This window comes from Copidosoma floridanum, unplaced genomic scaffold (assembly GCF_036245765.1).
Source record: "Copidosoma floridanum isolate Cflo_tuat_1 unplaced genomic scaffold, Cflo_Japanese_pri ptg000017l, whole genome shotgun sequence".
NCBI classification, from domain to species: domain Eukaryota; kingdom Metazoa; phylum Arthropoda; class Insecta; order Hymenoptera; family Encyrtidae; genus Copidosoma; species Copidosoma floridanum.
The window spans coordinates 20453-92541 of NW_028321894.1; positions in this window are offsets into that span (position 1 = coordinate 20453).

Genomic DNA, 72089 nt, shown 5'->3' on the forward strand with positions numbered 1-72089 from the left:
ATGGTTACAATGAAGGACTTTAAAAAGAATCTAATATTCTTGTAAAGTATCTTATGTTTTGTAGAAATAAAGCAAAATGAAGCCCCAAGAGGTAAGTACAACTAATTATTTAATCTTTTATGTCATATCATTAACAATAAAAAAACTCATACAGTAAAAAAACAAATTTCTTTAAAATCAAAAACATAAAATAAGGTAAAAAGAACAATGTTGCTTTGTGATAGTAGATAAATGGTTTTATCTTAAGTGATTTTGCCACCATTAAATAATACGTAATTATTTTAAATTAAAGCAGAATAACAATCAAATGAATAACATTCCAAAGTATGGTAATTAGCCATTGTTTTTGCAAAAGGTAAAAATTTGTGTGTAATCAATACAAAGTCATAATTAATCAAGAAATGATAGAAAAAGCAATATGCACAAGTAATCGCGAGTCAGAGCTTATAATTTTGTATGTGCAAAGGGCCTCTTGGACATGGATTATTAAGGCGGGGAGAAAGGCTCTAGTGTACAGAGTTAGCTAGAATTAAGAGTATGCTAGTGTCAAAAATTTTTTCTTGAATCTGTAACATTTATCTTAAATATATTTTGGTTACGTTATTACAAAATATATATTAACTTTTTAACGTTTTCTATTCAAGTATTATGCTCAACTGCAAAGAACGAAAATCTTCCCTTGGTGCGTAATATACTGTTTTAAAAGTATTGTCACGATTATTACTTTTCAAAAGTATAATTTTAAGAATTCAGAATTTTCAAAGGTATTACATGTAGTATACTTTGATAATAACAATAACAACATTGACAAAACCTACTTCTCCTCGTTGTGGTTGAAATAGAGCTTCCATATGTGGTTGAAATAATGCTTCAATTTAGATTTCGTTTTTTAACTTGAAGTGCTCATGTACTTGTTAATCTAATACAAGGAATATTTTTTAGATGTATTGTTTGATTTCTGTGAGTAAACCAAATTGACCAAAATTTTTGAACTTTTCTATCTGTGGAATGGACTTTCGAAGATTCTATGATTTCATCCATACTAACTTTTAATGAGTGTCAATTGGTTTTGCCCATTTGAAGAATATTAATATTTCCATTGCAATTTGTTTTTACTGATTGAGGCCTTTAATGGTATCCTAAAATGTATCTGACTGAGTTTCAAATGTGTTTGTCTTGAAAGCTTTCTAAAAAATTAGAAAGAATTTTTGGAAAGACAACTTCTTAGTCGAAGTAGTGAAAATCAAATATAAACTAAAAGTAAGTGTAATTTTCTTTTAAGCTTCTTACAGGAAAAGTATAAGAATACGAAGTTGTGTGAAATACAATTAAAATATACGTTTATGTACTACTACTCTATATCTACATAAGTTTTTACTTCCTCCAAAATTATACATACCTTAAAAAGTTTTTATTCGGATAAACTTACATTTACAAAGTGGTTTTGTTTCTACAGTACCATTTCTTGAACATTAGGATGTATAATTTTTTAGGATCTCCTTTGAATAAGCTTTCGTTTCAAAAGTGGCTTTGCTTCTTTATTACTGTAATGTATGCACATGAGCGTGTGAGTATGTGTAGCCAGCGCTATTGAACCGAAGTGCGTGTCGATCTGCGTGTCGACAGTCAGTCTTAAGCCAGCCGGCTCACAAGCACTTGCGCTTATGTAATATCTATACTGTTTCTAATAAACTATACTTATACCTTATACCAGTATCTACGCTTACTCACACACCCCATGAATATAATATATCAACATATATCACACTGGCAACGAGGAAATCGGGAGCGCGTGTTACAATAAAACGGGCATTTCGTGCAACTAGTTGTGAGTAAGTAGGAAAGTCGCGATCGTTTTGAAGTAAACGTGCTAAAAATAGGAATATCGCAAGAATAATGGTTTGAGTAACAGTGAGAGATTTGGCTACGGGATTAATGGCCAGTGCAGCTCACGAATCTACAGACGCTACAGTTCGCACGGCTTGGGTTAACAATTTATCTAAGCAAGGAGTCATACAAGAATTGAACCTTAGAGAAGTAGAATTCGACGCCCCATTGACGTTGGATAAGCTGCGTAAAGTTCTAGTGAAAGTTGTGCGTGAACAGGCAAAAGCACCAGTACCAGTTGAAGGTACTGATTCAGCAACTGCAACTGAAAACGAGGAAGAAACAAAAGAAATGGCCCAGTCAGAAGCAGCAACATTAGAATTCGTCCTCAGCAGGATGACTGGGAGATTTCCATCAAGCAACTGGACATAATGTTCATGGCAAGAGAAACTAAAGACGATAAAAAAGCAGCGATTTTGTTTACTAGATTGGACGAAGACGCATACAAATTAATAAAAAATTCATGCGCACCAGCAAAGCCTGTAACAAAGGATTACGCTGCACTGATTAAAATAATGGGAGATCACTTGGCGCCAAAACCCTCACAAGCGATGGAATGCTGTACATTTAACATGGCAAAGCAAGAAAGCCACGAAAGCGTTGCTGATTTTGCAGCACGGTTAAAAAAACTGTCTCTACATTGTGAGTTTACGGATTTGCCTGCAGCATATAGAGATCAATTCGTATGTGGAATTCGTGACCAGGAGACAAAAGTAGCATTGTTTAAAGTCAAAGATTTGACTTTTGAAAAAGCGTTAAAAGAAGCTCAAGCTAGGGAGAGCGCAGTGAAAAATGCTTTAAGTTCGCTTTAGACCTTGGATGAAAAGAGAACACAAAACAATGTTTTCAAATTCAAGGCTAAAAGCAATAGTCAAAATCGAAATTTAAATATAAAGGCTGATAGAAAGTCTGCCAAGTGTTATCGTTGTAATAGTGAAGACCACAACGCAGCTACGTGTAAGTTTAGAGACTATGAGTGTAATTAGTGCCATAAGAGAGGGCACTTACAAAGGGCTTGTATCGCCAAAGCTTCAAGACCAGAGATGTAATACTTAGGCGGACAAGAAGAGGACAAATTTCGAAAACAACGGGACGGCGATGACAACAGCAGCATTAACAAGAGCGAGGCCAAGGTGAAGCCATCAGATAAGAATTTGTATATGAGGGACTTCTATGTTCTGTGTAAAGGTAAACAAAGCAAGATTACGTGCTCAGGCAACGCGGAGCCTACGTTTTTAAAACTTACGATTAATAGGAAAGCGGTTTCAATGTTTTTGGATACAGGAACTTTCTATACTGTCATTTCTGAGAATTTTAAAAGTAAATATTTTCCTGAATTCAAAGTTTAACAGACGAATAACGTGTTGTATGGTTACAACGACCATGCGTTTCATGTTACGGGAGAATTAAAGAATTTAAGAGTAGAATTTATTGGGTTAGAGAATCGATTAAATTGTTTTGTTATGCCAGGTTCGGGACAGCCGTTGATTGGTAGGAAATGGCTAGAGGCGTTTGGGTGCTGGCCGTTACAAAATTTAATAGATAAACAAAGGGAGACGAATCAAATATTTAAAATTAATAACATGAATGTTATAGAGCCTATTACTAGGAATTTTCCTACATTGTTCGATTCATCCCCAGGTTTATATAATGAGAGTAGAGTAAACTTATATTTGAAAGATAATGCGAAGCTGGTAGCACTCAAGGCGAGACATGTGCCACACGCGCTCAAGCCGTTGATCGAAGAAGAAATTGATCGTTAAATTAAATCAGGGCATCTTGAACGCGTTGAAACTAGCGAATGGGCCACACCGATCGTGCCTATCATAAAAAGCAATGGCAAGGTGCAAATATGCGGAGATTACAAATTAACTATAAATCTGCAGCTAATAATTAACAAGTATCCGTTGCATCAAATTGATGATATTTTCGCGATTTTACAAGAAGGTAAGCATTTCTCACAAGTAGATCTCTGTCATGCGTATATGCAGTTTGCCATTGAAGACAAATGTAAAAAGTTTTTGACTATCACAACCCACATGGGATTGTTGCAATATACTAAACTGAGCGAAGGTGTAGCGTCAGGCTCAGGTACTTCCCAGCAAAAAATTGACAAATGCCTCGCAGGTATATCGGGTGTCATAGCTTATCTTGATAATATTTACGTAATGAGACGTAACGATACTGAGCATACTGATAGACTCGAGCAAGTGCGTCAGAGACTATATGATTGCAACTTACGTTTGAATACAGAAAAAAGCGAGTTTTTTAAAGACAAAATTAAAGTACTTGGTTTCGTTATAGATCGTGATGGCCTACACAAGGCAAAATCAAAGGTTAAAGCCATGGTTGAAGCGCCTAAACCTACATCAACTAAAGAAGTAGCATCGTTTTTAGGTTTAATTAATTTTTATTCGCGGTTCTTAAAAAATCGAGCAGTTAACTTGCAACCACTGTATGAATGCGCGAATAATAAAGTTTTCGAATGGTCTAGCGAATGTGAAAAAGCGTTTAACTGGGTCAAGGCGGAACTTATATCATCTCGTGTATTGGTACATTACGATCCAAGCAAAAAAATTATCTTGGATTGTGATGCGTCAAAACACGGCCTATCGGCTATTTTTTCTCACTTGTATGATGATGGCACCGAGAGACCCATAGCATACGCATTAAAAAGAATTCCGTCAAAAGAAATTAATCGAGCGATAATCGATAAGGAGGCTAGTGCGATAGTGTTCGGGTTTAAAAGATTTGACGATTTCGTATACGGCAGAGAGATTATTCTACGCACCAATCATAAGCCGTTGCAACATACTTTTGGACCTAAAAAGGGTATACCCATTACCACGGTGAGTAGATTACAAAGATGGGCATACCTACTATTGGGTTTTAATTACACCATCGAATACATTAAATCAAAAGATAATGGAAATTGCGACGCACTGTCACGTTTACCAATCGAAGATGAAACGGATATTTTTTCGACCAAGATCTTACATCTTTTTATTATATTAAAGGTGTATTAGATTCAATTGATTTGAAAACAGTACAGGAAGAAAAACAAGGCCTGATTCAATTTTTAAACAAATAATGCTGAATGTAAAAAATGGATGGCCCTTGGAAACGCCAGAATATGCTAAGAGTTTCAAAAGTAAAAAAAACGTACTTTCCTTAGAGAATGAATGTTTATTTTGGGGCATTTGAATCGTAATACCAAAAGAACTGAGACAAGCAATATTGCGAGAGTTTCACTTTTCGCACCTTGGTAAGGTAAAAATTAATATGTTTGCGAGGTCGTATGTGTGGTGGCCAAATATCGATGATGATATTAAAGCCTTAATTAAATCGTGCAAAATATGTAGTGAAAAGCAAAAAAATCAGGGAAGGGCTGTCTTAACGCCGAGGCGCGGCACGGCGGCGTTAAGACAGCCCTTTCAGGCCGTGGCCATTGCCCAAAAGAGCATGGTCGCAAATTCATTTAGATTTTCTAGGTCCGTTCATGGGACATATGTTCCTTGTGGTAATAGATGCCCATTCATAATGGCCCGAAGTCATTAATTTCAAGAACAATACGAAATCGTAAAGAGTGATTGAAGAATGCAATAAATTGTTTGCGAGATTCGGTGACGTGACCCACGTAGTAACTAATAACGGTCCTTAATTTGTGAGCATCGAATTTAGAGAATTTAAAAAAAATAATGGTATATCACACTCGTTTTCGCCTTCATATCATCTGGCAACCAACGGCGCACTGAAAGTTTTGTTCATAAATTTAAGGATAAAGTAGGAAAAATCGTGGGAGGGGGAAAGAGCTTGAATGACGCAATTGATATTTTCTTATTCGATTATCACAACTGTAAGCACTGCACGACGGGAAAAAGCCCGGCTGAATTGATGTACAATCGCAAGATGGGCACTAGATTCAACATACTGGGCCCAGTACACACACAAGCTACCGTGGAAAAAAGCCAATGTGAGCAAGTCAAAGCCTATCGAGGTTCGCGCTGAGTCGATTTCGAGGCAACGTTGCAAATTATACCGTGAACCAAAAAAATCGAGTTCCTGGCATAACCGAGAAACAGTTGTCGCCTGCAACGTACAGTGTTAATGTTGCGCCCGGAAAGTCTTGTAAGTGCCATAAGAATCAGCTAGTTAAGACCGTTGTCACTAAGCTAAGACGTTCGTCACGCATAGCCGCTAAATTTAAGGGCGGAGGAGTGTAATGTGTGCGCATCAGCGTGTGAGTATGTGTAGCCAGCGCTATTGAACCGAAGTGCGTGTCGATCTGCGTATCGACAGTCAGTCGTAAGCCAGTCGGCTCACAAGCACCTGTGCTCATGTAATATCCACACTGTTACTAATAAACTATACTTATACCTAATACCAGTATCTACGCTTACTCACACACCCCATGAATATAATAAATCAACATATATCACAATTACCATGTCTTGAACATAAAAGTAGATAGTTGTTTCAAGTAATTTTACACCAATCAAACTTTAACTATGGAAAAATACACTAAATCTTAAAAATGTCTCAAATTGTACGATTTCTTTTATTTGCTTAAAAGTATACGTCAATATAATGAAAAGTTGCTATTTGGAGTGACCTATAATTTTGAAGTGGACTTTTTTCTGTTTTATTTATTCCTTAAATATTGAAATAGTAAATTATTTTAAAAAGTTTTGCATTGGTGTGACTTACATTTCAAGATGACTAACTTATTACTTGAAAATTGCTCTGATTAAATAATTTATTTTCTACCTACACAATAAAGTGTTACTACCTAAATACTTTAGCTTTATATTAATAAAATAATACAAAATATGTAAATAAATAATATGTGGGAATAATGACGTTTGCCACTCAAGCACCAATTACAATACTCACATAATACATAATGTGATATATTTTTTTTAAACATTATCTTACAGTGTATTTATGAAAAAAAATTTATTCAGACAGCAAATGATAACCATACTATTTAAGGTTATTCAATAACTTAACGACGTTATAAGTAATTTTTACTCAACGTTTTATAAATTATCCAAAAGCTTTTATCATGTAATTAAATGTAATAATTTGTTGCTTACATCCTGAATGGCTCAAGTGACCATCATTTTCAAGCACAATTTAAAATACGTAAAATACCTTAATAATGTTGTGAGCTTGTAAGACAAAAAGCCAACAAAACAGCAAGTGGTGTTACATATAATATATAGATCCATTACCAGGTGAGGGGTTGATGCAGAAGAAGTTGTTTTCTTTTATTTATTTATGATGTTGATGCATCCTGATGTACAAACTAAAATTCTTATCTGCATAGCACTATTATCGATTAACGTTATAGCGCGTGCTTACAGTGTGAACTTACGCGGACAGTATGATTGTTCTCTCGCACAAAACAAAAAGTGTGTCAGCTGTTCTGTAGTTGGTAAAGGTATCTAACCTTACGTACTCATAGCGTTGCTGCTCTACTTTTTGGAACGCTGCGGTCCCAAATGAGAGAGCAGCTCTCCCAAGCTGTGAGGGTACTGTGGAACCAAAGCAAAGTATTGTAACCGTCCCAGTCGGGACTGCATGGTCAGCAATGTTCTCTCAGTGTAATTATTGTCATCACCACAATTGTTTTCGTGTAGGATTGAGTACGTCGTTGCCAGAGATGAGTAAAGAGATTGCTTTTTGTTTTTTTTTGATACGTGAAAATAAATATATATTTAATACTAAATCTATTCAATAATTTAGTCAGTTGATACTTCTCGTTGGCAAAGCCAATTCGCAATTTCATAATTATAAAATAAATTTCTTAAGATGTAAGTATAGTTCATACATCTTAAAACTTAAAAGAAATTATAAACATCTAATGTAAGAGTTAAAAAACGATAATTACGAGAAAAATTCGGCATGTTTCTAAGGCATAACGAATTTTTTTAAATATATTATTAATTTGTTAATAAAAAAAAAAACTATTACCTATTAGGGTGATGCAGAATGATTAAGATTTTATTCTTTTACTTAAAGCGTTAAGAGCGGTGTTACGTAAGATTCCAAAGGTTCGGGGTGCTTAATAACAACGCGGCGGTTGAACTCAATAAATCACTTTATTACTATATTCCTTGAGGGAAGGTGCTTTGCGGTCCCAAGTTACTTATTGCGACTATCCTCCTTCTAGTCCCGACGTTTAAGAGCCCTGTGGCCACTGCTGCGGGACTTTTTATGCTCTTTTTTCCCCCACTTGTGCTTCTTCCTAATACTCATAGCTAAGGCCCATCCTACGTAGTATGTTCCATACTGAACGTGACACGTCTGAGGCCGCTTCATTTTCGCCCTCGACAACGTTCTTTCCTGTACCACCTCCGGAATGATTGTTTAATTAGTGTCTGTATCATGTGGTTCGTGTTGTAATGTATACTAATCATATAATAAAAATTAATGAGGTGTTCCTATGAACATCCTCGTTAATTTTTCTTTTACAGGCTTTGATTAGCTTTCCGCAAGTTTATAATTGTGTTATTACACATATTGTCCGTATTTGCGCTTTTCTCTCTTACATAATAAATTAATAAATATGCCCTTGTGGGTCTTACTCTTATTTATGGTTGTTTAATTACCATTTATTGCTTACTATATAGTTGAATATTTACTTATTTACTTACATATTTTTTTTTTAATTGCTTCATAAATATTCATTATCATCATTATGGTTATTATTTTTCTTCTTTCGATTTAATTTTACTTAGAACTTTTCATTTAACGCCTTGGTGAACTAAAAGGTATGTCAACCGTTTTAATTTACGTATCTACTTACTATTTCCTTTTTCTATTCATTTACTTATATTTTTTTCTTACCTATAGAATTTTTTTTTTTTTTTTTTTTTCTTTACGAGACATCATCAATGCTTAGGTATTAAGGCTCTACCTTCAACTTAGCTAAAGTTTGTTTGTTTCTTATGGTAACTGTTTGTTATTGCCCATCGGTTAATCTTCTCGTCACTGCTCACCCCGTACTTGGATAAGTATTGGCTGTAGTGCCATAGAATTTCCCGGATTCTCATTTCTTGGGACGTTGTTTCTGGTTCTTCTTCCTGCAAACATTCTAGATAAGTTTAGTATAAGTGGGGCCCCCATTTTTAAATCCCGACCGATCCTGCAGCCGCCCCCAACGCTATTTTAGCTGCTTACCATGCATATTCCTTCCAGTTAAAAAATTTCTCTTTTGTCTGTACTAATTCATGTATACGTTGTACTATGTCTATCAGTTTAGTACCTGTCGTCAACCTATCCTCTGGTTCATGTTCTTCCTGACCAAGCTCCTGTAACCCATTCCTTACTACTACCATCTTTATTTGTTCCAATATCTCATCTACTTTTACCCCTTTTATTTTTCGCGCTATTTCTTTCAGTTTCAAATTTGAGCTCTAGAACTTAATTATCTGGTTCTCGCCCTCCTTCTGACTCGGGTCCAATCTCGTCTCTGATGTTTGGGCTGTGCAATCTTTCGCTAGGTCTATTACTCCTGCCTTCATTACTTTAAATGTTTTGTGCTTGGTGTGATCACATTGTACGTGTATCTTTTCCTCTTCCATGGTGCTGAACGCATGTTGATTCTTCGCGTGAAGACGTGTCCAACATGTGCCTTTTAATTTTGCTAGTACTATCGGGCACTCTTCCGGTTTCTTTACAGTTTTTTCTAGTATCAGCCGTATCTCACAAGGGTAGTCCTCCTCCACTTCCTGTGTCGGCTCCATTCGTGTACACACACTTACCTTTTTCATCTTCTTGCATTGTTCCACTGTCTCCCACGCTACTGGTGCAAATCTTTTCTCGCTCGTGCTACTTGCAATGTACTCATATGTCGGTTGGAGATAAGCGACGACGTTCATCATATTTAATCCCTCCTGCTCTACTGGTAACAGTGATATTCTGAGAAGGTCTAGACCCTCTCTTGTTACCAGCGGTATTTCGATATAATAGATAATTTTTCTATCGAGCGCTATCGTTGCTATCTTTGATATTTCTGCTATTTTTTCTCTCGTCGTATTTTTTCCTCCTGGAAATCTAAGGTCCGGTCTAAATTGTTCTGCTAATATTTCTGCTTCTGTTATCACCTCTAGCGCTGCTTCCGGCAGGTGTGACACTCCTCGACTCGCTTAATATATGATATCCATCTCTGTCTCAAATTTAGTTACGAGTTCTTCGGTCAATTTTTCGAATTTTTTTACCATTCCTGATACTCTGTCGTACCCGTCGATAAGTTCCGTGAATATTTTCAATCCTTCCACTGTTAACTTTCCTGCTTCGTCTTCAAATCTCATCTCTTTATAGCTTGGAGAACCTGCTTGTGATTACCAAACGTTGAAGTCCTCATTTGTTGTTTTAAGTACCTTGTAGTGTCAATCATGTGCGTCAGGTTTGACTTCACTGTCTCCTGTTTGTTCTCCTTATCTGCCTCTGCTATTTGTCCCTGGAGTGTCTGTACCATTTTGATCTGGTTATCATCGACTTTTTGGCCTACTACTGCCCTGTATGCCGTTTCCATTCTTTGTAAGGCTCCTGGGACTCTTTTAGTAGCCCGTTCTACCTGCTCTTCACATTCATCTCTCTTCCTTTCTTCCTTATAATTACCCTACATTTTTATTTGGTTTGTTGGCTTGCTTGTAGAAATGCCTCTGTCTGTTGGGCCATTTGATTCCAATCCACATACCATATTATCTTCCATGTCAACGCGACTGATTGAATTGGACCCAGATTCACTTCTAGTATCCCCGGATTTCTTTCAATTTGCTCTATCTCCCCCAGCTGTCCTCCTACCAGCGTGGTTTTACCCTTAAAACATAAAATAGTTATCCTTTTTCCCGTTCTCACTCTCATTTATCGTAAGCTCCTAGGTCCCTAGGTTACCCTTGATTAAGGAAAGAGAGAACAACTACGAGAGAAAGAGAAAAAGTTCTACCTTACTTCTTATTTTATTTTTATTTCTTTTTTTTTTTTTTTGTTTTAACGTTCTGTGTAAATACAAATGCCCCTGCCATACAATTCATTACACATACATTTCTAATAATCATTAAATGCAATCTAGTATTAGGGCTTGACTGGTTATTACGGTAAGTAGCGAGTGTGGCTCCGTCTTCACATTCAGGATGTATCGTTGCATATAATATTAATGTTATACTTATGTACATCTATATTTGTAACACCATGTATGTGTGTGCTATAAACATAACGTACTTAATAGTCTTATTCCTTACTAGGCTACGTTACACGCATTCACTCATTTGGTTGATTCCCAGCAGAGGCGAGTGTGGATATGAGAGGAAAAAGAAAAAAGGGAAAAATTTTATTGCTCTATATTATAAACTTCTGTTTCCTGACTCTGTATGCTACGTTATTCTTATTTTTTCTTTATTTCCCTTTTCTTTAAGTGACTAACCTAAGGTGGGAAGGGATTTACATAGGTGTATAAATAATGTATAAATCTGCGTTTGCTTTTCCAATGTTGCTGCTGAGTCAGTGTATTCTACGTCTCCTTATATGCACGATCTCTGCAGTTAACTTCGACAGTCATGGCCGATTTCAGTCAATTTTTTGATCGCCTTCTTGGATTTGTCCAGTTGCCTTTAGATGACTTGCGATCCACGCGCTTCGTTGTTGCCAGTGGTGGTGCGTGTGGGTTACTGTTGGGGGCTGTTCTCTACGAGGAAGCCGCGTGCGCCGTGACAGGTTGCCAAAGCGTAAGTATGAAAGCGGAGTTTTTTTTTAATTAATTTTTTTTTTTTTTGGAGTGTTTTATTTATTGGGTTGTAGGTTACGCGACTGTATGCGTGCCGGGATGTCCCCGCTGTAGAACGGCCCCCTGGGCAAAGCCCTGTTGCGCTCAGCGGGCCGACCACGCTAGCACCAATATATTGTGGGCAGCATGGTTCAGTAAGTGCTTTCGGCTTTTGTTATATTTTTTATTCTTATGGCTTCTTTATTTTTTCTAATGCAATTCTTTTTTTTTTTTTATTTAGCTTGGGGTGCGACTGATAGTCGATCCCTACGCCTTTTTCGGTGTTCCGGTTCCTTTACTGTTACCGGGGTGGCCTTTCGGCGCGTTGCCACTGCCAACCTTGCACTTTCCCTATCGAGGAGGGGTAGGGTCCTGCAAGGTGCGATGCCCTTCGGGGTCCCCATTCCTCGTGGTTGTGCGGGAGGAGGAGAAGGCGCCCGTCCCCTATTTTACTGGGAAGGTGTTGTGGCTGCACTGCCCCACCTTGGTAGGGGGGGCTTCCTACTCTCTGGCCGTTAGCTGTAGCTGTCACGGTACCATCCTGGTGATAGTGGTGGACGTCCTTCTAGAAGGCGCCGCCAACTATCCTCTTGATCACCGACCGGTGATCCAGGTAATTTTTTTTTTTTTTTTTTTTCTTGTTCCTTTTGGGGTCTCCTATTTTTATTTGTTTATTTATTTTTTTATTCAATTCGTCTTTTCCTTCTTTTTTTTTTGCTATTAGGTGCAACGTTCTGCCAACGGATGCCTCGTCCCTTCCACGCTGATCGCTGCTACCACTGATTCTCAGCCCAACGTCGCCGACTGCCTTTAGCGGTTGCAAATGCTGCAGCTGGGGAAGGGTTCTAACGGGACTTCTCGAAGGAGTGGTTTGGATAATCGGCGGTGGCGAAAAAAGGAGGGGGTAAGCCACTTGTGTGGTTGTTGTAAGGGCTGTGGCTTCCATTAGTTTAACTGAGGAAAAATAAAAAAATATAATTTTTCAAATACAGTGTTTACATCATTTCATTATTTCCCTTTCATATTTCACACTTGCGGTTTTTTTTTGCATTGCGTACAAACGCATCCATATATATATATATGTAAATACACACATACACACACACGTACATATATATATGTAACGCGCTTTGAGAGAAAACCACACGCGTAACTCTCCCGTTGTCGTTAGAGTTTTGTATTTCCCTTTACATGTGTATTTCCCTATGTGCTCTGAAATGTTAACTTCATTTATATATTAGAACGTATATATACATGCTATTACGTTTGCTCATGCATATGTTCGGGTGCGACTTTCCCTCGCTAAGCTTTATCTAATGCCGTTCAATTTTCCTGTCTTTTGTGTTCTGCGTATGTGTTCTAAGTGTACTCTTATGGGTTAATTGTATTGACATAGTTTTAACGCTAATAAGATAGAGCCACACACACTTTTTACCCACCTCTCATACATCGTTCATGTAAAGAGTAACAAAGGAAATAAAGATAGAAAATCACTTTATTTTACACGTTATTTATTCATTCCCTCTCATCATTATAATTGTTATTATTATTTTTATATTGCATGTTTCTCTCTTCTCCTTAATTCCTCAGCCTGTGCTAATTTTGTACGTAATATATTTTCTTTCGTTACATGTCTCCTCCCGTATGCCTGTATTTAATGAATCGTCGCAATGCGTCCAGGGGCCGCGAAAGGAGAAGAGTTCCCGAGAGACGTGGTATTTATTTTCACATCTATTTCTACCCCCTATTTGTCTATAATGCTATTATTCGTAAGTAACTATTGGGGTGGGGAGCAAGTTGCCTCTTGGTCCCTTTTACTTTTCTTCTTCTCCTCTTCTTATAATTTCATCCCTTGGACACAGAGATTTCAATACACAAGCTTTTTTTATTTTGTCCACATGTAAGACCCGTATTTCTCCATTACTCTGTAACTTTACATTATGGTTCCTGTGATCTATGCTGACTATTTTGTAAGGTCCCTCGTATTGGTCATCAAATTTCCCTTTAGATAGCTCTTTTAGTACATACACCATCTCACCTTCCATAAAAAAATTCGTGTTCAGCGCCCTATCACAATAGTACTTTGATCTGTATTTGTTCTGTGTTTGGGTCATTGCTGCCAATAATCGTAATTGCGCGAGTGTCCCCGTCATTTGAAGCAGTAACTCTGTATATGTTTGATCCACCTCTGGCTTCTTGAAGCTTGACGGGAGTTTTGGCTGTTGACCAAATATAAGCTCGTAGTGTGTGTAGCCTGTACTCTCATGTTCCGACGTATTGTAAGCGAGCATACACAACAGCAATAGTTCATCCCATTTTTTGGTCTCACTAATGTAGGCTTTTGATTATTTTGTAAGAACGTGGTGCATGCGTTCAATTGCCCCGTTGCTCTGAGGATGAAATGCCGTGCTCCCAAGCTTTTCGCCATCTGGTCCCGCGTTTTAAGGTACGATCCACATGTTTGAGCTGTACGGTGACTCTGAAGGCTCTATTATGCCTTGTTTGAGTAATTTCTTAATTTCAACTTTCATTTGCTCTCTTACAGCTGGCGGATATCTATACCGCTTCGTTACTATCGGTTCATCCGTAGTCGTGTTTATTTTATGTTTTAAAAGATTTGTCGTTTTCAGTTTTTCTCCGTCGAGTCCAAAAACGTACGGGTCAACCTCTATAAGCCCTCGCACATGTTTTTTCTCTTCTTCGTTGCACCCCGATATGTCGACTAACTCCATTATTTTGTCGACTCGTACTTTCCTGCAACTTAGAACGTCTGTTTTAATGTTTTCCTCAAGTATTTAAGTATTCTCGTTGTCACGGCCATCCTTATCACAACCCTCGTTTCCCACGATATTTTTCTTTGTGAATGTGCAGCTGGCGTCGTTTCTTATCTCATTGCCTAGTTTTTCATTCTCTTCAGGGTTTTCAGTTTCTCTAAACATCCGTACAAAGGCTCTTTCTAATGCTCCTACGTCATCCCCATTGACGTCCGATGAGTTCACTTTTTTCGTCATCTCACACTCTAAAAGGTCCACCTCTGGGACTGGTACATTTATTATTTCATTTGATATATTTAGACATTCGGCATACACCCTACCATTATTATTCGTTGCGATGAAATTATCGAACAAAATACCCTCTGTAAGCTTTTGTAGTGGGACCCAGCCCACTTTAATTTTTCCTTGCGACTCTTTTATATACGCATATATAACTTGCCTCGTTTTTGGCACAATTTAAAAACTTTCTGATTCTCGTAGCGGAATTCTCCTTTCATTTAACTTAGTGTGTTGTCTCCGGCATTTATCTGACCGTTACACATCTTAAAAATATCCCATCCTACGATTCCTTCCACCTCTATGGGAAAGTCATGGTGGACTACGTGTAGGGTATACATAAACTTTTCTAGGGGTAATCTTATAGATCCCAAAGTTTGGCGATCTCCGTGCATTACACCTTTTAATTTTAATTTTTCCCTACTTTTTACCGCTACTCCAATATCGAGACAATTATCTTTAATTATTGAAATTTCCGCGCCCGTATCGGCATAAAATGTTGCACCTTTGTATACATAAGGGCTTTTTAGAATTACTGTGGGTGGGTGTATCCTGTTTTTGATAAATATATTTTTACTGTGCGAGAGAGCTGCTGCTCATCTTTTTCTTCAGCTTTAGAATTTTCACGCGTCGTGGCATAAGTTTTCGATACCTTATGCTTGTCATTATCCATACCCTCCTCAAGCACTCCTAACTTTCTCTCATAAATTTCTTCATTTATTGCTTTGTTATGCCTGACGATTGGGGATTGCGTCAAACATCCTGCGAGTTTAAGTGCCTGGTTTTTGAGCTGTTTACCCTCGCACTTTGACTATTAAGATTATCTCTCCTTAAATCATCCCTGCGATTATCCTGATTGGAGTATTGGTTATTTCGCCTGTGCCGATAATCGTCCTTCCTGTGGTCATATCTATCATAATTATAACCTACTTTTCTGTCATTGTAACTATTTCCATCATAATAATTACTGTTATTATTATTGTTATAATAATTATTACTATCGTAGTTATATTTTTTTCCCTGGTAGCGATTCCCTTGGTTGTAAGGCCTTTTACCGTTATCCCCTTGTTGTCGATCAAAGATCCTATCGTTTCCATACCGACGGTGATAATCATTATACGCCACTTTCCTATCATACCATCCTTCTTCTTCTATTGTTTTTTTTTTTGGTTCTTCATCAACGTTTGGATTTTTTATTATTCCTTTTTTTGCATCTTGCCACAATTTTTCACATCCATTGGTAGAATGGGCGCCGTGCTCTTGACAATACGGACAGTACTTTACATTAGCCACACCGTCCCACTCGTCCGTATCTGACTTCCCCACGGCCGCGTCGCTACCGATAAGGCCCACCATGGCGTCATACCGTCTCTCGGTGTTATTTGCTCTCAATCTGCTCTTTTGCACTATCATTGAGCGGCGGAGGCTTAATTCATTATCTACAGTAATGGCGGCTTCAAGAGCCTCCTCTAGCGTTTTTGGTTTGAACCCTGCGACGTTCTAGTTATACGGTGCCTTTAATCTGTACAGAAACTGCCTCACTGCTTCACCGTTTAATCTCTTTTTCGACGCGTCTTTCTCGGCCCACGTCAAGTATGGGTTCGCCTCATGTGCCATCATGATTCCATTGTGTAGTTGCTGGACTCGCCCGCAGTATTTCATAATTAACTTGTTATTCCATTGCGTGACAGTTTAAAGCTCCGCTGCAAGTATCTCTATTCCTCCTATTTTATTGAATCTTCGTGATAGAGCTGACAGAAGCTCGTCAATTATATAAAATAACGATAATCGCGTGCAGAATTGATCGTCCACTATGCCTCGCAATTTATTTCCCAAAAGTCCTATAAAATATTTTTCATTCTGGGCAGGTATTGTTTCCTATATCATCCTTACCATTTGCTCGAATAAGAGGAACTGCACGGGGTCTCCATTATACAGTGGTATACCATTTACTGCGTTGGTTAGGTAGCCTAATATGTTAAGATTCGAGCCTAAGGCTAACGGTACCCCTGTTTGTTGCCTATTACTAGGAAAAAATTGCATGGTTTAATGCTGAGGGTTATCGCGTATGTTACTTTATGTCCTTTGAAAAAATTCTGCCTGATTATTTATCAGCAGCTCGGTTGGTCGGTCACATGCAGAAAAAAGGTATTCTGTATTTGTATACTCGTCATTATGACTTTCTTCGTATCCAAACCTCAGCCTATCTGTCCTATTGTTTGATGTATAGTAGTTATAATTTTTGTCATTTGAATGCAGAGGTGGCCAATCGCAGAATGGTATAAAAGGTGGTTCACTGTTTGTATTTTCTTGTTCTTACGGTTCGGTATACTTTTCCTGCTAACTCGTTTTGCCTAGCCCTTCCATGCCTAATTGATCACGTTTTCTGTCTACCCCTATGTTCTCCTTAATCGCATTCTCTTTTAATTCTGATTTTTCTGGTGCAATTTCCAACATTTCTATTTCTGCTGTTATATTCGTTGGCTCTGCTAATTGTGTATTGGGATTATTCTTAAATGAAATTTTTGGTTTTATATTTTTAAATATCTTTAACTTAAGAACTTGATTTTTCTTACCCATCTTCTCATAGAGTGCATACGATTTGGGGTCGTGTTCAAGCATAACCGTTATTGTATCTAAATCTTCCTGTGTCATGGAAAAAGTTTCGTTAAAGCCACCCCTACCGTTGTCAATCTCTTCCCCGTAGTCAGACATCATTATTTCTTTCCCCCCTTTTTTTTTATATTAAAGTGATGTGAACTTAATTATATTAGTTGATTTTAGTCCACGCATGAAAAAATAATAGAGAAAAAAGGATTCCTATTTTATTTCTGATTCTGTATTTCTATTTTACTGGCTTCTAAAACGAGCGGAACTAGCCGTATTCCGGTTAAGTATTATTTTTCGTACGTCGTTTTCTTAGCTTAACAACCCCAAAGGACAATAAGTATATATATTTGGGAGAATGAAAAGAATTATTAGTTACTCTGACAGAAGGCTCTAAACGATGAGCGCCAATATACTCCAAGTCATACTCTTTACGATGGTTCCTTTTGAAACTGGATGTTGACTCTAGTCCTTCCTTACTTGATAGTAGCTGCAGGTGACTGCCTTGAATTTTCTGCGCCTGTTGTTGCACTACACTATGTGTACTTCCTGACTGTTGCCCTAAAGTTTCGAAATATCACGTGTAAAAAAAAATTTTTATTTCGCGACAAAACCTACCCCACACTTAGCACCAAAACTGTTACGTAGAAATCTAAAGGTTCGGGGTGCTTAATAACAACGCGGCGGTTGAACTCAATCAATCATTTTATTGCTTTATTTCTTGAGGACAGGCACTTTGCGGTCCCGAATTACTTACTGCGACTATCCTCCTTCTAGTCCCGACGTTCAAGAGCCCTGTGGCCACTGCTGCGGGCCTTTTCATGCTCTTTTCTCCCCCACTTGTGCTCCTTCCTAATACTAATAGCTAAGGCCCATCCCACGTAGCATGTTCCATACTGTACGTGACAGCGGTATTTCTTAGTTATTAAGTATTTTACATAATTTTCATGGATAATTGATTATCGTATAAAGTATTATCGATCGGAGCAGCTTAATTATTTCCTTAAAAAAAAACATACACACAATCACTATGAAATAATTAAGCAAACTACAAGTAGTTGTTACCACAAGGTACAAATTGTGAGGAACGTTGTGTTAATTGCATGTTTTTACCGATTAAAACTTCAACCTGCAGTAATTGCAGTAGATGGGCACTAATGTAATTTTTTACATTTTACAACAAAAGATGCAAATCACAATGCTTAGGCAGTTTTGCAGATGTTTTTTTGAGCCTTCGGATTTGTTCTCTCTTAATATATTAGATGTTTATAATTTTTTGTGAGTTTTAAAATGTATGAATTATACTTACATCCTAAAAAATTTACTTTATTATTATAAAATTGCTAAATGGCCTTGCCAACGAAAAGTATCAACTTACTCAATTATTAAATAAATTTAGTATAAAAAATATATTCATTTTAACGTATCAAAAAAAAAAAGAAAATAAAGTTGGCAACAGTATTTATGAATTTTATTATTACGTAAATGAAATAAATTTAACCAGAATAATAAACTGCATGGAAAAAGAATTCTGCAGAAAGTTGGAACCCATCCCATGATAGCCAAACAATTCAAGCGGTGGCATAAGCATCAAGCAACTTAGCTACTAAAACTTCGGTTTGAAGCATCTGAAAGCCACTTATATTCATTAATAACCTCCGAAGTTTGTCCTATAGTTTATAACAATTTTAAGTAAAAAAAAATAAATTAGGAATTGTAACTGAACTGTCATCCTCAAAAAAATAGTTAAACGTTTTTAAAAAATAAACAAAAAGATTAAAATAAAGAAAAGAGATCGAGAGCAAAAATCAGGTAAATATATACAGCATATACTTGATTGCAGTTAAAAGGGAAAAACTCGTGTCGTCACTTGCTTTGGCTGTGCGCTCAGATATAGCTGAAGTCAACATTTCCACTCCTCTCCTGGTACGCACATTCGGTATACTCCTTCCACGTCTCTCCAAAATGTGCGCCTATATGACCATTTCCACGCGAATCCACTCTTCTTCTTATAGGTGCATGCTGTCCGATACGAGTACCAAGACGGGCCCCTAGTTTGACGGCTGGCCGCGGTGGGGCGCTCCGATCAGTGCCAAAAAGTCGTCTCACATCATAGCATTGTCCATTTCAACTTTCTGCAGATTTTTTTTTTTTAATGCTGTTCATCGTTCTGGTTAAATTTCTTTTATTCACGTTTTATTAAAATTTATGAATTATGTTGCCAAGTTTTTTTCTTTTTTTTTGATATGTTAAAATAAATATATTTCTTAAACTTAATCTATTGAATGATTTAGAAATTTGATACTTCTTGTTGGCCAGGCCATTTCGCAATTTCATAATAATAAAATAAATCTCTTAAGATGTAAGTATACTTCATACATCTTTAAACTTAAAAGAAATCATAAACATCTAATGTAAGAGTTATTAAACAATAAGTAAAAAAAAACTTTGGCATGTTTCTAAGATATAAAAAGTTTTTTGAAATATTTTTTTAATTTGTTAATGAAAAAAAAGAACTATAACTTATCAGGGTGATGCAGAATAATAAAGATTTTATTTTTCTAATTAAAGCGTTATGAGCGGTGTTTTTTGGTTATTACGTATTTGAAATAATTTTTGTGGATAATTAATTATTGTATAAAATATAATTTATCAGAGCAGCTTAATTATTTTCTTAGAAAAGCACACACACACTCACTATGAATTAATTAATCAATTAACAAGTAGTTTTTACCACAAGGTATAAATTGTAAGGAACATTGTGTTAATTGCATGTTCTTACCAATTAAAATTTCAACCTACAGTAATTACAGTAGATGGGTGCTGATGTGATTTTTTAGATTTCACAACAAAAGACGCAAATCAAAATGCTTAGGCAGTTTTTCAGATGTTTTTTTGTGCCTTCAGATTTGTTTTTTTCTAATATATTAGATGTTTATTATTTCTTGTGAGTTTTAAAACGTATGAATTATACTTACATCTTAAGAAATTTACTTTATTATTATGAAATTGCAAAATGGCCTTGCCAACGAGAAGTATAAACTTACTTAATTATTGAATAGATTTAATATATAAAATATATTCATTTTAACGTTTAAAAAAAAAAAGAAAAAAGTTGGCAACAGTATTTATAAATTTCATTAAAACGTAAATGAAAGAAATATAACCAGAACAATAAACTGCATTAAAAAAAAAATTCTGCAGAAAGTTGGAACCCATCCCGTGATAGCCAAACAATTTGAGCGGTGGCATAAGCATCAAGCAACTTAGCTACTGAAACTTCGGTTTTGAAGCATCTGAAAGCTATTATATTTATTAATAACCTACGAAGTTTGTTCTATAGTTTATAACAATTATGAGAAAAAAAAATAAATGAGAGATTGTAACTGAACTGACATCCTCAAGAAAATAGCTAAACATTTTTTAAAAATAAACAATAAGATAAAAATAAAGAAAAAAAAACGACAGCAAAAATCAGTTAAATACATACAGCACATACTTGGTTGCAGTTAAAAGAGAAAATTTCGTGTTTTCGCTTGCTTTGGCTGTGCGCTCGGATATAGCTATAGTCAACATGTCCACTCCTCTCCTGGTACGCACATTCGGTATACCCCTTCCACGTCTCTCCAAAATGTGCGCCTACATGATCATTTCCACGCGAATCCACTCTTTTTTTCATAGGTGCATGCTGTCCAATACGAGTACCAAGATGTGCGCCCAGTTCGACGGCTGGCCACGGCGGGGCGCTCCGATCAGTGCCAACAAGTTGTCTTGCATCGTAGCATTGGCGTTAGCAATCTCTCTACTCATCTCTGTTTGCAGTGGTGGTGGCGATGCTTGCACTGGCGAGAGAGAGAAAGAAAGACAGAGGGAGATCAGGACGATAAATATGAAGTTAAGGATAAGGGAGAGAGAGAGAGAGAGAGAGAGAGAGAGCGTGTGATTATAGGTAGCAAAAGCGAGCAGAGAAAAGTATATAGGTTGAAAGAGAGAGAGAGAATCTATAGATAGTAGTAGCGTGGGCTTAGTGATTTCTGATATTGAAAAAAACATGGATATTGCGTATTGATAAATATCAGATGTGTAAATATTGATAGAAAAAAATATCTACCTAAAAACATCGATATTCCTCACATCGATAAAAATATCGTTGAAATTGAAACTTTGTTATAAAAGACAAATGTTAGTTGCAATGAGATAGTATTAAAAAATGAGTGCCAGGAGCCGTACCATGTAAGTATTTTTCTGTAAATTGGTCTATGTTATAACGTAGGTCTATGAAGCAAAAAGAAGTTATGTGGTACTGCTCCTGGCTTTCAGCTCCTGAAGTCAGCATGGCACTCAGTTTGCCTTAGTGTTTTCAAATATAACTATATGTATATGAGAAGTTACTTGTCGGATAAATAATTGAGTATGTTTAGTTATACTTAACAATCAAGTGATTTTTTAAATGTAATTTATTTATTGGCATCTTTAAAAAAACATATACCTGTGTACTACTGGAGACATTTGAAAATATATTGCATTTGTTACATTTATAAAAATGCGATAAAACTCTCAATAAATTTGCATGTTTAGGATTTAAATGTAGCGCTGGACGACCTCTAAAATAATTACAGAGAAGGATTGGTCCTTATTATGAATAATTGAATATTACATTAACTTTTAATGGAGTACCTATTAAATGGGTAACTTTAATCTTATTAACAAAGCTGTTAAGATCATTAGTCACAGTCAAGTTGTTTGCTTGGATTAAGTCATATATTTTATTAATTTTTTAAGCAGTATTATAAATATAAAAAGTTAAAATACAGTTAAAATATTTAAAATCATAAGTAATTCAGAAATACTAGAAATACTACTAGACAAGACAAAATACTACTTTTTCTTTAGCAGGTGCTGTTTGCTCGCTAATATCAGACCACGATATTTGAATTATAATGATATAGCGTATAAAGATGTGTTTTAAATATTATGTATATCTTCTCAAAGCATTTGATTATTGACTTGGAAGGAAATAAAATGAAATATAGCCATTCTGTGTATGATGTTAGTGTAGGGGTGAGCGAGATATATTACTCACTTAAAAAGTGATGGGTTCACAAACAATTGTGACTTTAATGAATATAAATTGAATGTTTAAACTTTATTTTTTATGGGTGCTTCAGAGTCTCGATTTTTTACTAAAAAAAAGAGCCCTTAACTCTTTTTTTGGGAATAGCCTGTAACACTATTCCGTAACAATGCAAAATGGATTGCAAAATATATCTTTTAACAACTAAAAATCTAAAGTGCTTGTTTGTTTTGGCCCATAAAATAATATGGTATTTATGAAATAATCTATGTATGTTCATCTACAATGTATTCTTAAGACTTAAAATGCCTTTCATTTATTACATTTTTACTCTATAATAATCGGTTTTATTTTGGTTAATTGTTATTACTATGTTGCAGAAACAATTTGTGAAGCAATTTGACTGACGCAAATATTGTTTCTCAGTTGTTGTATACACAATATTATATTTATCAGTATGTTTTAATGATTTATTTAATTTAGTTACAATTGTTAGGATTTTTTTCTCGAAAAAAAAAATTGTTCATTATCTAGCTATCGTCAGTGTCATGACACATGCATTCGAGTAACAATCTCAGCCAGTTTAATGGCATCCAGAAAATTTAAGCAAAACATTGCGGAAATCATAAATACAACAATCAATATAATATGCACAATTGCAACTATCATAATACTGTACACATATGTACAAGTGGGGCTCAATTCCCTTACACGCTCCGCGCACCAATTCCTTAATTTTTGAATCAGTCAAATACTTTGTTTTTTCAGTTCCCTTTCTGAAGTTAAAAAAATGAAGTAATCGTTGTAAAGTAGTTAAAAAATTAAAACAGTAGCAGTGTAAATTTTATACATACCTTTTTGTAAGTTTTTAAGACATTTTTTTGCGTTGATTTGTTAGTATATATCTCCGCCCTCTGGTGAATTTGGAAATTCAAAGTGATCAGTGATCCGTTAGGGGCGAAATGTGAGAAAATAAATAAATACAAGTAAAGTGTATTTAAATTTTCTTGCGTTGATTTATTGATGCGCAACGTTTCACTGACAATATGCGTCAGCCTCATCAGGCGCAGGTACGCGAGAATTCATAAGTTTGGTTGACGACAGCACGACAGGTGACGAGTAAGTCAACCAAACTTACGAATTCTCGCGTACCTGCGCCTGATGAGGCTGACGCATATTGTCAGCGAAACGTTGCGCATCAATAAATCAACGCAAGAAAATTTAAATACACTTTACTTGTATTTATTTATTTTCTCACATTTCGCCCCCAACGGATTTTTTTGCCTTGTTTATGATCGCAGAGAATGTACAAGGAGATAAAATTTAAAAAACACTTTTGATTCTTTTATTGATTAAATTATGTTTCGGAAAAAGAAGTTCTGATAGATTCTTATTATTTTACTTTTACATCTTAATATAGGATTCTAGTAAGGCCTAGTTTCAAAAACAGACAAAAACGAGGCTTCTATGATCCCAAAAAGCCGTAGAAGTATAGTTAAAAAAAATTACGCGATTCATGTCATACAAATATCCATTTTTGTGATAAATAAATTTTCTCAGCAGGCGATATCAGACAGATTTTTCTAGTTTTAGAGAAAAAGTATTAATAGCGTAATTACACAACAAAGTATTGTCAGCATACCTTTGGTCGTTGATTCGTATTTTTTAACTTAATATCATCTATATTCGTTTGATTGACAAAATATTCTAAAAATTTTTCTTAGATATTCGAGATGGAAAATTTGAATTATTTTAAGTACCAAATGAACAAAAACAACTGATGTTTGTTTTAATATTTTTGGCAATGATACTAACTTCTTAATAAGTACTGTTATACATACTTCTTATAATGAATATACTTATTCTAAAACTTGATTGCATGCCTACTCATTTGACAGACAAAACATTCCCAAATTGTTATTCGATATTGGAGATGTGTAATTTCAATCATTTCAAGTACCAAATAAATGAAAACATCTGATGTTTGTTTCAATATTTTTAGTAAAAATATTAACTTTTCCATAAGTACCGGTATACTTACTTCTGACAACGAATATGCTTACATTGTAAATCATAAGATTCTTTATCATGTCAAAAGAGAAATGAAACATATAACAGCATAGATCGTACTTATTACAAGTATTGATAAATTTTATAATAATAATCATATTACTTTTCTAATTAAATTTCTAAACAACGTTCATGAAGGTTTACCACTACACAAGCTTAGTTTAAAAATTAGAGTAATTATTAGGTTGATACGTAACTTAAGTAAAGTAGATGGCTTATGTAACAGTACAAAATTACGAATGAAGAAATTACTCAAAGACATTATTGAAGCAAGAATTATAACTGAAAAAAAGGGCTAAGAGAGTTCTTATTAGTTTACATTTGAAAACATCACTGTTCTCGCATGGTCAACTGTGTTACCAAAATGCAAAGATAAAAATTTAATTTATATTTAAATAAAATGTGACAACAATTAAGGACTAGGAAATATTGTTTGAAAAGAATTTATGACTCATTACATTAATTTATTATTAAAATAAACTGTTCAAGAATTTTTTAGACATTTTCACATTTGCTAATGGGAAGAAATTAAATTTCATTTTGTTTACTTTAGTTTAGTAAGCAGCTTATTTTAATAATAAATGATGTAATAAAACAATAAAATTATAAGTTAAACATTTTTTTATGATAATGCGCATTATTTAACATATTTTAATAAACATGATTTCTATCTTTTTCTGGTTAATAGAGCTACGAGCAAGATCCAAGGCTGGTACGGTAATTTGACTGTTGTAATAATTTTATATTGCATTAATTTAATTTTATAATGTAGTTAACTTTTACTTCTGAATAATATCATTAATAAATTCATTGAAAATCTAATAAAAATAGATCAAAGTGCCATTAGCAATACCTCGTAGGTGGTAAAGAAATTTGCTCATTATGTGGGGGGCGATGGGGGACTGTGAGGAAGGGGGATACTTGTAAAAGTTGTGAGGGAATAGTAGGGGGACGATTGAACATTCTAACCGAGTAAAAATAATGGAGAAATATAACAAATTGTACTTTTTTGTGTTGGGGGCCAGTGGAAGGTGTGACGAATGTTTGGGCTCATATCGTTAGGGGGCTAATGATTGGCAGTGGAGAGTCAGTGAAGGGAATAAATCTTAAGTCAAGGTCAAAATATTGTAGAAAATTAGGAAATCTTACTCTAAGTTCTGGAAGGTTGATTGGGTAGGAAGAAAGGCCTGTAAGAGGGTATTGGGGATGGTCTTATCGCCAAACCCACCGAAATCTCTATATAATATACAAAGATATACACATATCTTTCTTTATTATATATATATCTTTCTATATTATATCACAGTTTTGGTGAATTTGACCATAAGATTCCCCACCACCACCACCCTAACCATGGGCCCCCACAATTTAAGGCACCGTTGGCTTGTTTTCTCTGATGAGTTAACCTTGACTAATTATTTACTTACCCCCCCCCTCCCCTAATGATTTATCACAGTTTCCTACTACCACTTCTAACACAATTTGGATCCACCCTCACTCTTATCCAAAATTTTCTGATATTTCCATTACTGGCAATAACGTTGGATCAATAAAAACGAGATAATTTATTAAAACACTATTTTTTTGCATAATTTTCTGATGAGTTTTAAGGGTAAACATAAAAATTAAGTTTTTCTGGTATTCATCAAACAAAAACCATCATCGCACTATACTTGGCTATTAAGGGTTTGTTGTAGAATTGTTTTTGTTCGCCATTTCTTCTTAAAAAAGTTATTTTGTAGTTGGGTAGTTTTTCTATATTGCCAAATTGATGTAAATGTTTGTAACTTTCTGCTATGTGGCTTGTTTCCATTATAATGGTTAAAATTTAAAAATGTTTTTTACTTTAATTATGTTGATTTATTATGTTTATACATAATTGTCTTTTCTTATTTTTGATTATTTTTGTACAAAATGCTATTTTTTACGACCATTACTTTTCTCTAATTAAATATTTACAGGAATTAGTACACTGAAAAATACACAACATTTATATTTAGGGTAGGAATTTAGCTTAGGTGTAAAAGAGCACAATTATGTTTATTATTAATAAAATCTTTACTAAAATGAATTTAACATTCTTTTCAAACCATGTATCTTATGAATTCTCCAAAATTAAAAACTAGAAAAAAAGTTTCAGAAATAATAAGGTTACAAAATTGAACTATTTTCTTGGAAGATATCATTAAATTATTGGTTATAATCAAATTATCCCACAGAAAATAAAATCAAAACATTGAATTATGTGTCTTAAGTTTTTTTCGAGGGCTTGGCATGCGGAGCGCGCAGGAGGCCGATATTTTCTAGTGTACATGTTGCGAGGCGATTTCCACACACACACGCGTGAAACATATGTATGTGACATCAGTATGTATTGAGTTAACCTAATAACCTAATAACCAATAACACTCTGCTCTAGCTTACGCGTTATCATTACTAGTTTATCGTTAAATCCCTGTGTGCATTTCAGGCTTCGGGATTTTAGCCAAGGCTGGCACTGTTGTTATAGTTTAATAGTGTATAAGCTTGTTACAGAAAAATTCCTGGCCAAGTCAAGACTTCCACTTATAAATAAATAAGAAATTCGTTGATCTGTATGGCGAGCCTCTGTCTCGCACATTTTCAGAGAAGCGTTCGGCGTTCGATTATTGCGACTCGTTGGAACACCGAGAAAGTTAAGAGTGTGTATTTTATGGTGCTTAACCCGTTTATAAATTTCATTTGTCAATGAAAGAAGGCATTTTTTCAAAGTGGTTTGTGTTTGATAGCGGAGACTCCTGTTAATTCTTATTTAATTTTGCCTCACCCGATCACAAAAAAACAATACTCTTTTCTCTGGTACCCTTGGTCTGACAGAGGCTCTTTTCTACAAACATAGTATCATGATAAAACACTTACCACCTAGCGCATCAAGAGGCAAACGAATAGTTTTTTTCCTTGATCTGCCCGAGCAAACCGTCGAGATTTTAGGTACTGGTGCTAAAAAGTAAAAAAATAAAACTAATAAGAACACAATAACAAGAACTTATTGCTGTCTTTACACACGCTACGATCACGCGAGTGCCTCTGGGACATAGAAAGTAACGTTAATAATGAAGCGAGTGAGAGTCTCGGAATCGACCCTACTCGTCATGAAAATTACGGTATGATTGAATCAGGCTTTAACATCAACCTGCTACCAGCGAATACGTGCGAACTTAATGATTTAAATTAGTAGTGAGTTGGGAGTGTCCCATGGTGTTTGTTGCCAGGAAATAAGCATTCGGATTTATACCGTACCAGTGTAAGTGCTAATAGATACTGGCAGTCGTATTCCATGTGTCTCGAATCAATTCTATCAAGCTAACAAATCTGCCTTAACACATTGCGCTTCCTTTCCGGTTACAGTAGTACAAGCAACCAGGCTTATTGGAGAAAGATTGGCACGAATTAAACGTCAATTTAGAGGATCCGTTTAGGTGCAGGAAGGGAAGTTTAAATTGGATTTTTTGGTAATAGCAAACCTATTGCGTGAGTGTATAATCAGTATGGACGGCATACAATGCATGGGAATGATGTTCGACACAATGGGTGAATCGATATGACTTTGCTGGAAAAATCAGTGCAGAAAAATTGCCTACAATTTCTCAAAGCAAAAAACTCCTGCGTTTCCGTTGGTTGAGCAAGTAGGAGACCGAGTGTTATCTTACTGACTCTCAGATCAACGAAAAGGTCGATAAAATCAATGAGCTCTCTCTAGATCAGAAAAGCTCGCTTAAATCTTTGATTGCCGAGTATCAACACATTTTTCAGGATGAGATGGGATGTTTTAAAAATTATTGCTATCGTCTTACCCGACTCGATCAAGAGCCGTTTCTCGTTAAAAAACTATCCAGTACCCATGCACTACGAAGAAGCTGTATCAATGGAAATCAAAAAGATGCTTGCTACTGAGATCATAGAGCGATCCAACAGTCCTTACATCAATCCAATTCGTCCAGTAATACAGTCAAACGGCTCAATTCAATTATGTCTGGACGCGAGAGAATTGAATAAAAGACTTCAGCCGGATTATGACGGAGCACTCGACATTGATAATCTTTTTAGGCAATGCTAGAACGTGAAATTTATGATGAACCTCGACCTAATGTCAAGTTTTTGGCAAGTAAACCTTGATCGCAAATCAAGAAAATGAACCGCTCTTTTACACAAAGGGCGCACTAACCATCACAAGCGTGTCCCATTCCGACTTAAAGTAAGCGGTGCTGCATTATCAAGGGCTGCCGAACGAATTTTCCAAGAGGTATCCGGTTGTGTTTTTGATTTTGTTGATGATTGGTTGTGCGTATCCACGGATTTTGATAAACATTTACGCCACCTCGATAAATTGTGTCAAAAAATTTCCCAAGAAGAAGTTACGGTAAAATTCGACGAACTCCGCTTTTGTCGTGAAAAAATTTAGTTTTTCGAAAACAACTACATGCATTCTACGAGTTTATTAATTTTTGCTCTAAATTCTCGTTTCAAATTACGGAACGCATACAACCACTCTTAGGATTGTTAAAGGCCCTTTTGTTCATACACCGATGCTAGTGTGACTGGTCTTGGCACAATTATATGCCAAGAGAAAGCTGAGTGTGAACGAGCGATTTATATGGCTAGTTCACCTTTACGAGATACCAAACAAAGTTATTTTACTACCGAACTCGAGCTCTTAGCGATTATGTGGGTGCTTAGAAAGTTCTGGTCGTTCTTGATAGGTGGTGAAATAATAATAAAGACCAATCATCGCACATTATCATATTTAATAAGTTGTCCAACGATCAACGAAGGCTCGAAACGGTGGATTCTTGCTATACAGAAATATAATATTACAATTTCTTACATTAATGGCACGGAAAATAAAGCTGCGGACTTGCTGAGCCAACAATTTGAGGGTGATGGACACAAATCTTTGGATAGGTTTTGTATTAGTACTATTTTGACTAGAACTCCTAATGTTAAAATCGTGCGGGCTTTTCAGAATATAATTTGAATTCAAGAAAGCGACTCTAGGATATCACGGATAAAAACAAACGCTTCGAAAAATCAAGATTCAGGGTATGTCATTATCCATGACATTTTATACAAAATTGCTCGGAGAAATCACAAAATTATTGTTCCTAAGCATTTTATTGAAAGGTTGACGATTAAGACACATAAAGTATACGGTCATGTTGGAGCAAAAAATGTATTATAATGATCCAGGAATTTGTTATCTGTTCCAATCTTAAGTGAATTGTTGCATGTCAGCTTAAAGTTTGTGAATCTTGTCAAAAAATTAAAGTTTGGACCCGATCAACGTTCTTCAAAACTCGCCTGATTATTTCAGAGGGACCAAATGATTTACTTTCGACTGATTTTTATGGCCCATTACCACCATCACAGAGTGGGGTTAGGTATGTTCTCGTGATGGTAGACGTCTTTTCAAAAAAAGTCGCCCTCTATCCAATTTGGAGGACCACTACGCAGATTACAATTAATTGTCTGATACATCACTATGTCCCTACGTATGGAAAGCCAAAGCGAGTACAAAGCGACAACCAGACCCAATTTACATCCAAGAGCTGGTCTAGTCAGCACCGAGACGCAGACATCGTACTGATTTTCTCAGCCATCCGTCACCCGCAAAGTAACACCGCAGAGTGAGTAATAAAAGAATTAGGAAGGTTTTTTACAACTCTCGTTTTCTTAAAACATAGCGGATGGGCAAAATACGTGCCTCTGATTTAGGCTTTGATGAATGAAGTTCACCATTCAACGATGAAATTTACTGCCGTTCAATTACATCTTGATCAAAAACGCACACGTTTTAGTTGAGGCGTGCAATTCATCCAAAGCTGGTGTCTCGGCAAAGTTCTTACATTCATATGAAGGTCCATATCAAATTACACGTGTCATTAATAATGCTACCTATGAAATTGAATATTGGCATACGTAGAGGATTCAAGGGACTTACCACGGTTCTAAATTGTGTCCATTTTTTGAAAGAAATAAGGAGAGATAGGGGGTGGAGACAGCGAATCAATCGAAAGATCAAGCACATGAGAGCACAGTTAATCCAAATACAAGAGCGCCTGACCAAATTACAAACTTAGTTGTCAACCGTATCTCCTAAACCAAGTCAAACCGAGTCTCCGACCACCGACGATGATATCTTAATTTTGGACTTTAGCGAGTCAATGGATGGACTCGATTAGACAAGTCGTCTTTAAAAGGGATAGATACTACAAATCCAAAAATATGGTGCTGGGTGTCTTTGTTCTGTCTTGTGCTTATTCCTTGTATCCCTCCGTCAGTTTTCCTACATATCCAGGAATAATATCAACATACAAGCTGATCCTGCGCGGCCTCGAGCGCGCGTCGCGACAGATCCATCAGATTGTGAAGAAGGATGAGCGGCAGCAAGCGAGACAGATCACGCGTTGTTTTTATAGAGGGGCTTAGAAAAAACGACAGGAGATTGACTTGGAGCACCGACTTTACGATCTCTACCATGGATAACCTCAGTTAACGGTTTGTGTTCCGCAAGGGCAAGACACTGCGACACGAAGGGAGGGTACATACTTTAAGAAAGAGAAACGACAACAACGTTTGCTGTAGCAAGAAACCTGTCGATCTAAACGTCTCCGAGAGTTAGCCCTTCATGAAAGACTGAAGGAGTTCCGGTATTAGCACACGATGGTTAACTGAAAGACTGGACTCCCAATCGAATTGTTAAATACGAGTATTACACCGGACTTCTTCATACTCTTGTGTCTTGTCTCACTCATGCGTGTTGAATATTTATCTGGGTGGCATTTTTTTTGTTGATGGTATTTGTATGTGGTTGTTGAAGGAAATCATGAAGCGTCCCACTGCCATCGGTTAAAGATACAAGATCAGTATTCTGCGCCAAATCAAGGCAAAGCCAGATCAAGTCATACGCGTAGAAGAGCAGAGACTTCGGAGAGAACGAGGCCAGAGCCATCCTCACCTTACAGTCATTTGTGCTTAACAGCGACTCGCACCCGAGGTCTTCGAGCTTTTCGATGAGACTGACTCCAGCTTATATGACAGCAGATTCAGAGGGCCATTGGCTCCAGAGAACGTCGCCTCCACGACATCATCAAGTTCCAGCAAGGCGCCCTTGTTTGATGTCCCACCAGACCTTTCACCTCTTAACTCGCAAGTTACCCTCTTATAAGAAAATTAACCTTCTTTGTTAGACGCGAATAGTGTTCATTTAGATACGATCTTTGACAACGCATACGCCTATTGAAAATAATCCGTTTGAGATTAAGACTTTTCTCATTATTTTTTGTTGAACACACTAAAAAAGCGGTTGACCAAAAATCCGAGGAAGCGATGCGTGGTGATTCCCGTACACACGCACGTGAAACATATGTATGTGACATCAGTATGTATTGAGTTCCCTCTCTTTCTCTTGCGCCAATCTCAGCTGCAAAGCATTATCACGCATTAATAGCGTTGATCGGTGGCAAAAACGGAGGGACTTCAGGGAAAAATGGAGAAGGAGGCGGCTGACGAGCGGGCAGAAGAAAGGTAGTTGGATCCTGGATCGATAAGATGGTGGTCAGCAGCTAAAAAGGAAAGCAACAAAAGTCAATCGTGAGTAAAATTCCCGATATGAAAAAGGCTTTTTAGTCCAGTACTCTTTTAGTTATCAGGTTGTAATAGTTTCCCATAATTGTTTAATAATTAATCAAGTAGTGTACCTAAGCCGGCCAATCATTGTTGTTAAAGTTTTTTCAAGCGTTTTTTTTTTATAATCGAAAATAGTTATTGGGCTTGATTTGTTATACTTTAATTCTTTTTTAGTGCTGATCACATTTGACTGATTCGCTCGCTTGCGGTTTGCTCCCTAGTCCAGCGTTCGTGACACTATGAGCCTCAAGTCCCGTTGTATAGCATATCTCTCGGGCATTCGTTATTTATTTCGCGTATCGTGTTACATTATGACTGATTTCTTTCACTTTGATATGTGTCATCTACGTAACACATTAGTCTATACGTGACTCCCGCGAAAGTGCGCTTCCACCTCTTGTTTGTCAAAATACTTTGTTTTAATTATGCGGTTTCCATGATTATTAAATATTGATCTATATTTAGTGTGACTTCTGCTCTAACTAACGCGTTATTATTACTAGTTTATCGTTAAATCCCTTTGTGCGTTTTAGGCCTCGGGATTTTAGCCAAGGCTGGCACTGTTGTTGTAGTTTAATAGTGTATAAGCTTGTTACAGAAAAATTCCTGGCCAAGTCAAGACTTCCACTTATAAATAAATAAGAAGTTCGTTAATCTGTATTTTAGCCTTTGTCTCGCACATTTTTAAACAAGCGTTCGGCGTTTGATTATTACGACTCGTTGGAGCACCGAGAAAATTTACAATGTGTATTATATGGTGCGTCACTCGTTTGTTAGTTTCATTTGTCAATAAGAGATGGCGTTTTTTCAAAGTGGTGTGTGTTTGATAGTGGAAACTCCTGTCAAACCTTATTTGATATTGCCTCACCTGATTCGAACAAATAATATCCCTTCGATATGTATATATAAAAGAAACTCGATTTTTTTTTGTAATGAACCGTTGAGTCAGCTGATTTGAACTAACAAAGTTAAGATAGTCAGGTTTTTATTATTCTTGTGTTAGTAGCTTGGTCCGCCTAAATCGTTTGTACGAATGATTTCACCAATAAATGTACAAACTTTGGTAGAAAAATTGTACTTCATTAGAACAAACCTGAAGATACTTCTCTCGTTTGGTCGTGCACATTAAAGGAGAACCTAATTTGATATACCCAATGACGGTCGTCAGTCAGTATTGAACGTTATAATACCTGTATCAACAATTAGTTCGATAGCTTCACCTTCACCTTGGCAGCATTAAACATTTTTTTTTTCCAATTCTTTCATAAGAAATTTAATAAAACGTCTTTTGTTTTTATAATTCGATAAGAATTTATCTTAGCTAATATTGACTGGCATATCTTTGGTAAATTGGTACTTCTTTGAAGCAACTTTCAGTGCTCGACGATTTCTCTCTGATGCTTTATTACTTTCTCCATCATAACATTAAAAAACTACCGTAATATTATTGCCAAAATAATTTCTTAAATATGAAATATAACTGTCAAAAACGTCTGCATAATTACAATTCGAAGGCCATTTTACTCTATATAATATTATTCCACCTTCAATAAAGTACACTGCTGCTTTCTTTGTTGATCACAATGTCCTGGGTTTCGAATAATGAGTATAAGATAGATTTGTTCGTCTTTCGCATCCCAATAACGTTATATAATAAAAGTGGGTATGGTGCCAGCTCATATTTCAGGTACATCTCCAACTCTTCATCACTTTTTTTCATGATACAAATACGTTTAAATAATAGGAGTGGATCTATAGGCACAATATTATCGCCAATTATTTACTTTGCTATTGACACCAATTAATAAGAAAACTTTAACTTTTTTGGACAATTTTATGTCATTCAAAGTCATATCATCGATGCTCTTTATGGCTTCGATGCCAATTGCCAGAGCATTATAGCAATTTATCTCATCAGTGTCGATCAACCCTGTTACAATGTTTTGTAGGTAATGAATGTCTTCAAATGGATTGTGCTCCAACAAAAATGTTTTTAAAACCAACACGTCTTTCTTATCTTTTTTGATTCTCGCATCTCTCGCATCGACAAGTTGGTAGCTTTTATTAAATGCGATATAACAAAATTTCTCTAATGCTTCAATTACATCGTGCGTCTATATAATACCTTTAATCCACTTGAATACAGTGCTTTCCGTAGTGCCTCGTTTGAACGGTCCACTTTCTACGCTCATTGCTCTCATCAGAGTTTGTTCAAGGGTTTGGTTGGAGAAATTACTATCATTAAACTCATTAGACCTCCGGGAAGTAAAAAATCCTTCCTTGGTAAATTTTTTAAACTCACGTAGATCCATAATTTATTCCAAAAGTCTCATTTTTTGAAGATAAAGTCGAGCAGATTTTGCATAGTTGAAATGCCCAGTGGCATGAAAAAAGGTATCATAAGCTTAATACAATTCAGATACGCTTCTCAGTCACCCATTCTTTCAGCTGCAAGAAATTTTTTAAGTTAAGATACCATTTTATAGTATAATATCCCTCGTTTGCATGTTCTTCCTCTGTTTTTAATTTCATCCAGTTTTGATTGAAATATTTCATTCAGTTTTTTTCAGTGCTCATTAGACCTCAATTTATCAAAATTCATTTCACAAGTAAAGTACTCTTCATTATCAAGTAATTCTTAAAATTCAACGTTGTTTTCTCTTCTTAATTCATCAAATATTAGTAGCGATAATGCCTGCCGCATAATAAAATGAGCTCGCACTGCACGAGCATACGAATGCCCATTTAGAATTTGATCAACTGACCCGTCTGCAAAGATGAGCGAAAATATTTTCTTAATTCCGCTTTCTTCCATAACAGTTCCAATGCATCTGATAAAAGACGTTAAGAGATGAAAACCTCCAAGTCACACAACCATTAACAATCATCGAAAACCAAAGTCGCGGCAATATCACAAGCCTTAATATATAGGGGCTGGTCAAATGTAACGATGCAGGTTTTCATGCGTTCTTTTGAGACAATTGCAGCAGTATTGTTTAAAGCTGTGAATAAGGTATTTTTTGAACTTTAATGGTACCTAAACCAGTTCCTGATTTTTTAGTATACAATTGAATATCTATTCGGTTCTTCTCCACCATTTCTGATTCAAGCGAAACTTTTGAACTACGCAAACGTTTAATGGGTTTTCTTGCTTGTAAACATTCTGCAGGAGTAATTATTGCAATCGATCCTAAATTGTAAAAAGTTCCTTATCCATCTATTGTGCAAAAATTAAAATCACTATTATCTAAAACGATTTGAAAGAATGGTTCTTTTAGAAGTTTCTCGTCTTGGCATGCAGCTGAAATTTTGTACTATTTTACTTCAGCATAGCTGCATGAAAATCCAAGATAATAACATAATTCAATCATCTTTTTCGAACCAAATTTTCTGTAGAACATAGCACCTGTAGCAAGTTAAAGTGGAGAAATAAATCTTTTAGGTCGAGCGGAGGACGTTATTGCATGAGCAACAGATGTAATTTTTTTTTAATACCAATTTAAATTTCGTTCATTTTGATGCTTATCTCTATAAATAATATGTTCTAAAAATCTGATCAATTGAGGCGAAATGTTGTCGTTAACATTAATATTTTATCACTTGGTGAATACTGATTGACATCGCATATGACGGTTCTAATGTTTCTACGTATCAGCTCGCCAGCAGAGTCAATGAGTGAATTTTCTTCCTCTTCGATAGTTTTTGGTTTTTGCTTTCGCCATGAGTCGGTCAATACATCGTACAATGTAGTTGGAAAGCATACGTACGTTACACCACCTACTCTGCTAGAAATAACTATTTGATTTCCAAACCTTTTTTTTGAATGATTTTTATAGTATCTTTATGTGGAATTGCATCACATATCTGTACAGCTTTGATTAGTTGAGTCATAGTAAATTGATACTCTTCACTAGAGAGCATGAAATCGTAGATTTGTTCCATTGCTTCGCTGATTTTGTCAAAGTAAGGGGTTTGCGAACCTCTCGTAAAAAGTTTACATTTATTTTTTAATTTTAGCACGCAATCCTCGTAATATTTGCCTTCTGTTAGACTGACAAGATTTTCTGTGCTGTGAATGCACTTCAAAATCTCTCGATGTTCATCGTCTTTGAATATAATAAACGTTTTCGTCAAATTTTGTATAAAATCTAAGGACTGAACTTTCGAAGTTTTCTTTTTCATTGCAGACGCTTTTTTTTCTTGTAAGGTATTCTATTATCGTAGATAGAACAATTTGTATCCCAGTCAAAAAGAGTAGCACTTACATCACTTGCTGAACCAACACTTGAACTTGTTCTTGATCTTCTCAATTTTTTTTTCGTTGGACTTACACTGTTTTCTGCAGCAGCTCTTTATGCACTTGCTGCAATATTTCCCCTGTGTACATAATTACTTCTGCACGTATGATGAACATACACAGTTTTTGAATGATCCATATTTGAAAAAAATTTATCACGTCTTTCATTTAAAGCTGCTTTTAAACCTTCTTTACCCTTTGAAGTTACCAGCACAAGTCTTTCTGACGTAGTTAAAAGGCAAATTTCACAGAATTTTTCTTTAGTATCATTGATACTGCTTATGCTACGTTCGTCCATGTTCATTAAAAATAAAAATTTAAGAAAAAGTTCTGAAAGAAAAATGAAGAAATTTATTTAATATTTGTTGTTTTTTAGCTTATTCAATAATTTATTTTAACAGTTAAAATAAGCTTACCAATACAGATACGCAATTAGTGCAAAGCTATGGGAAAAACATCGCTTCCACATGTATTCTTTTGAAGATGATTTTAAACCCTTTTCACCCTGTGAAAGTAAGATCTATTTTAATTTTCTTAATTAAATTGTATAAATTATAGTATATTAAAAACTTGGTAGAAACGAGTTTCACTGTTTCACATATTTTTTATGTAGGGCAGAGCTAATTAGTAATATATATTTATGTAGCCAATAGCTCTAAAAAATGTGTTGAATTAAAAATTGTACTATACACAATCTATCAGTTAATTTTATCATCGATTAATTTGGTGATAATTTTATCGATTTCTCACCTAACCTTCATATTTGAAAAAAATTAATTACAATAATACGAGAATAAGCTTAAAAACTGATCAGGCTAGTCAATAAATAATTAAACAATTAACTTTATTTACAATATAAATTCAATTATTAGTAATACTATGAATCTGACGACAGCAGGATATTGCAATATTAAACTATGACTCCAACGGCAATGCTGTCCAATGGTCTTTATTTATTTATTAAAGCAACGTTTCAGCCACTTTAGAATGAAGCCCTTTTCAAGCAAATTATATCACAGTATACAGGCTTTACGTGATCGCTTACATTTGTCGAGATCTTAGTTAATTGACTGTAGCCTGTAAGCGACTCGAACATACTGAGTCGCTTACAGTACGTTCGAGTCGCTTACAGGCTACAGTCAATTAACTAAGATCTCGACAAATGTAAGCGATCACGTAAAGCCTGTATACTGTGATATAATTTGCTTGAAAAGGGCCTCATTCTAAAGTGGCCGAAACGTTGCTTTAATAAATAAATAAAGACCAATGGACAGCATTGCCGTTGGAGTCATACTTTAATAATATAAATTCAATTTTATAAAATAACCTAATATAAGATGCAGACTGGATTAGGTGCTGATATAGTGCTCTTTGAATAGTATGAACGTCAGTACTAGTAGAATATATTTTCATTAGATTTTTCGATAACATAATTGTGTGGCACAATTTTAATAAGGTATTATTAAACAAACAGATTTCTTATCTAGTAACATTTTTGTATTTAACAAAATGTATTGAAATTGGGTGTCTAGTTAAAATATTATATTAAACACGTGCTCATTTCTTTGCAGACGGAAATATACTGGTTACATTATAACGAATAAAGTGAGCACGCACAGCTGATCACCTGGGTTTTCCATTTGCCCCTTCACTCAAATGTGTTATATATACATATAAGAACGTTGGTATGTATTCATGCCTACGTTTCCAAAATATATGAGCCATATAATGTATATATATACACATTACAATAGTTTCAAGTCTTTATTATACTGCGTACTTTCACATTGCTCCAAATATTCAAACTCCGAAATTTTCAGTTACTAAGTAGAAAAAATATGATAAGTTTTTGGACCATAACTCCTTCAATTTTCATGCTATCACAATTTATAAGAAACCATTGTAAAGGTCATTAAGAGAGCTTCAACATCCTTCATTGCAATATACAGTAAAAAACCTTTTTCTAAAACGGTGAAGGGTTAAAGGGCTTAAGAGAGGCTGTGATTGCGCTGCCACGTGCTCTTTCAACAATCATATCTCCGTCAACTTTTGTTTGACAGAAAAAACAAAAAAGCCAAATTATTTGTCAGGAAAATACCTAAATTTTTTATCCCCACACTTTTATACGTATCTGTCGTCATTTTTGAGATATTATGACGAAAAGGTGGGTGTTTTAAAAATTTGAACAATTTTTTTTTTTTTTTTTTAATCGTGACTTTTTTTAAAAGTATGTGTCCTGAAGCGCAGCCAAACTGATACAATCTATAACACTCTTTTTAAAAAAGTTAATTCTAGGCGGAATACGATTAATTTTAATTTTGGTGGAAATGGCACTTATGAAACCCATTGATTTAAAAGAAAAAACATTAGATGCTCCTCTTATTTGCCATACAGCTCACTTATTTTACGTGCAAAAGACTTTTAATGATGCTGATTTTAAAGCTTATTTCAAGCACTACATAACCCTTTTTTATTACAGTACATAAAATGCATCTGCTCGCCACTAGATGGCATTGAGCACATCGATTAAATTTCAGACAAAATAAAAAATGGCTTTGATCTTTAATATCTAGCTTAATATTGCACTTAAAGTACTAAAAAAAAAACCAAATTGTTAAATTTCTTACTTGCTACAATTTTTTTGTTTATAAAATTTTCTATAAAACGTATATTTTTGGAGATATTTACAAAAAACCGATAAAAAACGTGAAAAAACTGCGAATTTTCAATTGCCAATAACTTGAAAAATATTGGATTTTTTGAAAAACTTTATAAATGATTTTTTGCTTAAAATTAGGCCTTCTATCGATATCCGACGTTATTTTGAAAAAAAAAAACTTCACCCCTGAGAAGGGAAAATCCACCCCAGGGTGGTTGTGGAGTTCAAATCATTTTTACTTTTGAAGTTAAGGGTAAGATGAACCTAATTCAAAAATTGTATGCAATTCGGTTCACAGTTACAAAATTTGGAGCAGTAATGCTTCAATGACGGCACTATAAGTAGTAATGTCCATGTCACACGTTACTAAAGCCTGCTACACACAATTATTTATTGAAGTTACTCCATAAAATAGATTACGGAAGAGGCTCAGTCAATGTAAAGTAGCATTAAAAATATAACTACTTGCCCTCTAGTGGTCAAAAGTTAATACTCCCTTTTTTTACATGTTTTGTAGTTAGTTCTTATAAGTTACATGAAAACATTTATGATAAAATTATCATTAGTTGTAACAACCTATGACACATTTGGAGTTGTCATAAGACTTCTTTAAAAATTTGGGATCGATTAGTTTAGTTGTTTTTTAAATTTTTGCAAACACACAAACAAACGCTGTCTCTTTGTATTATAGTAAGATTAAAAAAATATTTTACTTTTAAACTTTTAATAAAAACACATCATAAAGTTAAGCTTACATATAACTTTAAAAAATCTACTTTCTATGCTAGTACTCACTATTAGTACTACTTGTAGACTTACTTATTTTAGTATATGTATTGCTTACGATACAAATATTTCTAGGATTTTCATGGCTAGTGATATGATTAAAAAAGCTTACAGCCATTTAGGCATTTATTAGAGTATTTGTTAAAAAAATGAACAAAATATGCCTGAAGAGAAGTTGCTACACATTAAAAATAAAACTACAATTAAAATTTTAAAGCTATTTTACATTTTAATAGTAGGTAATGCTGTCTCTTTAGAGATTATTGATACGATGAAAGACTGTAGGTGGCATACCATAGCTGTAAAAGAAAACTCCATGACCCTTAACATTGACGTATACAACTTTCCAATCCAAGCCTGATTAAAACTTCCATTAAAATCAAGTATGGTCACACATGGTTTGACTAAAACAAAAGGTATCCAATCCGGAAAGACTACACCAGTGGTCACTGCAGGTTTATTGTGAAGAGCTTTACGTAGTTGCAACAAGTCCATGATAACAGACGTTTAAATTTTTCTAAACTGAAATCTACAATTATTTAACAATTGAAGTCTATTTCTTATATGTTGTTGAATTCAGAATTAAAAATACAATTTGTAGTTTTCGTGAGAACTGTCACAAATCATACCTCTATTTATAGTATACCATTTTTTTGCTGAATTCCAATGACCTGCGAAATTTGTCAAGAGATTGAGTATAAGATCAAATGCAAACAGACAATACACTTAAGAAGACGTCGGAGTGACTGCTTGTAGACCATTTGAGGTGTTGCCAACCTAAGGTGACAAAAAACTGAAAAGTACCTAAACTAATTGACAATAAGCTCAATAGAGTGTTAGCCACTGTCTATGCAAGTGCAGTCTATAACTATCTCAAAAACTGAGTTCATGGCATCATGGATAAGACAGACAGTTATCTTAAAAGTTACTACTGTTGCTACTTTTCCAATTTAATATCGGTGAAAAAGTCATGCACTTGCGTAAACTAAATTTTTTTTATCACAACTACGTGCAATCAGTGGACAAAAAGTTGACTGATTTACTGTTATTAATCACTTGATTGTAAACAATACATGAAATTAAGAATTGTCATCCTTAGTTCATTTTCAGTGTTCTTTTGCCATCAACACTCTCTTGTATAGCTTATGATACAGCATTTTTTGTCTTATCAAGACAAGAATATTGCCTTTGTTATAGACAATTTTTTCCTTTTTTTTCGACAATTATGTTTTTACAGTAGATATTTTCATCTTTATACGTACTTTATTTTTGTGACGAGTAGAATAGCATTGTAAGCTTATAACTCCTTATCAATAATGAATCGTTATTGGTGACAACTTTGTTTCTAATTCAGTTGCTAATAATTTTGGTATAAGCCTTCATCCCATAATATTATACTCTTCAACTAAATATTTATTTCTTCGTGTCTGTTATACCGTGTGTTACGTTTCATTTTCAATTATATATAAGTAGTTGTTTTGTTAACTATAAAACCGTCTAAAGAACATGAAATTTAAACATGCTCTTCCCTATAAAAAATTTCAACCTTGAATTAATGCTGAATGAGCGCTGATTTTAGATTAGAATAAAACGTTGATTCCCTGAAAAAATGAAAACTAAAATCAGTGCTAAATTGCGTCATTGATTCAGCGTTGATTTAATGTTGATTTAGCGCTAAATAAGTGTCAAGTATTCCCTAATTGTGTCAAATTTACATTGACGTTTTGTTTGATTACCACTTAAAAAAAAGTGTATTGAATATTGAAGCAGAATGCAAATAGCCTCTGCTCATTGACTACTGAATATACTATGGTTCTGTCAGTTTACTCATTAGTCTGCTTTCCCTTTCCATGTTCTGGTTTCTTGGTAATTTATGAGGAAATATAAATACGAAGCACATCATTAAAATTTTTCTGAAAACTTTATTTATTTAACTGATTTGAAGTACAAGTTATGACATCCTTACAACGTAATAAAGTCTTATAATAAATTAAAATTTTATTTCTCAACAATCGTATTATACAGTATATAACATTATACAACTTTGCAAATTACTTTTTATTTTAATCATTTGTTGACAATTACAACTTCTTAAAAAATACACTAAATACTGTAAATGTGTTTATCGTGCAATGATTTTTTTGTTCATTGATCACATTATATTCAAATGCACGAAATAAATTATAACTATTTTTTTTTTTCAATTCTTAGCTAATAAGTCTTAGCACTTAAAGAACAAGTTTTTTTTAAACTATGAGATCAAAATCTAAACTTGAATTAAATGACACTTTTAATATACCTGTAATTGTTTTCTTTATTTATGCGAACTTAAATTGATAGGCCATTTCTTCCAAAATATAGTACCTCACTCTATTGACTGCTACGTCTAAATCCTCAGTGAGAAGATGAAGTTTACAATGAATAAGCCAATATCCAACTATTACTGCAACATAAGTTCAAAAACATAATAGTGCACGATTTAATATTTATTCTATCTTCATGAATATTTTGTTTCAAAAAACTTACTTTGAATAGCCTTCAATTTTTCTGGCATTATAATTTTTTTTGACGATTCCCTATTAAATTCTTTTCTTAGTTCTACACTTTTTTCTGTCACAAATATATAACACCACTTGTCGGCACCCCACAATGCTCTTGCAAAATTTTTAGCAAACACTAAAATGGTTCCTGCTTTTTGTATTGTTTCGAAGTGTTTTTGCATATCGAATGTCCGTAGCATACATGAATTATTTTAATTACCTAAAATATGCATTAAGATGATGGTAAATGATTCAATAACTTTATTTAACAGCATCTATATGCTCGTTAAAAACCAGAAAAAATGTTCAACGTGACTATCGTACCGAGTTTTCGTTGACTTTATCCCATTCCTCCAACATATTTATTCCACCAGATTCTGCGTCAGAATCGACGTCTTCAAAGTAGTTATCTAATCCTGTAGTAACTCTGAGGATAATGATGTGCTGGCTTCTGTTGTACCTTCGGTATATAAATGTTTTTTTATACACGTTTATAATTATATTAATAAGAAAACAGTTTGTAGTACAGACCATTGTAATTCATGTTGTTAAACTAAATGTAATGAGCATAATAACCACGAAAAAAATCCTTCCTGACCTTGGTTTTTACAACATGAGACTTTTTTTTAGTTGTTGGAGGCTTCTCTTGATCAACAGCAAGTAGGCGCTTCAGCTAATTGTTTCCGTCTCTAAGATACGTCAACTCCTGAAGTTTCTTTTTCAAGGCAGCTGCTTCTGATGCTTGATCATTGCATTGTCTGTCATACAGCTCATCTATTAAAAAAGGATCAATCATGTGATTGTTAGCATGATTTTCAGCGAATTCAACAAACTCAAGGTTGTTTGAAGTCATCAAAACTCTTCTTTTTTCTCAAGAGATCGTCGCACTGCAGCAGCTTTTTCTGGATTTTAATAACTTTCTTTTTTCTAAAACATTGTTTTAAAATATGTAACATATGTGACACACACACACATACACATATGATATACCACATTACCTGAGAAGCTGTGCTGCTATCGGATTCGTCATTACGAATATTTTCCGAATCTGAAGAAGAATATTGAAATTTTCTTCTAGCATTAAAATTTCTCTAGTAATTTCCTTTTCTCAAGCATTTTCCGCCATCTCAACGGGGAACCATGTCTTTTCTAGCTGCACTGTAATTTATTGTGGGAGTAACAAACCTCTGCAGTATAAATCTGCAAAGCTAACAGCCAATTACTGCACAATATGAAAAAACAACACATAATCTAATTATCAATTACTCATACAATTTAAATGCACTTACAACCAAAAGCGAAAATTTCAATAGATTGAAATTGGTCATCTTGACTTTTTCTACCCAGGTAGATTTTTTTTTGCAAAAATCCTTTTCATTTTCTGGAAAGTGTTCCAGAAACTCCTTGATATTCTTAATTTCTATTATAGAGATTTCATCATCAGCGATAAACAGCACCAGTGTGTGAGTCAAGCCAGTCTTCGTAACAGAATTCTATTCTGGAGTACTGCCACTTTTTTTAACATTTTTTTTGTACGAACACTATTTAGAACAAATAAACTCGTATTAGGAATTCGTAAGTATGTGATACGGCTGTGCCACTGTGCAGCTGCTGTACGCGGAATCAATACTCAAGAAACTTAAGGCTTTGTAGAACAGTACAGTTCTAATAAAAGTCTTGTTGGTAGCAACTAAAGGCTGAATTGTACACAAGGCCAACTGTACAATTGAAATGCAGTACGTAGCTACGATAGTGTAGGTTGAGGGGACTGGAACGAAATAGTCATTTAGCAACGTAACAACTACGTTAACTCTTAAGTTAATCCTATCTATTCGCTTTGTTGAAAGATGCACGTGAGCTCACGTTTGTTTCGTTCACTTATGCGAATCAGGACCTAGAGTACTCTGAGTGAACAAAACCATAGAGGTATGAGTAGAGTGCACGACCAAACCAGGGCTCAGGGGATCTGCAAAGGTGCAAGAGAGGGCTCATACTATGACACTGCCACTCCTGATTTCTGAATTGTTGTTCCGTTCCGGTCCCCCTGACTTCTACCCCACTGATACCATTAAAATCTGACCGGAACAGCTAATCAGGAGTGGTGGTATATAATTAATTAAATGGCAATCTTTCTCACACCCTCTGGCGCTGCCACTTTTAGGCCAGTATATGGACTTGTTATTCTTTTTACCATGACCAGATTATATTTTGTGCACTGTAATAGAAATACTTGAAGTCTAAAAATCGTGTTAACAAGACACGTTAATCTAACCACCATTGGAATATTTCGGTGCAGTACATCTTTAATCTCAGAAGTGTACAATTCTTTCACCTGATTTATGCTAACTTTATTTATGTAAACAAATTAAGAAGCTGAGTATGAGTAGGTAAACCATGAAAATTCTGGCACACCCCCAGCTCCCCTCCTGAGGTAGTGGTGAAGGGAGAGGCTCTAGCTATAACTGTGGGTGGAGAAGAGGCGGTGGAGGAGAGGTGGTGGTGGGGGGAGAGGCTGATCGGGCGGTAGAGGAAAGGCGGTGGTAAGGGAGAGGCTGATCGGGCGGTGGGAGGAGGGGCACGGGCGGTATAGGTGGTAGGGGCGGTGGGTGGTGCGGACTACTCGGATGGTAACGTCAGGGTAAGGGAGCCTCTTCCAAATGCTGTGACGTCGGATGGTACTGACAGCTTCCTTCCTTTCCGACCACGAATCAAGCTTCGACGTCATCAGGATGGGTTCAAAAGGTGTAGGTGACAAGCCCAACGTACAGCGTGAGCGAAAAATGATCAAGCATGAACGTGTATTTCTTACCAGTGGATGTAGCAGATCGCGTATCTCGTTAAGTTGCGACCAACGTTGGCTTACTGGACGCAGTACCTTGCCAAGTAATAGAACTATTATTTCTTATCCATACGGATGTGTCAGCCGTGGCCGATGACTTTTCGCTTCTTATTTAGGCGTATAATGTACCAGTGTAATATTTTCTTCTTAGCAAGAGCGGGTGCAACGAGTCATGCTAGGATAAACGTATGTGTGAGCCGTGGCCGATAACTTTTCGCTTCTTATTTAGGCGTATAATGTACCAGCATCATATTTTTTTCTCAAGAGCGGGCGTATCGAATGATGCGTGTTGCCAGAGAACATGTATACCATTTTATAACCGAAAGCGTATCCCAACATTGCTTGGCTTACTCCTCTTCACCGCAGTACCTCGCCAACGAATAGAGGCAGTTAATACAATGAGGTAATTTTAATCGGTGCAGTAATAAGGAGGCGTGAATGAAAAAAATCAACATAGGTTCATAAAGAACTAATTTATTGCATAGTGAGCAACATCAGTAAAATTATACTGATGTAAATAGAAGATTTAGTTTATTAGATTTGAAATCTTGCGCTTAAGGATATTCTCTTTACTATGAGGCCAATCATAAGCATGCGCGCGTCTATTAATACACCAATAGACTCTGTTTATACCTACTCTTGTCCAGCAGCTTGCTGCTGCTGCGGTTATCGTTAGTCAGCCTCAAACGCCCTTTCCGGTAAGTCGCTTTACGCTCGTGATTATAATTTTCACGTGTATCGTTTTATGTAAGATTATCGTAACGAAAACGATTCACAATTTCGATTGACACGTTATTTCTCCGTCAGACTGAAAAATTAGTTCTGCCTTTTTTTATCTTGCATGTTGGCAAGTATTATGACTTGTTAAAGTAGAATTGAATGAAGGGATTGTTTTTTATAATATTTGGCTAAAGTATTTAAAAAGTGTGTTGTGCATATATTATTGTGTCCTTTTATTACACCCTCTTTTTACGCTCCCCCAAATCCGGCGTGCAATATAAAGAATATACAGTCCACTATCTTACTGAGTTCGATTTCGAACATGGTCCTTCAAGCCGGCAACAAAAGTAGCTCCGATAAAAGCGCTAAGTATTTAAAGACTAGAGCTATGTGCTGCAGAATTGTTATCCACAGTAATTAGTCATTTTGTTGATGTTAATTCATTGAAAAAAATACCAGTTCACATGTGGTTTTATTCTAAGAATGTACTATATTGGCTCAATGGACTTGCTTCTAAATGGCCAGTTTTCATACCTCATAGGTGTTCAAAGATTCATGAGTTGACTCCATATGCTAAGTAGCATTATATCATGTCAAAGCAAAATCTAGCTGATGTAGCTTCTAGAGGTGTTCTTCCGAGCCAATTGCTAAATCAAATATTATGGTTTCAGGGCCCTAAGATTCTTCATAAATTGCACCCCAATTATCCAAAGTTTGGAGTAAAAATGATTGCCCAAACCTCTATAAATGTAAATAGTTTAATGCATTCTGTAAATAGTTTTGTAAATAGTTCTAAGTCCTTTTATATGACTCTAATAACTCGTTGTTCCAAGTGGGAGCGTTTGCTAAGAGTGACAACATATTGCCTTCGTTTTACATACCGTTGTTTACATAAAGTTAACAAAATAATTCATATTTACCTATAACTGGAGATCTCAAGCCCCCTTTACAGGCTAGTTAGCAGTTTATAGACTTGTATTCTTTTATTGAAGTTGACTCAATTCACCTTTTAACATCAGAAATCGATTGTGCTAGACTGTGTCTAGTTTATCAGCATCAGCAATGACACTTTTCCGCTGAGTTCAAGGTACTAACTCAAAATCAAGATCGTAGTTTAGAAGATAGCTTACCACTACTTCGATCTAGCCGTTTGCTTAATCTTACGCCGTTCATAAACTGCGGATTGATAAGAGTAAGGGGTAGATTGAGTAGAGCCTTACTTAATGATGATTCTTCTGAGCTTGATCCTCTTACTCCTGCTTATTTTTTGATTATGAGGTCTTTATTTCTTGTGCCAGAGCCCAATATTTCTACTGAAAAGGTATCGCCACTTAAACGCTGGAGGCTAGTGACACAATATCTCCAAGTCTTCTGGAAAAGGTGGTCACTTAAATACCTTTCTACTTTACAAAGTCGTTGCAAGTGGTTGAATCCTCAACGCTTGTTTAAGCCTGGTGATCTCGTGCTCATAAATAACGAGTCTTTACCACCTGGTAAATGGCCTTTAGGCATGGTTGTTGAAGTTTATAAGGATGCCAAGTCTCTCGTCAGAGTCGCCAAGATTAGAACCGTTTCATCTAGTTTTGTAAGGCCAATACACAAACTAATATTATTGCGTCGAATTATTCGAATTATTCGAATTATTTTGAATTATTTGCTATTGTACGTGGTAAACGTTTTACTGCTTTATTCACACGGTACTTAATTGTATATTATTCTATCCGCCTGTCCATCAACCTTGGAACTATGTAAAACATCAGTATTTCTGATTGTTACCGGCTGAATTTTATTATATTAAAAAAAAAAAAAACTTTTATTATTTAGAATTTTTGTAAGTGAAATGCGATCCACCCTTTTGCCCTTCTAAGACTTGTTATTGATATACATTCGTTACTTTTCTGTCTATCAACCTTAGGACTATGTGCAACATCAGTAAAATTATACTGATGTAAATAGAAGATTTGTTCATGAGATTTAAAATCTCGCGCTTTAGGATATTCTCTTAACTATAAGGGCCAACCATAAGCGCGCGCGCGTCTATTAATACACTAATAGACTCTGTTTATACTTACCTTTGTCCAGCAGCTTGCTGCTGCTGCGGTTATCGTTAGTCAGACTTAAACGCCCTTTCCGGTAAGTCGCTTTGTGATCGTGTTTATAATTTTCTCGTGTTTCGTTTTATGTAAGATTACTGTAACAAAAACGATTCACAATTTCGATTGGCACGTAATTTCTCCGTCTGACTCAAAAATTAGTTCTGCTTTTTTTTATCTTGCATGTAAGCAAGTATTATAACTTGTTAAAGTAAAATTAAATAGAGAGATTGTTTTGTATAATATATGGCTAAAGTGTTTAAGAGTGTGTTGTGCATTCATTATTGTGTCCTTTTATTACACTCTTTTTTTACACTCCCCCAAATCGGGCGTGCGATATAAAAAATATACAGTTCACTATCTTACTGAGTTTAATTTCAAACACATAAGTATTGTGTATCAGGTGTACATTGATTAAAAAATATCGTTTTGTCGTTGCTGCTTTTTTAAAATCCATTTTTTTTAAAGCTGTAGCATTCCTCACAGCACAATGAGCTAAATTTAATTGGTGATTTATGCATTCGATATCATCCCTACTAATTTTTTTTATAGCTGGACATTGCTTAATATCATAAATGTACCTATAAAAATAATTATATTATGCAAATATTTACGGAAGCGTATAATCATACTATAAGTAATGTACGTATTAAATAGCACACGGCGCAACCATTCTTTTTTTTCAAGACCTTTTACGTAAATAACATCATCTTCTTTAATAACGGCTCGAAAAGTTGTAGCTAGATCCTCGTAGGGAACTCCTCCTGAGCTCCAACGAAGACCATGGTAATTAAACTCCAACCATCGATTTTCATATTTGTTCTTAGGTAAGAGCTGTGCCCAAGAAAGTGGGGGCTTAAAGACAAAAACTGATGGTGTAGCATTTTCTTGTAGAGGTATAATAGCGACCTCTTTAAAAATAAATTTGTTGTGCGTGGTTTTAAAGCCTTGAACATCAACCACGTACCTCGTCATCTTAACGTTGTGACGATTATTAGTTAACTAACCCCTCTATCGATGTGTCATCTCTTTATATACAACTGCTAGTCACCACTAGTTCATTCGCTAGTATCAGTCGTATCGCTTTTGCAGAGGCAAATCAGTATAAAAGAAAAGTTCAAGCAGCTTTTCATTTATTTGAGTACGTTAACGCAAGCTGTAAGTATAATGGAGCAACTTCGCGAAAATTTTGCTTACGCCAACGCCATGGAGCGTTACGTGATTTTCTGTTAAATAGCGCGAATAAAATATCAACGCTTGCTACATAGTGATAATGTGATCGAGATACGAGATTTTATTTATGATAGTGCAATAGTGCTTACAAGTATTTCCGACTATGAGCTGTCTGTAAAATTGCCATCGCCCTTGGAAAATAAGTTGTTGAATATTGAGTGTCTTTTATCAACGTTTTTAGCAGAATTTTATAAAATTCTAGAAGTGCAAGGGTCAAGGCTCAATGAAAAATTAGACAATCCAGATGATTATAATTTTGTGACATGAAAAGATCTTAATAGTGCTTTCAAAAATCGCATGAAAACAGCTGTTATAACAAATAGTGGGCATTTAGATATAATAAAATTTCTTAAGTCTGCGGGAAAAATATTTATTTTAAAAGTGCAAGAGATTCTCAACGAGCAAAATGCTTTAAAAATAAATACAGTATTAACAGCAGAGTTTTTGACAGTAAAAAATGATACAGAGACTTTTGAAGTTGAATATTTTAATACTAAATCTGATTCTTTTTTTGATACGACAGACCTACATGAAAAGTTTAAGACGAATGTCCAGAAGCCTATTTCTACAGATATAGAAGAGTTTTAGGAGCGCCATTCTAGATGGACTTTACGCTCAATTTTCAATTTAGTAGTAACTGCAAAGAAGTACAATGCAATGAGTGGTAGTTCTTACATAGAACTCCCTACTACTATCGAGAAAAAAAAGCTTGCGTGAGTGTACAGAACGCATATCAGCAATGATTAAAATGGGCAATTTTGTCAGCTTTACATCCAGTGAATAAAAATGCACAGCGAGTGTCAAATTATATTCAATACGAAAACAGTTATAGTTTCGAAGGAATCACCTTTCCAGTGCATCCTAAGCAAGTTACAAAATTTGAAAAACTGAATAATGTGTCTATCAACGTGTATTTTTGGAGATAAGTAAAAATAGTTATAAAACTTTACCCCTTCACTTGACAGCAGAGAAAAAGGATGAACATATAAATTTTCTGCTTATACAAAACTATTATTTTGACATGTGTAGTGAGGGAAAATCAAAGAAACAAAAAAATATTGACGGAGAACGTGATGATTTCGTTAATGCTGAGGCAATGGATGAAGATGAGGTAGAAGAAAATAAAGAAGATTTTTTTAATGCTAAGGCAATGGACAAAGATAAGGTACAAGGAGATAGGAAAGAAAATTTAGAAGAAGTCCAAGATGGTAATAATAGTGCTGATAATGATATAAAATACGACTACGTATATGTCAAAAACTTATCTAGGTTGGTAAGAAGTTTTTTAACAAAAGATCAACATAAAATATATATTTGCGACCACTGTCTTCATTACTTTACAACTGATAAAATGTTAAAAACACATACGGTAGAGTGCATTAAAGTCAATAAGTGGAAAATAAGCTTGCCGAGGTATAATAATAAAATTTTAAAATTTAAAAATTACATAAGTAAAAATCGTGTACCATTTATAGTATATGCAGACTTTAAGTGTTTATTAAAACCTGTGCATAATAGTGAGCGAGCAATACAACACCATCAAGCATTAAGTGTTAGATATTATGTAAAGTGCAGTTTTGATAACGCAAAATTACGATACATTTTTTATAGAAAAAAAACTGAAAGCAGTGAGAATCCAGCTACCTGATTTGTGAAAGAAATGCAAGATCTTGCCTTAGATTTACATAGAATGTACAACAATCCAGTGCCAATGAGATCATTAACTGAAGAAGAGGACTTTGATTTTTTCAATGCTGATATATGTCACATATGTGAGAAGTCTATTAAAAATGATGAAAAAGTTTACGATCATTGCCATTTTACTGGAGAGCAAGTATTATATTTATGAGTTTGTAATTGAGAAAATTTGTCCCTTTAAACTAAAATTCGTTTTTTTTTTACTCAGATATCGAGGCCCAGCTCACAATGTATGTAATCTCAAGTATCAGGACTCGCTAGCAGTACCAATAGTTCTTCATAATCTCAGCAATTATGATGTTCACTCGTTCATACAAGAACTTGTAACTTGCTTTCCCGGAAAAGTAAAAGTTATCCCTCAAACTAAAGAAAAATACATTCCTTTTACGAAGTACGTTTAAGGGACACGCATAAACTTACGCTTCATTGATTCGTATAGATTTTTGCCGTCATCGCTTGATAAGTTGGGATCTTACTTAGAGCAGTATGATACTCTAGAAAAGGTTTTCAGTCAAGATGATAAATATTCATTCGAGCAAATCAATATGCTGAAGAGGAAGGGTGTATTTCCATGAACTTGAAGAAATCGGGCTCCTATCTAAAGATGATTTTTATAGTAAATTATATAATGCACATATAAGTAGTGAAGATTATATACATGCTGCAACAGCATGAGAAACTTTTGATATTATAACTCTTGGACAGTACTCAGATCTTTACCTCAAAACTGATGTACTTCTGTTAACAGAAGTATTTGAAAACTTTAGAAATAATTGCGTCAAGGTTTAAAAATTAGATCCTGCTCACTATTTCACTACTTCAAACGAAAGTAAGTATAATGTATAAGAATATAATGTCAATTGTGCATTAGTTATTCATTGAGAATTTTTTCAGATTTCACTAAAACTCATTACTGGTATAGATATGTTTATGTTTATTGAAAAAGGCACATGAGGTGGAATAAGCCAGTGCTGTAACAGATATTCGGAAGCTCATAATAACTACATGGAAAATTATAAAAAAGATGAAACTGAAAGATATATAGCATATTTTGACGTAAGTATTGTATGGTTGGGTAATGACTAAAAATTTTTCTTATGGTAGATTTCAGTGGGTCGAAAATGTTTAGCAACAGCCTCATGATTCTTATAATATTGGAAATGAAAGTGCTTACGGATAAATTTTAGAAGTGGATTTGGAGTATCCAAAGGAGCTCCACGATTCTCATAAAGATTTGCCATTTTGTTCCGAACACATTTCAGCACCAGGTTCGAAGGAGTCTAAATTAATGACAATATTAAGTAACAAGCATAAATATGTACTTTATTATGAAGCTTTCAAGCAAGCCACAAATCATGGATTACGACTGACAAAAATATATCGAGCCTTAAAATTCAGGCAATGTGCATGGCTTAAAGAATATATTGATCTTAATAGCATTGAGAAAAAAAAGGCTAAGAATAAGTTTGAAAAATGCTTTTCAAACTATTCAATAATGCTATTTTTGGAAAAACGATGAAAAATGAGAGAAAGCGTATCAATTTCAAACTTCTCAAACATTGGGATGGACGCTATGGAGCGAGATCGTACATTGCAAAGCCAAATTTTTACAGCTGTGATATTTTTGATAAGAATTTTGTAGCCATACAGCTAGAACATGCAGAAGTGATAATGAAAAAGCTGATATACATTGGGCTTAGTGTCTTAGATTTATCGAAGACACTTGTGTATCGTTTTCACTACGATTATATGCTCTCTAAACTCAAAAATGATTGTAAACTCTTATACACTGATACAGACAGTCTGATATATGAGGTAACAAACAACGATATTTATAAAATGATGAAATTAGATATTAATAAATTTGACACATTAGATTATCCAGAAAATAATAAATTTACGATGCCGTTAAAAAATAAAAAAATTGTTGGGCTCATGAAAGATGAGTGCAATGGAAATATTATATCGAAACTTGTTGGGCTCAGAAGTAAGATATATGGTATTCTTCTTGAAAATGAAAATGTGATTAAAAAAGCAAAGAGTGTTAGGAGTAACGTCGTAAAAGCAACTATCGATTTTAACGACTATACTGAGCGCCTACGTGACCAAATTATAAACATTAATCGAGAGCAAAGTAATATAAGATCACGTCATCATAAGCTCTACACTGAGAGGCAAAATAAAATTGCTTTTAGTTCCCGAGATGATAAACGATATATTTTATTAATCACTACAGATACGCTGCCTTGGGGCCATTATAGGATTAAAATAATAGAAGAACAAAGAGCTGGAGGGAGTGTAGAAGATCATAGCAGACCAGCAGCCAAAGAAAAAGCAGCCAATGTAGAGGGGGAGATTTCTCCAGTAGTGGAAGAGTCCCTATATCATCGGAAGCATCAACCAGCAGAGCTTAGTCAGAGCTGTAGTGAGCAGATAAAAGTATCAACTGCTTCATTATCTAACGCAAGCAGCTTAGGTCAACAATAGGCTCTCAAAAGACCAGGTTTGGAGTTGAAAAATTTCTACCGAGATAAGCAGATCTGTTTAGAACAGCAAAGCTCAGAAATAAAGGTTTGTAACGTGTTTTCTTATTCATATATTTTTTTTTACTGTTCATGAAACTCATGTAATTTTCTTATGTTTCAGATTGCTGATTTAGCAGCACTTAATCGGCTGGCCTGTGGAAGATTCCTTCCAACAAAGAAGATCAACGAAATGGTCAAGGGGCAAAGTCATGTAGTTTTGAAGCTGAGAAAAGCTAACACCTAATTCGGCCCGAAAACTATCGCTGAACTAGACGATCACTTCCAAATATTTTAACCTAATCAAGTATCTGAGTATCTTGTGAGTAACAAACTATCATTTAATAGTTTGTTGGAATCTATTGATAGAAAAAAGCTGTCAGTTTGCTATAATGGTGATAGTGTTGAATTTTTTAACCAATAAATGTCTGATTATACAAATACAAGAAAAAGAAAGTTTACTTTTGTGAAACTAGTTTTACGTGAGAAAAAATAAATGATACAATCTATTACATGTTTAGAGTTTTTATTTATCTCAATGAATCTTATGTAAGATATATTATTACCATGTAGAGTAAAAAAATTTCATTTGCACACATAATTAATAACATTAAAAGACCACAACAAGTTTTATACAAATTTTTTTTCAACTTCTGAATTTCAATAATTTTTTAAAGTACATATCACTTTTATTCTTTGTTATTATCAATCCAACTGTTATGAGTATTGTCAAAGCTTAACCACTTGACGAATATTTGATTTCCTCGTTGACGAAGAATTTTTTCAACAAAATAAGTATCAGGATACTTGGTTTTCTGCAGTTCCTGCTCGTAGAAGCCTTCAGAAATTGGCTGATTTTTGTAATCTTTCAAGTGGTAAGTTGGTGGATTGGTTAGAGCTACTCGTGCTACAGCAAATACCTCAGTCGACTAGTTAGGTGTGTATCCTTTTTCAAATACTTGCTTAGAATTACTTATTCGCACTTTAAATTTTGGTTGTTTTCTCATCCCCATTGTTCTTGATGAAATTTTTTTTAAAATTTCATTTTTAGTAGCAGCTGACACATCCTTTGGTTTTATAGCTATTGTTCGATGTTTCCGATTATTATAGGCCGTCAGTAACTTAGGTAAGATATCAATCCACTTATATCTGCCACGCAAGCCTAAATTTTTCCACATATCATGCTTTAGTGTACGATTGAATCGCTCACATGTAGATGCTTTAAGGTTACTATAAGTCGAGTACAAGATAATTTTGTTCTTTTGCATGAGACTTTGAAAATTCACATTGTAAAACTCTTTGCCATGATCTGTTTGCAAATTAGTTGGAACTCTTTCCTCTATTGATATCGACTTCATAGCTGCAGTCACATCTTTACCGATTTTATTTTTTATGGGCACAGCCCATGCATACTTGGAGAATACATCTATAACTAAAAGCAAATACCTATAACCTTTATTTCCATGAGCATAAGGTATTATCTCCACCAGATTAGCTTGCCATGTTTCATCCAAGCCTCAAATATCAAACTTTCGGCGAGGGTAGTTGTGTCTCGCAGGTTTTAGAAGCTCTTCCACTACTGCTTCCATCTCTCTTAACTGTCTCCTGGAGTTATACTAGATATGTGCGCTCTAATCTCCTTGAGTGTATTCATTTCACGCTGCAAATTTAGTATTGTTTCTTAGAATACATCACTTGAATTGCTCAATAGTAAATTTACTTTTTCTTGTTCATCCAAAATGAAACTTTTTTCTTTCTGTAAAGTAGTGAGATTTACAGCATAGTGAGGTTAAATAGCTAGTGCAGTATTGCACAACCTTATATTTTCCAAGTCACATTGACCATTTGTCGTGAGATTATATCCAATTCCTCGAGGACCTCGACTACCACCTTTCGACTTAGCTGATCCACTTCCGAACAAGTCGATGCTCATTTTTATACTGAAGTAGAATTGATAACAATGCTCAATATATAATATTAGCTTCACGAAGCTCCTCAACGATTGAACTCCTTTAAGTAGTGTGACTAGGATTACCGGCTGATTGTTCTGCCACTAGTAATCTTAGCCGATTGACCAGCTCGTTAGGATCGTCCCAGTAAACGTAGTCCATTTGCATGTTTAGCCTAGCAATTTTTAATGAAGGTATGGACCCGCCCTTCTTCTGAATTTAAGTGAGATTAAATAATGGGGCAGTAACATTATTGAATTTATTACTATTGTATGGACGAATCGTCTCATTTTTGTCAAATTTTCTTTTATGCGCACTTGAAGTTTCCAACATTAGTTTGTATTTAACTAAATCATCTGGTGTCATGTGCTTTTTATTAGAATGCTTTTTTATAAGTAACGCCATTAATCCATCAGTCATTGGATATCTTAGGTCCTTTATTTGAATTTGATTATTTTTGAAATATATAGGCAGATTACCAAGTATATGTTGTCCGTTTTTTTCCTTTCTTATCCCATAAATTCGACCCAGTTTTGACTTTTTTCTATCAAGTATTTGTAAGAATGGATCCATAGGTTCATTTTTATCGATGTCATGCGCTGAATCATCATTGTCACTTATTCCAACAACGTTATCATAGTCTTTGATAGTATCATTCGACGAAAAAATATCTTCTTCATCATCACTGTTACTATTAGCTGATTAAAACATTGATGCGTCGGTATTATTAATTTTTGACTCAAAAGGCTTGAAGCGTTTTTTAAGTAAAGATTCAGAGCTAAGTGGCACGCTTTTGACTTTTTTGTGTCATCGATAATTTTAAGAAGTGGATCAGTAATAGGCTTGAAAGTCTCTCCAATCTGCTTTTCAAAATTTTCTCTTCCTGACTTTTGACTAACAATCGATGCTTACGTGGAACAGCTTCTCTAGCTTTTTTAACTTGCCGAAGAACATCTTTTTCCTCACGAAATGTGTCCATGTTGATCGCTTGATGGTTAACAAGAGACTAATACGCACTTAATAAGCATGAGTAATATTTATAGCAAAAAAATCAAATTCTCTCCTATATCTACCATTTTCAACATCTCTTTCCTTGTCTATTACGACAAAACCATGTTTTCTAACTCTCTAACAGTTTACACATAATTTTTTTAATTCATTGTACGTCAAATCAGTATTAACATGATCATTATAGATGTGCTTCAAATTCATGTCATCTTGTCGAAATATTACTAAAAGGTTTAAATTATCTCTGACTAAGTGCTTTGGAACTTGAGCATAGAATTGGCATAGATAAAAGCAGTCAACGTTTTTGTGACGTCCCATGCAGAAAAAAGTTTTCACATTATCTTGTTTTTCACAGGCAACGTCGTTATATATCATTATGGAGTTGGATAGTGCCTTATCCAGAGATATAACTGATTCATGATCACTATATAAAAAATTCTTTACACCATCTATGGGCTCCAACAGTTGTTTTAGAAACTTATATTTTGGCTGATTTAGCGACTTTGAGTATAGATAAACATTCTCTAATCTCAATCCGTTGGGGTGAGTAGTTAAAGCCAGCAAGCTGTTTATTTTTCCACAGTTTGACGGATCACAAAGAACAGCTCTTATCGTATCGGGTAGCAAATCACCATGGCGTTAGATTTTCTTATCTTGCTTAACGATTCCGTCGAAATTCATGACAGGAAGTTTTATATTCTGATCTACGAAGCTCATGTTTACTGTATGCTGACTCAACTGAGACTGAAACATGATACTGTAAATGGTTTGCCTATATATTTTGAAACTCATCTGTCATCGAATTTCCTAATCTTGCTTATCAGTTTGTTGAAATTCATGATAGGAAGTTAAATATTCTGTTCCTCAGAGCTCGTGGTTACTGCATGCTAAAATATGAAACTATATATAGTGCTCTACATATATTTTCGAGCCCATTCATCGTTAAGCACTTGGAAAGTAATGATCATTCATCATCGCAAAGGCTGTGGAATTATAAACACACTTATCAATAAACTGCCTATAGAGCTGCACGTACCAGGACATTAATATTGTGGACCAGGCACTAAACTAGCTAAGAGTTTAGCTCGCGGAGATCCGGGTATCAATCCATTCGATCAGGCATGCAAGCAACACGATATAGCCTATTCTCAGAATCATAAGAATATTACAGAAAGAAAAACCACTGACAAAATTCTCGCTGAAAAGGCGTGGCAAAGATTCAAAGCCACAGATGCTAGTTTAGGGGAAAAAGCTGCTGCTTCTACTATTGTCAGTGCCATAAAATTAAAATTAAATTTCGGCATGGAAGCATTTTCTAGTACGAATTCTAGTAAAGTGAGTAAGAACAAAATGAAGCCGAAGAAAACTACTTTGAAAAGCTTGATTCAAAGTGCATTAAAGTTTATGATTCCTGATCGTAGTGCTAAAAAAGCTATAAGTTTGGCGTTAAAGGGAGCTCAGGATGCTGTAAAAAAAGCTGGTGGTAGGAAAAATATTGTAATTCCTCAAGTATTGCCTATCCCGCAGAAAACTAGAGGATTCCTACCATACCTTATTTCTGCATTTGCTGGCCTAAGTGCTATAGGCACTATCACTAATGGTGTAACTGGAGTTGACAAGGCTATTAATAATGCTAAAGTTGCTTGAAAACAGCTAGAGGAGAGTGAGAGGTATAATAAAGAAGTAGAAGCACTCTTTCTTGGAAAGGGGCTGTTTTCAAAACCACATAAAAACGGCTTAGGTCTACATTTAAGGCCTAAAAAAGGCTTAAAAGATAAAAAAAAAAATGTTTCTACTCAAAACTGCCTTACCGAGCTCTCACAGACTATGACCTCATCAAGTATGCAAAAATTTTGAAAATACCGCATTTCCGTGGAGTTTTCATGAGAAATGCTTTGCCAGCCGATGGCCTACGTTTTTCCAAATCAGCAAGAGTCAGTCTCAATGATAAGGATGGTTCTGGTACTCACTGGGTTGCTTATAGAAAGCGTGTTAATAACATGACGTATTTTGATAGTTCTGGTGACCTACAGCCGCCGATTGATCACTTGCTATATCTTGGTGTTAGATGTGTCAAATATAATTATTAAAGGTCCCAAGATTTTGGTACATACAACTGCGGCTCTCTTTGCTTTAGCTTTCTTTATAAAAAACTTCATTATCAGCCAATATAAATGTATCTCAATACTCAAGTAACATTAGTCATTGCCAAACTGTCATGGAAGAATCATTGACATTTAGTTTATCAGGAACATCATCTATTCTTGAAGCACAATATTTTCCACTTATTGAGTTGTTATCAGCACATAACTACGTTATTGGTCTAGTAGAAATTTTAACTTTTAATTCAATTCCAAATATCGACGAAGGTAATTATAAATTTTCCGTAGGCGATCAAGTGGTTGTTTTTCCAACTGGCAGCTATGAAATTCAAGATATTGAGTCATTTCTGATCAACGTGTTACAACCCGACGATATAGCTGTTAGCATCAAACCAAATAATAATACTTTTCGGAGTGTGATAACGTGTAGTTATACTATTGACTTCAGGCCAAAAGATTCTATAGGCCGTCTTTTAGGCTTTACTGAACGAATTCTTAGAGATACCAGTACTCACATCTCAGATTTACCTGTTGCTATTCTTAAGGTTAACACGTTGAGAGTTAAGTGTAATATCACTAAAGGAGCCTATATAAATGGAGAAAAAATTCATACCATCCACGAGTTTTTACCTGCTGTATCACCAGGATACAAGATTGTCGAAATTCCATCGCTTGATTAATTGATTAACTTGATTAATTTTTGTGGAGAAGTTATAAATATCAAACTACACTTGAAATAACTCAACTGAAATGGGCATAGTGTACAACAATAGTAAGGTTGGACGAGGCTATGAAAACAAATTAACGAGGGTGAGGACGAATAGTCATCCACGAGACAACAAAATTGGACGAAGCTATAAGAATAGACCAAAATGGATGAGACGAATCAGTCGTCGACGAACGCTCAAAGCGTTAACACATCACAACGTGCAGTTCTTAAAAAATCTAGGCCTAAAAGTAAGAGCTCTTGGTGGCAAATAACTTGTCCTTTTTTTTGCTGCCTGCAAACAAAAAAAAGTTGTGATGGAAGAGATTCTTGGGATTCAGTCAGATGTCATGTTTGATGAGTCGGTTGCACACTACGTAATTCATGCACATCAACACCACATTGCATCAGCATTTAATAGCAATCATGAAATTTGCATCTTAATTCAACATCAAGATTTATGTCTTTTACCCTCTCAAAGTTCCCTACGTTTTTCTGGACGTATAACAACTGGAGATGATAAACTTCTTGAGAAAACAAAACTAGTGAATAATGCCATCTACCATCTGTTTGAAAAAATACGATATGAACTAAATGGTATAAAAATTGATAGGTGTAAGAATGTTGATACTCTTGATGGAATTAATGCTAATGATACTGATACTGATAGTGACTCTGAAACTGATACTAATGTTGGTGTCAAAAACGATGACTGTGTGTAGGCAAAAAAAAAAGAGTAAAGTAAGCATAAAATTAGAGATCAAAAAATTAAAGTACATCTTGCCGTGTGGTAGTACAAAGAAATTAGCGCCGTCTTATAAGCTGATGAGAATTTGCGTATTGCTTCAGTTATTCTGTGACGATTGAGCAGTCAACATCAACAACATGGGTCTGATATTTAGCAAACCAAAATATGAGATCCTCAGTAAGAAAGAGGAGGAGGGGGTAGATAAAAATAGCCGAAAACCTCTTTTAGAAAAGTACGTTGAGGCATCTCAACCAAAAGTGAAGGGAAATTGTTATTCCAAAAATATTCACTCTTATCCAAATACAGATGGATATGATATTTTGAAGAAAAAAAATCAATAACCGTGAAATTTTTGTGTATTTTTTTGAAGCTACCAAAAATATATGTGTTTAAAATTTAATGTTTTGTTATTATTAAAACCCATTTACATACTATCCTAAGAATCTCAAACTTAAATTCATAAGCTGGCTGAATTCCTTGGCAAGGTACTGCGTTCTCTGGCAACACGCATCACTCAATACGCCCGCTCTTGAGAAAAAAATATGATGCTGGTACATTATACGCCTAAATAAGAAGCGAAGAGTTATAGGCCACGGCTTACACATACGTGTATCCTAGCATGACTAGTTGCACCCGCTCTTGCTAAGAAAAAAGTATTACACTGGCACATTATACGCCTTAATAAGAAGCGAAAAGTCATCGGCCACGGCTAACACATCCGTATAGATAAGAAATAATAGTTCCATTACTTGGCAAGGTACTGCGTCGAGTAAGCCAACGTTGGTCACAGCTAAACGGGATACGCGATCCGCTACATTTACTGATAAGAAATACACGTTCATGCTTGATCATCTTCCTCTCGCGCTCTACGTTGGGCTTGTCACCTACACCTTTCAGATCCATCCTGATGACGCTTGATTCGCGGTCGGAAAGGAAGGGAGCTGTCAGTACCATCCAACGTCACGGCATTTGGAAGAGGCTCCCTTCTTCTGACGTTACTATCCGAGGAGTCTGCACCATCCACCGCCCCTACTACCTATACCACCTGTGCCCTTTCTCCCACCGCCCGATCAGCCTCTCCCTTACCACCGCCTTTTCTCTACCGCCCGATCAGCCTCTCCCCCCACCACCGCCTCTCCTCCACCACCTCTTCTCCACCCACAGTTATAGCTAGAGCCTCTCCCCCCATACTACCTCAGGGGGGGAGCTGGGGGGTGCCAGAACCGCCATGGTTTACCTACCTGTATGCAGTTAATCTTGAAACATGCCACGAACAAAAAAGGTACTTTCAATACCTGAAAGATAATTTTTAATAACTGCCCAATAATAAACAACCTATTAAACGTAATTTTGATAACGTTGATGGATTATTAATTTCTGATCATAAGATGGTCAGCCATCTTTAATTGTCTGATAAAAATATATAGTCGTTTACTTAAAAATCTGTAGAAACATAGTGAAACTCACTTTGTTTTTGTAACAGAACTTTTTCAGTGTTTTTAGAACACACGATCCAGAACATGTCAATCGTACATTTTCATTTGTAAATGAGATGGTACACGAGAATAAAGCTGCAAAGATGTGGCATATCGATATGAATATCTTACAGTCAGACGTTTCTTTGCCTGTCTTATACTGTAGTTATCAATCTTTTTTCCAGCTATCGACTTTGAACGCAGTTCGAGAGTGCAGTGCTCGTTCAAAGAGGAATACTCTCCATGAGTAAGACAATCATGCTGATAATTGACGACGATGATGATGACGATGATAATGATTATGATTATGATCATAGAGGTAACAGCAGTTATTACAGCCAACAAGTGCATCATAATAAAAATATCAACTATTTTTTATTAAGGAATGATATGCATAAAGAAACGAATGATACTTACTCAGAAGACGATATACCACTACCACGGCAAGAGCATCTTGTAAGTACTACTAGAACTACTCTAAGTAGAGTGCTGTCTCGACAATTTTTCTCCTGATTTTAAAATACCAATTTGAATCGTCATAATATGCAAAAGAGTACATCTGTTTACAAAAAACAAGCTTCTGTTGTGCCTGTTACCTCTTTTTATAAGGATGGAACCTATAGTGAAGCATGTTTGAAAATAATTTTAAAAGTTTTAAGCCCAAAAATGTTAGAAAATTATGCACATGCACAATAATTTATCATGATCTAATTTTTCACTATAGTTAATTTGATACTTTATTTATATTACACACGATCTAAAATAGTTATAAAAACGTTTATTAGGACTCTAATGTATCTTTGTTATTTGAATCAAGTGACGATCAAGTAAGCAACAGCTCAAAGAACAATGATGGTAAAGAGGAGCAGCAGCAGAATTTCTTACAAGAATTCTTATGTAAGGAGAGTAATAACTGTTTTGTGGCAGCATCTTTTACTGTAAACAGATGTGAGATACTACTCTGTATACCGAAGTATTCAATAACGCATTTACTGTCAGTAAGTGCCACAAGAGATTTAACTGAAATTTTGAATAGTTTTCTAGATGGGCCAATCATTTCGGATACAATACATTGTTTTCATAAACTATTTAACAATTTTAATAATATTGGATTCATTGTAAGATTTACCTTAGAGAATTTGATTTAAGAAAATCTCTGTCAAATGTTTCACGTGCAATGGAAATGTTCAACTAAAGGGATCAAATACAAATTTTTTTATTACGTTTGACACCAGCAATCAAGTAAAACACTTACTAAAAAGACATAAAAAACATTATCATAATGTGGTACACAACCAGCAAAACAATAATACTTAAATGAATGACATTCATGATGGCAAGCAGTATATTAAATTTATCAATAAGCTCACGTTACAAGCTGATAATTTGCATGGTACATGCATATTTAACAGTGATGGCTAACCATTCTTTGGAAGCTCAAAATATTCTATTTGGCCAATACAAATCATAATTAATGAATTGCCTGAACGTATACGAACTTCAAATCCAATAACGTGGGCTTTATGGTTTGGTCAAAATAAGCCAATCATGGACGTGTATTTTCGAACGTTTGTGAACCAAACTAACAAGGTAAAACTGTATGCATTACTTTCATGTGTTGACTCAGTCGCCAGAGCTCCAATGCAAGGAACGCATCGATATAACAGAAGGTCTGGATGTTTCTGGGGCCTTTGTCCAGGTAAACTAGTTATGTTTAAAAGTCGAAAAGTTATTGAGTATCCGTTACTAAATTATATTCCTGACTAGAGAAATGAATTGACAACATATCTCAGATGAATGAAGCTGAAGAAACTGGTACTTCCGTGCAGAATGTCAAGTGTTACTCTCCCTTAGTTGGATTAAATGGTTTTAATTTTGTTAAAGGTTTCTGTCCAGACTATCTTTATAACTTATGTCTCGGAGTTTGCCAACAGTTTGCTGACTATGGTTTTTTAGCAACTCACCAACCATTTTTAATTAAAAAAGATCATATTTAAGTACTAGGTAATGCTTTGAACTTTTTGCAAGTGCCAACTCAAATAGCTCGCCTTACTCGTCATATGTCAGACCGTAAGTATTGGAAGGGTAGGGAATGGAAGAACTGACTACTTTATTATAGTTTAGTGGTCTTACAACTTATACCAGCTTTTGAAATGTACAGTAAGCACTGGGAACTTCTTGTGGAGGCCTCCCATATTTTTTCGAAACACAGTATTAGTCGGAAAATCTTATTTTTGCTAGTCATCTTATAAAATGATTTATTTGTAATACAGAATTATTATACGGTAAAAAAACGATGAGTAGTAATTTGCATCAAATGCTACATCTACTTTAAAATATAGCTAACTGGGGACCATTAGTTTATTATCACAGGTACGTCTTTGAAAATGGTAACAGACAAATACTTAAACTTATAAAAGCTACAAGGGGAGTGCTGTTGCAGATCTGCCGCCTTATAAACTACAAGTATAGAAGTCAAATTTTAGAAACCCATGTTTAAAAAAAGATTTATTCTCCAGTGATAGATTTCGTTGAGACTATTAGTAGGGAGAATACAGAAAAATCGATTAAAATTTTTGTTCATTTATGAATTTAAGTATCGCTGGCAAGTGTCTTTGCGCTGTTGCTGCGAGTTTTCCTTTAATTTAACTTGCGGATTTTGCTGTGCGAGAGGTAGGGGGTCACACTCCCGCAAGGAGTGCGTATTTAGTACACTTGTGCGAGTGTGTCTGTTCCCCCTTCCCGCGTATTGTATAAAACATTTGATGAGGCTTGCCGCAAGTAGGTCTGGCTCGAGCAGCACGCTTGCGGGGCTCTCCCCGTCCAGACTTCGAGCGAAGTAGACGTACCTACGCAACAGCAATTATACTCAAGCAAGCAGTATAACGCAGCAAAGTCGATTTTCCAGGCTAGAGATGTGCCCAAGCAGCAGCAATACTGCAGAGATTTACTACTCCATGCTGGATTTGTAATTTTTAGTATCTTTATCTCTTAAAGGCCTAAGCAATAGAGGCAGCATTTAACTAGATAAGAACTGCACGAACGGCTAGCTAATCGTCGTGTCGAGGCAGTGATCCTGTTGAAGCGTTGTAAATTTTATCTGCACGATCGACTCGCTATTCGTCAAATCGGCAGACAAATTTAAAGCGTAGACAGCTCGCTTTGTCAAGCTGATCTAGTCTGAATTTTGAGTATTCTTTGATAGCGTCGCGATATTCCATTATCTCAGAAATTATTGTAAATCTTTCTCTTTGGTAAATATATTTGTTGATTGTTTAAAGTGAAACCATTTTGTAAATCCTTTTACTACCCCTCGCAGAAGCTCGAATTTATTCCAGAAAATTAGACAACAAATTTTCACTGTCTTTAACTCGGCAGCAGTCCAAATTTGCCCTGGGTTTTTTCATTCGAGGCTTTTGAAGCTTCTCGAGTCTCGAGAAAAGCCCAGCATCTATATATAAATATACAATTTTAGCAAATAGGTTTTCTAGTAAACTGCATTGTAAGTATGTTAAAAATATTGATTTAAGTTTATTTACAGGACCACAACTTTTCTCTAGACTTATTAAAGATTCGGTATTATTTACATTATGTAAGAGACGAACTGTACGATCTAACAATTCGTTTGCGACTTTAAAAAGTGGTAAATTTATTTTTATTGTGGCATTTAATGTAGATGATAATGAAAATAAAGAGTATACTTTTTTAGAAAGATTCTTGTACAAGACGGATTTGAAACATGCACATCTATTGAAAAAATTGTTTCTATTGAAAACATCATTTACTATGTTAAAACGTCATGTTTAAAAAATATTTATGTTTGTCTTAGGGTAAATTAAGCACATTGGATTGTCGAGGTTCCAAACATGATTCATGACTCATAAGATTCAATTTATGTACCTAATGTAAAAAAATCCTGTTTTCTTTTATCAATGCCACTAATTGTATAAATTACAATTTTTGTAAAAATCATATAAATAAAGGTGCTTTATATACAAGTACACGAAAAATGTTTAAAGATTCAATCCTCGGAATACTGATTTTAGCACATGCTATTGTAGTCATGCATAGTAGCGCATTGATTTTCTTTGTACACATGCGTAAATAGTCGTTATAAGATAATACATAATTGTTATAAGTGAATAATAAGTATATTATAACTACAACAAGTAGAAACAAAGCCAATGAAATATAGTAACGTGGCAGAAGCAGTACAGAATCATAAGAATTTAATCCTTACTTGATACAGAATATTTATGGGTTCAAAAATAAATGTTCATCCACCACTGACTCAACATTAAATCAACACTGAATTAACGCTAAACTAACATTAAATCAACGCTGCATCAATAATGTAATTTGGCACTGATTTCAGTGTTCATTGTTTTATGGATTCAACGTTAATTCAGTATTAATTCAACATTGATTCGGCATTAATTTCATTTTTAAATAAGTGCCGATTCAGCATTGAGTCATGGTTGAGATTTTTGGTAGGGTGACTTAAAGATAATAAGCTTGTATGTTTAAAGAATGATGTGACATTCACTCTAATATTACAATACATTATAAATGTAGTACATCTATGGATGCAGAATGCATAAAAATTATGTTGTATCCATGTCCTAAATCAACGTATGCTTTGGCATCAGCAGAATAATCTTAATATCATTTTAACAAGCGTTCCCTGTATCCAAGTAGAGTGGACTGTCTGCTTAACTTTGCTGCGAACAGAGCCCCAAACGCTTGATGCTTCCGCTTCTCAAGACAGATGAGTAGTTAACCTAATGTTAGTGAGCAGTAGCACCAAGAGTTTGTTGGAGTAGTTCTCTCAATTTTTGACTGGGTTGCTCTATCATACATGTCGCAGTTACTTAACATATGATGTTTAACGGCTTAAGTCAATGATTTCTTGTGAGATAAGGGAAGATACAATTTTTTAAAGCCTTATTCTAACTGCAAAATAAGAATCTCAAAAGTTACATTGAGTCATTAGTTTCATGCAGATGATAGACCACGCCAGAGTCTGAAAATTTGAAAACTTTCTAACCAATCTCTAAGTGCTGAATCAAATTTTTGTTAAGCATCCAAGTTATTTGCATGGAGATAGTTTTGGGATAAAAAGTATTAAAATTCGATATTTAAAAAAAAAAAATAATTTGACAAGTCACTCGGAAGCTCAGAAAAAGAGTTAGATTCTGGATATGAGGACAAGTTACAAAAATTTTCAATGTACAGGCTCTAACATGGTCTAACATCTGCAAACAACCGATGGTACTCCCTATGCTTGAACTACAAGTCTTTTTTTAAGAGTGCTGGTCTTTTGCGGGGGGACAATCTTTTTTTAAATAAGAACTACTACACGATAAAACTTTTTTTTAACCGAAATAGTATATTTTGAAATGTAAGGTGTATTATTTGTCAAACATAATAGTAGACCAGACCTGAGTCTGATACTTAATGATTCTTGTGACTAGTCGTGAGCTCCAGACTTCAACTCTTTTTCTAAGTATTTGAGTGACTTATCAAATGATGTTTAAAAAAAAAAGTTGTATTCTTATACTTTTCATCTAAATAATATCTTGATAAAAGCGACTTGGAAGCTCAAATATTTTACTTCTAACAGTTAAAATCAGACTTTGAAACATTTACATCCTCCTTGATCTAACAAGGAATAATAAAGTCAAGCCTGAAAATAGCATATGTTAAATGTCTGTTTCAATTATGAAAGCACAGTCCAATTAAAAATTAAGAGAACTCATTCCCCAAGCTCTTGGCACTGCCACTCACCCACGTTAGGTTAACTAAGTACTTACCCGTCAAATCAATTTGTAAAATCATCAGAATCGTCTTGTATGCTAAGTTCTCGTTGCAATCTGGAACACTTTTAAAGGCCTTGACGAACTCTTAGGGCAAAAACTCGAGTTAATTCTTAACAGTAAACGAACGCTTCCTGGCTTGAGATTGTCGTATAACTCTGCTTTTTAGATTTGAACGGATGTTTCAGTCAGAGTAAAATTACATCTAGCAGTACTATTCCAAGCTGCAATGCTTAGTTCCAATAACATGAGCTTTGTCTAAAATACCTCTGCTCTGCTCTGAAGAGGTAGCCAATCTTACTTTTTCGAACGCATCATACTCATTGACATACATTCCTTGGAACAGTATAGAATAACTCTTTGTACTCACTTTTGTATTCTCCACTTTCTGTAACTAATGCCTGATATGTAATTATTTTCAACCAATCTACCTGTTGCATTCGTGAACGACTAATGCCAACAAAGGATTTTCACCTTTTTTTACATTTATTAATGAAGGAAGCTGCACGTACATAAGAAAAAGTAATTTCATACAAATTCCGACCATACTATTTGCCATCAATACAAGAAATGTTATCTAATTTTTTTACACTATGTATATTCTTACGTAATATTTTACTTGTCTGGCGCTTGGAAATTGAACTTTCCCGTCCACAGCGTGAACGGCAATATTGTCTTCCTGGACACTAAGACATGTAAAATCTTAAGCGCACTACACTCAGAGGTTAAAAAATGCTCTAGATTTTTTATCAACGTTTATTTACGTAAAATTTATGACATTCTTAAACTTGCTCAGTAGGTGCATAATATACTGTACACTAGTGACATCACCACAATATTTTTTATCGTACTAAGAATTCAGCCCTTTAGATTTTGATTTTGTTTGCATCTTCATTCTTAATAATTTTGAGCTTTCTGATCATCCGAAGGGCCTAACGTTTAAGATTAGTAAAGACAATGCTATCTTTAATTAGCATTTGTTGTTTGTTTAACATCGCAGTAGACTGATTAAATTTACGTCCAAAAAATAAATACACATTTTCTTTCTATACAGCTAAATTTTGGCTTTTAATATTGCTGTACTCATGGTGATTAAAGTTGAAGAATTTCTCAATTCTACCAAGGTAACACACAAGTCTCTCTAACATATTGTCAAGCAGCCTTTAGACAAAGAAATCGCTTACACTTATTATTAAACACTGTACAGAATACATTTTATTAATTAAACACAATTTAAACTTATCTCTGCAATGGCCAAGCTAAGCCATATCGTTAATATTGGCTAAGTAGTTTAGCTATGGGCCCTTTTAAAAATTAAGAAAAAATATCAATAAAAATATCAAGATATTTTTTTGAAACAAAGTCGGCTTTCAATAATTGCGGCTGATTTTTCACGATTTGATAACATAATGTTATAAATAACATGATCTCTTTTAGCCAGGTACTGCATGTTTTTAATAAAAAAAATTAGTGAACATAAAATGTAGTGCAAAAGTTCTGATATAATACGAATTGTTTGCTGAATGATACTTTGACTAGTCAACACAGCAATTGTAATATTATACGTTAATGGCAACCTTAATAATATAATCTACCATTTGAGTACGTGGATTTTGTCCACAGTAAAATTCATGCACAATAATTGTTTCAGGTAAAAATCATGATATCTTATTGTCAGTGAAAGAAACTGCCTTTTTCTCAGAATCATGAGCCCACTTACAAGAACTTTGCAACAATCTTAGGAACTACACAGAGACGTGGATGGCAGCTTACGAAATTTTTAATTCTACCAACAGAAGAATGATGTCCATTGAATGATCTTGTCAACAAGCTAATACTGTAATCTATCCTGAAATTAAAAAAAATCGCATAAAAATGTACAAGACGGCATTTACAATTATTGATAATAACAGTAGAATTGTAGATTAACAAAAACTTAGTCATACATTTACCCATCTGTGTTTTTTTTTAAGGCCTAAGTATTAGATTATAGCGGTGGTATACTCACTTTCTTAAATTAAATATTGTAAGCACTAACTGCTTGACATTTGGTAGCTATTATTAATGAAGATGACAGACCAGTCTCAAGTAGGAAATCGATATCAAACTAATACAATATTAAAATTTAACAATAACTCACCTCTCTGTTCAAAAGTACTTCAAAATTACTGTATGAATACAGACTTGCATATTATTTATGTAAGATGATTATTTACGTATGGATTCGAAACATTACAAATGAATAATTGGTACAGCTGAGATCTCAGGTAAGTTTTTGGCGTGAGATCTCACCTGATGATGGTAGACATAGAATTTAATCCTACTCACACGTTATGAGATACAAGTTATGTGACCATAAGGCTGGTACATTACTTGGATCGGGGGTTTTTTACTGCTCAATCTTATCCCAAAGGAGTTTTTCATAGTAATAAGTAAAAAAATATAGAGCCAGCAGGTTAGCCAACTCAACACAGAAAGTGCTAGAGAGAAGAGCTTTTGACTAACGTAATAAAAACATTTCATGTCAGAAAATATATCTGTATATGCAGATGCAGTGCCATATTTAAAAGGAATGTATAAAAATACTTTGTATTGCAAGTAGGAGACTCTAATCTCTAGTGCCTTCTGAGCTGAGCTTGCCAACTTACACAGTGAAAATGGTATTTTCAACCTTAGGAATACATTAATTGATAGGAATATTATTAAAGTGAACAGAGAAGGTGCTAAGAACTATTTTTCAGCATAAAAAGGGCTTAAAAAAAAAGAATTTAAAAAATAGTCTCATGTGTCGCTTATAAAGATAAAAAATGATAGCTTTTAATGATAATTGTTGCAGAATAACTTTTTGCGTACATCATTAAAAACCGCAGAAAATTTCGATTTATGTATAAATAACTATCCGATTTTCCTAAGTCGTACAGATTCAAGGCTTAATTTAGAAGGTTTTAAGTCCCTTATCAGTTGTTTTTTGTTTGCAAAAATTACATAAATTTTTGAGATAATTAACAAAATGTAAGATCAGGGATTTTTGCTTGTATTGTTTTACTTTTTTTCTTAACAAAGGAAGCTCGCATACAAGCACTGCAAAGATATGCGATAGGGTTGGACTCAGAAAAGATACATCGGACTACCCCTTCAGATACCTTCAGAGATGGTCACAGTCACATCTAAGAATACATACTCAAACCTTTCTCTTGTTTCGTGATTTAAGTCAACCCTACTTATGGAAATCGTGCGTTTTATCGTCCGATAGATTACGCAACTTATCACGTAAAATCCAGCAAAATATCACTTAACACTTTGTGCTGATTCTCACTTTACTGATCACATGATTTTTCTAAAAATTGCGTGATAACTCATGCAATAAACAATGTCATGAGTTGCATGAGATTTTACTGGATATGTCACGTGATTAATAGCAAAATTTTTGTAAATACAGCACTTATGAAACAAATAATTTACAAAACTCACAGGCCTCCTCATAGGCTTCTGGTCTCTCACGCTTCAGATTATGAATACCTCATTGTTTATACGGCTATGGGTATATTCAATACCAATTTTTTGCCTTTTAAATAATATTATCTTTCTTGTGTCTTCGAGTTTTCTAGTATACTTTAATGCACTATTTTTGTTCTGGTGACTGTGTTTACCCTTTGTCTAGTTATTTTATGTATCCAAAAATAATTAAATAAGAGTTCTTTGTTCTCGATTGGTATAGTTATTACAATTTACATGCCATAAACAGCTTCATCATTTTTTTTCTCTCTTTTTATATACTTTTTTTCACATACTTTGTTGTCATTCATTACTTTTGTGAAGGTAGTTGTAATCATTGATTTCCCAAACCCATTTTTTTACTTTAAAATGGTAAAGTAATTATCTAGATTATTTTGTCTTAAGTTTTATTTGTTATATCCGTATTTTTTCTCAGTATACTTCAGTAAGTTAACGGTTTAGAGCTACTATACTTGTTCTTAAAAGAACAGTAAGTCATTCTGCTTCCTTCTTTTATATTTTCCAGTATCCTTCTCTCTCTTTTACATTACCCTTGCTATCACTCTCATTTTTATTATTATGAGTTACTTTTCTCATCATCGTACACTTTTTTTACTCCCCCTGGTTCTTATTTTTCGTCATCATCATCGTACATTTTTTCTTTATATTCTGCTTGACCAATGTCTTCTTTATTTTCTTCGTTTATATCGTCCTTGTCATCTTTGTAATGTTTTTTTTTTATTCTAGACATTGATCATCTTTTTTTTTCTATCATTATTTTCTGTTCCCGCTTTTCGATTCTCTTTTCCTCTGTTCACTGAACGACGGGAGAAGACGGGAGCTTTTTTAAAATAATTTTGACAAAATGCAATTTTTTTGACAACATCCAAGAAATAATTATATAACCCATAAAACCCATTAATAAAATATTATATGACCCATAAACGAAGTTAGAGCTGATGCTGTAGCATTAATACCGCAACTGTAGGAATTTGGCTTACTGTAGGACTGTAGGAGTTTTATTTTATTCTCAAATTTTATATCTTTGTCACGAATCCAAGGAGAGTAAGCTTTTAAGTATGCAATTTCCTTGGGGTGTAGTTTGTACTTCGTTGACTCAGGTAAGATATCGTACACAGGAATGATTTTTCCATTAGAGTACTAATTTCTTCAATGGTTAGTTACTGACTCACTAAGAATTTGAATTGCCTTTTCATAAGCGGTTTCAAGTATTTTACAATCGCTTATGTACATGTACAATATACTTGACTTACATAC